Source organism: Crocuta crocuta, unplaced genomic scaffold (assembly GCF_008692635.1).
Source record: "Crocuta crocuta isolate KB4526 unplaced genomic scaffold, BGI_CrCroc_1.0 scaffold1, whole genome shotgun sequence".
In the NCBI taxonomy this organism is placed as follows: domain Eukaryota; kingdom Metazoa; phylum Chordata; class Mammalia; order Carnivora; family Hyaenidae; genus Crocuta; species Crocuta crocuta.
In genome coordinates this window covers 1,228,684-1,300,772 of record NW_027527930.1, presented here as the reverse complement: position 1 = coordinate 1,300,772, position 72,089 = coordinate 1,228,684, and the positions used below count along the sequence as shown (strand labels likewise).

At 43.5% G+C, this 72,089-nt stretch overlaps 1 protein-coding gene across 3 annotated transcripts; it reads right to left on the bottom strand.

Moving 5' to 3' along the window:
* Positions 1-21,360: 21,360 nt before the first annotated feature.
* LOC144219855 (uncharacterized) lies at positions 21,361-64,849 on the bottom strand. Of its 3 annotated transcripts, none has more exons than XR_013331522.1 (5): positions 64,432-64,849; positions 61,390-61,439; positions 59,376-59,479; positions 56,591-56,701; positions 21,361-21,820 (listed from the first exon to the last, which is right to left on the bottom strand). XR_013331522.1 is itself a non-coding variant. In XM_077749947.1 (4 exons), exons 1-4 carry the CDS (start codon positions 64,546-64,548, stop codon positions 56,658-56,660), a joined length of 315 nt encoding a protein of 104 aa, XP_077606073.1. In that variant the 5' UTR covers positions 64,549-64,849; the 3' UTR covers positions 55,211-56,657. The 3 variants fall into 3 exon arrangements, 1 of the variants encoding a protein (XP_077606073.1); XR_013331521.1 differs by lacking the exon at positions 21,361-21,820 and adding an exon at positions 54,035-54,206; XM_077749947.1 differs by lacking the exon at positions 21,361-21,820 and having other exon boundaries at positions 55,211-56,701.
* Positions 64,850-72,089: the final 7,240 nt, after the last annotated feature.

The following is a 72,089-nucleotide window of genomic DNA, read 5'->3' as shown; positions in this document are numbered from 1 at the left end:
CTCAACAGGAACTGAGGCTCCCGTGAGGATTTGAGTGGGTGGGTGTCATGTGGAAGAGTTACTGGTGTCTAATAAATGCTCAGCATAGGTTAATTGGATTAGTTCTATGCCTATCAGACATTGAAGGCAAACTGGAGCTCAGAACAAGAAAATAACACACCCAAATTCACTTAGCGGGTAAGTGGAAGGGTTGCAATCAAAACCCAGGTCTGTCTGTAACTGTAACCTGGGTTGGGTCTTCTTTCTTTTCTTCCTTCCTTCCTTTCTTTCTTTCTTTCTTCTTCTTCTTCTTTTTTTTTTTTTTTGGAAGTTCATTTCTATTCATTTTCAGAGAGAGAGAGAGAGAGATAAAGAGCAAGCAGGGGAGAGGCAGAGAGACAGGGAGACAGAAAATCCCAAGCAGCTGACAACACAGAGCCTGATGTAGGGCTCGAATTCACGAACCATGAGATTATGACCTGATCCAAAGTCAAGAGTTGGGCACTTAACTGACTGGGCCACCCAGGCGTGCCAGTCTTCTAATTTCTGACAGAGGATGGTAAGATGCTACAGCACACAGAGCACTGGTTTCCCATGCCAGGGGGTTCCCATGACAAAACTCTTGGAAAAAAAAAAAAGAGGCTTGGAGTGAAGGATATGGACACAGATCCCACGCAGGAGAGGATAGTAACTTAAAACTGTATCTCGTCAGTGATGACTGTGTTTTTTTTTCAAAATTTCTGGACATTTAACATTTTCATAGTAAAATGCTGAAAAAATGTGTTGCAATCGAAGCAAGATGAGCCTGACGCAGAAGGCGAAAGGACCTTTCTCCAGCGACCTAAACTGTAATGTCAGCATTTTCTAGAGGCAAGAAGGAGCCACAGCGGCCTGAAGCTCTGTCTGTGCTTCTCTGGGGCCATCGTCCAGAGGCCATCTGCCTCAGCTGGAAGAGAAGTTGTAAGGAACAAAAAGTCTTTTGCCCCCAAACCTTGCTGATGTTCACGTTACATAACGTAGAGTGTATGGTTGGTGGCAGCCTGATTGTGATAATATGTTGATAATACATGGAGTCTTGCATGCAAACTTTGTTTATACGCCGGGCCCTCCCTCTGAGTCTGGGGCAGGTAGCTGGTTGTACCGCCTCCATCAGATCCTGGAAGAGTCAGTATTTTATGGATACCTGTGTTTATTTTGCTGTCTATCTATGTTAGCCATTGTGAGTTTGGCGAAAGCAAAGCACTGTAAAGACACAGAGAAAGCATACTTTCATAGGGAAGCAACTGCACTTCCACATATATCTCTCTTGTCAGATGGCATCCCTTCCGTAGAGGAGGGGGCGCCCCTTGGCCCCAAAGGAGACCAGAGTCCTGATTTGATGCTTTATGTAGTTGCTGAAAAAAATGTGCTTTTATGTGAATTGCCCATTTAAACATTTGACCGAGTTGGCTTTTGGTTTCTGAAAACCGAGAACTGGCATCCCCTCTTGGAAGGGATAGAAGAAAGATGCATTCCAGTCTGTCTCTTCCAAGCCATCAGATCTGATGGGGAAAAGAGACCAGCCCTTCTCAAGAAGCTTCCACCATCTCAGCCAAGAGGGAGCTCAGGCCTCAGGTTGAGGCAGGTTCCCACGAAACAGCCAAATGTTTGCAAAACAAGCGCCAGGTTGAAGAGGCTCAGTCTGCAGAGACATCCCAAGGTTGCGACAGGCTTGGAAGATGTGAGTGAGCTGATGGAAGAGCCCTGGGGAGCCAGGGCTGGGAGGCAGACCTGCCTGGGAAGAGCCAGGTCCCCTCTGCTCACCGCCTAGACCCAGCGTGCCCAGCAAGGGAGGGCCGACGGGCTGAGATAATTGTCCGGTGTTTATATTTGAAAAGGGATCCTACACTTCCAGGATAATTCCCTCCAGCCCCCTCTTGGGCTAAGATTTCCAATTGGTCTAAAATCTCGAAGAGAAATCGGGGGCTGATTACCTGGCCGACTGGGCTGCAATCACACCTTTCAATACTAATTATCTGCTTGTTGAGTTCAATGACATTGAGCGTCCAGGCTCTGGCTGGGGCCAACTTTGCCCAGTGGCTTGTATCACTGGCTTAAGACAATGATTTGAAGGGACAAAGTACCCTCGCTGTGCCTTGATAAGCAGGAAATGAACGCTTGTTTGCAAATAAGATTGGGAAATGTGATCAGCATCTTTTTTAGCATCTGTCTTTCGGTAACCAGCCCGATAATACTAATGTCGAAATAATATGTTAGAAGACACCAGCAAAGGAACCTTTCTGTACCTGAAGCAAAGGCAGAAGTAAATGAAATGTTTTGTGGATTTTTTTTTCCTCTGAAAGTATCTGGCTTGAATGTTTCTTTGTGGGATTTGGGGGAATGATTTGGTATGAGACTTTTTCGGTGTGGGGATTTGTTCATAGACATGGTTTTTCCTAGATGCCTGCCTCTGATCTCAGTCTTCTGTGAACCCCTTTCCCCAGAAAGCCTTCCTTCATTAAACAGAATAAAATTTTTACTTCTCCTTGGATGCAACATAATCAGGGTTCATTAGTTAAATAAACAGCTTCAGTGTAGATTCATTTGAGTGGCATACAACTTGGTGGCTGGAATGCATTACGAGTGCCTAAAAGCTCATGGAGGAGTAACCTAAGGTCTGGGTAAATGGAGGGAGAGAGATTGTAGGCCAGTTATCTGTTAGCGCTGCCTGCATTGTGTCAATCTTAATGTATCATTTCTGGTGAAGGAGTACTGGGTACAAGGAGTGAATGTTCATGGTCTCTAATCTTTCGGGAGTGTTCCTTTCAAATCCTGACCTCTCGATCATAACTTAGAGACAGTTAGTGTCATGGGTTGAATTGTGGATCCTTAAAAGATGTTCAAGGCCGGACTCCTCAGGACCCCAGAACGTGACACCTTCTTTGGACATAAAGGCATGGCAGAGGTGATTAGTTAATGAGGTCATGATGGAACAGGGTGGGCCCCTAATCCAATATGACTGGTGTCCTTTTAAGGAGGGGAAATCTGGACACAGACAGTAAAGAAAGAAAACATGGGAAAGATGCCATGAGACGACAGAGGAATAGGATTGATGCACCTATAAGCCAAGGAATACCTGAGGCTACCAGAAGCTAGGAGAATGATGTGGAACAGATCCTTTCCTGGTGGCTTCAGGAGGCACATGGCCCTGCTGATACCATGATTTCAGACTTCCAGCTTCCACAACTGTGAGACAATACATTTGTGTTGTTTTAACTCACCCAGTTTGTGGCACTGTGTATGGCAGCCAGCTCCAGGAAGCAAATACACCTCGCTTCCAGATGGGCATAGCAGGGTCAGCCTACCCAAGCCATAGAACACACATGTCCTTTGATTTTCCCACTTGGGCAGCGGGAGGTTGCTGGGCTCCTTGGTCTGTGACCACTGGCGTCTCAAAAGTCCCGGGCCTATCTTGGAGGTGTTTAAGTTTCGGGTCACTGAATCAACCATCAGCACACCTCAGGCCACATTACTAACAGAGGTCAGGATGTAACTGAGACAGCAATTTGGTATGATCGACTTCTCCTTTGAATTCCTACCTCATCCTTTACCCTGGAAGGGCAGCCAAGAGAGAAATGCCTAGAACAGGGGCTCACTTTATAGTCAAGCATGGTTAAAACTTCAGATGGTTTTAATGGATTTTCTTAGCTACTTGATCAATCTCAGGGTTCTTTGTAGTAGATTCAAGTGAGCCCTTCAGCATTCTTCCCACGCAAATTCCCCCAAATAAAAGTGGAACTCAGGAGGAAGTAAAGACCCTCCGGGCTGAAAATAGTGTGGGTATCTCACCCTCATCTCTCTGTTGCCATCCCGAGGATTTTTAGATTCATGAGGTTCTGATGAGTTTCTTTCTCCACTTGGCCACTGTTCCATGTTGGGTAATTTCTCTTGCCCTGTCCATTACTTTTACCACGGCCATGTTTAAAACCACTGGACCATAGATGTAAAAGGACCTTCAAAGATCAATAGTAAAACTTTCTTAATTTTTGCTTGAGAATGCTGAGGCCCAAAGAGGGAATTGAACTTGCCCCAAATGCTTTTGTCTTAAAGTGGATTTGAGTCCATGTGTTCTGAACCTGGCTCTTAGTTAGACACCATGGCCCCGTTCCTTCCTCTTCCCTGCAAGCCTCAAGACTTGCCCCTTGATTTGGCAAGTTCTCCCTCCTCTGTCTTTCCAGAACTCCCATCTTCCTGCCACCAGACCACCTAGGATTATTGTCTCTTTTCTTGTGAAGCCTGTCCTCTCTCCTCAGATGACTTTTATCAGGAAGGGAAGGAGAATTCATGTGTGCTGGATGCCTGCTCTTTACCGTGCATTATACCAAGTGGTTTACCTGTGTTAACAGGTGAGGAGGCTATGGCCCCAAGAGGTAAATGCTCAAGATCATGAAGCTATTAAAGAGTAAAGCTGGAATCCACATTTCTCTGGGGAGGCTCTTTCTCCAGCTAGAGAAAGGAGATCACACCCAGTGGTACCATGCATGGGCGTAGTTGTAATAAGCAAGGGGTGGGGGGCGGTGAAATTGGTACCTCCATGCTACATTTCCATTCTCTGCCACGTTCTTCCAGCTCAACTGTTCCTTGTTTCCCTGTCAACCAGGGCATTTTAATTCAGTAAGAGCAATAACTACTATCTGTAAATGAGGTGATTTATTTCTTCCTGCTCTTAACCTTCCCATCAGAAATAGAACACACTTGGTTGTGGCACACATAGACTACTTCTTTGCACGCTTATAGGTCCCGCATCAGAGTTAAAGCAAATCAACAAATATTTGGTGGGTGCCCACAATACCCAAGGTGAAAGAAGTGATCTGTGAGTTCCTCTGTTTGAGTTGGTTACTGGCCTTGAGAGGGATGACTCAGGTGCCACTCAACAAGTCAACCTGCCAAAAATAAGGATGTTCCATGAGGAAACCAGCCACTGGCCACCCCTCAGTTCACCTCCAAGCCTTTTCTGTCACATCTCTCCACTCCTAGCCTAGCCCTCTTGCCACAGCCAAGGCCACATCCTGCTCACTCTTTTTGGTGCTGTGGCTGAGATTTTGCCCTACCTCCTCTGAAAATGGCCCAGATGATGTAGTGAAAGACTGGGTGCCTGGGCTTCCAACTCCCTGACCCTCCTCTGTTGCAGGACCCAAGTGGGGGAGAACCCCACCGGACCTTATTTTCTGCATTTGTAAATAAAGGGGTGAGGGTGTCTACCAAAGGAAATGAAAACAGGGTGTGGAGGTGATATGTGTACTTGCATGTTTATTGCAGCATTATTCACAATAGCCAAGATATGGAAACGACTTAAGTGTCAGTCAAAGGATGAATGGGTAAAGAAAATGCAATGTATATGTATATATCTATATCTATCTATAGATACACACACACACACCACAGTATGTTGTTCAGCCACGAGAAAGAAGGAAAGCCTGCCATTTGCAACAACATGGATGGACCTTGAGAACATTATGCTAAGTGAAATAAGTTAGATAGAGATAGACAAATACTGCATGATGTCACTTATATGTGGAATCTAAAAAATCCAAACTTGTAAAAACAGAGTCAAATGGTGGTTACCAGGAGCTGAGGATGGGTGATTAGAAGAGGTGTTTTTTTGCTTTGTTTTGTTTTGAGAGCAGGAGAGGGAGAGACAGGGAGTGTGTGTGTGTGTGTGTGTGTGTGTGTGTGAGAGAGAGAGAGAGAGAGAGAAGGGGGGAGGGTCAGGGAGAGAAGGAGACAGAGGATCTGAGGCAGGCTCTGTGATAACAGCAGTCTGAATTCACGAACCGTGAGACCATGACCTGAGCCAAAGTCAAACACTCAACTGACTGAGCCACCCAGGTGCCCCTCGGAAAGGTGTTTTTTAAGGGCACAAACTCCAACCAGGAGACAAGTAAGTCCTGGAAATGTAATGCTCAGTATAGTGAATATAGACAATGCTATCATGATTATCAAACTTGCTAGGACACGAGATAGAATTATTCCCACCATGAAAAAAGAAATGATAATTATGTGACATAATAGAAGTGTTAATGATCTCACCCTAATGGCAATCATATTGCAATATATTAATGTATCAAATCAACATGCTCTACACCTGAAACTTACACGATGTTAGGGGTGCCCAGGTGGCTTAGTCGGTTAAGCGTCCAACTTGAGCCCAGGTCATGATCTTATGATTTGTGGGTTCGAGCCCTTCATGGGGCTCTGTGCTGACAGCTAGCTCAGAGCCTGGAGCCTCCTTCGGATTCTGTCTCCCTCTCTCTGTGCCCCTCCCCTGCTTGCACTTTGTCTGTCTCTGTCAAAAATAAACAAACATCAAAAAATTAAAAAAATTTTTTTTTAACGTACACAATGTTATATGTCAAATGTACTTTGATAAAAAAAAGAATAGTGTAATAAGGAGGTTCTACTCAATAAAATAAACCTGGTTTAAACCTTTATGATTTTTCTGTGCCAATTCTGTTCACTCATTCTAAGACTTTAGCCAAAACTCTGATAAATTTTTTCTCCTAACTCATTGTAACTCACTCTAACCTTCAAAGCACTTAACTGAGTAGTTTTTATATTGTTTTCTGTTTTTTATAGGCTGGCTCCTAGAATAGTTTCACAATTGTATATTTTGTTTCTGAGCAAGATTTTTGGCTACTGAGTGTAGAACTGCGTTATGCATATGTTTACAATCCCAGGCACTCAGCCTGGGATATTGTATGAATAGACCCTGATTGTAAATTCTTATGTGTTTAGTTGTCACTGATGATATTTTTTCTTCTGGTCTGCTGTTCAATCCTTTGACGATTTAGATATTTTTATAATTATACTCACACTCTTGTGCAGGTAGAAAAAGTTCCCAAGTGGGTATGAGGAAAATGTTATATAATTGGTGTAGTATGCTGGTCTCAAACTATAAAATACACAAAGAGAGTTTGTGCAAAATAGTTTCCTTGGCCTTTTGAGCTGTACATCTTTCCATCACTGATAGTTTTTGTTCATGTGAGTAAAGTTGAAGAAAAAATTATCCAGGGGCACCTGGTGGCTCAGTCGGTTAAGCTTCCAACTCTTGACTCAGCTCAGGTCATGATCTTGCAGTTTGAGTTCAAGCCCCACATCGGGCTCCATACTGATGGTTGGGAGCCTGCTTGGGATTCTCTCTCTCTCTCTCTCTCTCTCTCTCCCTCCTTCTCACTCTGCTCCTTCCACACTTTCTCTCTCTCTCAAAATAAATAACTACACTTAAAAAAAAAAAAAAACAAAATAAAATTGTCCAGAGAATCGGGGTTCTGGGCTCTGGTGATTGTTACCTCTCCCTTGCACTAATTAAACCCGGACAAAACAAGAACACTTATTCATTAGTTAAACAGGTATTGATTGAGTCCCCATCAAATTCCAGACACTGTGCTGACATAGCAGAGGGCAGCCCTCAGGGAGCTTCTAGTTGGAATGGAAAGGCAAAGCAAATAAAAATTATTGGAAATTTTGACAAATATCTGAAGAAAGCCAATGAATGCCCCCAAAATGGCAATAATNGGCGGGGGGTGGGGGGGTGGGGGAGAGCATCCCAGGCAGAGACAAGAGCACATTCAAAGGCCCTGAGGTGGGGGAAGACTTTGTGGTATGTTGGAGGAACCAAAAGAATGTTGGCAAGTTTTCAACTGTGCAGCCTGTGCACAGAGGCTAGGCTAATTTTCAAGCCCACCCTGCTAGAAAGTGGAGAATCCAAGTTTGTGCTTTTTCCCGCCCGCCATGCTTCAAGAGCTTGCAGTCTGCTGGGCGTGTGTGTGTCTGTAGAGAAGTCCAAATGGATCACATGTCAGGACTGAGGAGGCTGGGGCTTGGCTGGCAGGATGTGGAGTGTGTGTACTTTCTGTTTATTCTTGAAGTTTACTTCCCTGCAAATACATGCCTAACTGCCATGCGCCTTCTACCAGGAAGCCAAGGCCGGCACTCCATCGCTCATGAGCGATCCTGCAAAAACAAATCCATATCCTCCATGCAATCCTAGGTGCCAGCCAGTCAGGCCTGCACTGGCCGGGCAGCCCCGAGCTTAGGAACAATCTGGTCCTCAGGAAGGGAGGGAAGAAAAACAATTTCAAATTCCAGGCGCTGAGGGCCTTTTACAGACGGCCATTGTCGGGAGAAGGGAAAACTAAACTGTGTAAAGGAGCCTGGTGGCGCCTCTGGGAAGGGAGAGGATATTGAGGTGAGGGGCTGCTGCTCAGGGCTGCTCAGGGTGCATGAACGGTGGAGATGGGGATGGGTAATCTGATGACAAGTCTCATCAGTTTACTTGTGTGAGCTTGGGCAGCTTGTCTTTAAGGGGAGTCAGTTTCCCCAGATTTAAAATTATTATAAGAGTAATAGGTGCTCAGTCCCCCTTGGGTTAGATGCAGGAATAAAGACAGTACTAGGGAAGGGGAGAAGATCCTTTAAATGTCAAGAGTTCCAAAAAGGGGGCTGCCTCCCAGGCTAGACTCTCTCCCTCCCCCACCCCAGGGTGTCGTGGTGACTTTCACCCTCCTGGGTATAACCATGTGATAAGAGTCCTGTAGTTTCCCGTTTCTAAACATGAAGGTCGCAGGTGAATGTTCTTCAGTGTGATCTAGACTAGGTTAATCCCCCAAATGGCTTTGTTAGCTACAAAATGGTACCAACTCATCAAGCTTTCAAGCAGCGGAAGCCAGTGTCGAGGGATGCAGTGGGGCTGTTTTGACATTTTGATGACAGTGTTGACGGTGATAAAATGACAATGGTGACAGTGACAGTTGCCCTTTATTGAGTTGATTGAATACTACTGCACGCCAGGTACCTTCACTCAAAATATCACAAAAATAAAAATATCACAGATGTTGTGGCTTTTAAACAATAGGAATTTATTTCTTACAGCTCTGGAAGCTGGAAGTTCAAGATCAAAGTCATGGCAGATTCAATGTTTGGTGAGAGCCCAGTTCTCCTAGACAACTTTCTTCTCATGGGTAGCTCACGTGGTAGAAGGGGATCACCCCAGGGTCTCTTGTATTGGGGCATTCACCCATTCCTGAGGGCTCTACCATCATAACCTAACAGCCTCCCAAAGGCCCCCTCTTAATACTATCCCATTGGGGGATAGGGGTTCAACATATGAACTTTGGGGAGATATGAGCACTCCATTGCCCTTAGCAACGAGTACTCAGCCTTTCATTCTATTATCTAATTTGATCCTCGCAACAACTCTATTGGGCACGTGCTAAGGTAGCCCCCACCTTGGAGAGGAGGAGACTGAACCAGAAAGGGGCAGATAGCTTGCTGTTAGTAAGTGGCCAAGCTGACTCTCAAAGCCATGTATATCTGACTTCAAAAAGGATGATCTACCAATTATATGTGGATCATTTTTGAGACATGAACCTTGAAATTTGAATAACTTTTAAGGAACTTGTATGAGCACATAAAACTATATTTAACATTCATTGGTTAAAAACTATTTACCATATGGGATTGCTTGATTTTTTGCTTCACACCTTCTTTATTCCTTGGAGCTTTCAGTGAAGCAAAATATTGATATAATGCAAAAGTTCAGGTATGGGTTCATACTATTTGTCTTCCATCATATTCTTTCTAGTCTCATTAAAGGTAACCAGAGAAAGGAAAGGTGGGGAGAATAAGTTCCAGACAGATGGAACAACACAGGCAAAACTCAGGTGCCATGAGAAAACGTGGCAGGTTCTGGAACTACGTGAGATGGCTCAACTGTAGAGGGCTGGAAGGGTGTGTGTGTGTGTGTAGGGGGGCAGTGGGTAGAGTGTGAGATGAAGCTGAGAAAATAGTCTGGTGCCATTGCAGAAAAGGCTTTTTATACAATGTCTGAGACTTTGAAATGTATCCAAAACCAAATGAGGGCTATGAAGCTGGAGATACACAAGATCCGATTTATATTTTAGGACACAATGCTGGCTAAAATAGATAAGTCCTCATACCACAGAGATCCATCCCCATCTCTCCCCCCCCACACACACTCTGATTGTGAGAGCAGGTGAATGTTTTTCATGATTGGGCTCAGTACTCCACCGGTTTCTCTGAAGAGTTCTGCCATTTTTCTCCTTGGTGTCAGAAAGTTAAGCTAACCACAGCCACTGGGGCAGTCCTGCCCTCACCTACTGAGACCATGGGCTACCTTCCTGGCTTTCTGTCCAAGGGCGTGTGCCCCACCATCGTTATTCTTCATGGGATGCTACAAAGATAGGTGCTGGGTTCTAAGGCTTTCAGCCTATTTACTATTAGCCTTTATAGTGAGTTTTGAAGAAAGTTTAGCTCAAGCCACTTGGGTGCAGAAGCTGATGTGAGGTCATGAGTGATTTTTCACTTTGGTCATCCCATACATCAGGAAGAAAAAGGTTGAAAAGACTCATGGCATCTCTGTACTTAATGACAAATAGAATGTTCTTCTTCATCTCCTGCTGGCACTGAGATCTCTAAATGTAGTCTCCACTACCACCACAACAGGACACACAGTTAAGTGACAAGCGAATAAAGATTTTTAAAAATGGGTACGTTGGACTTTAAATGTGCTGAGTCTGCTGACCTCTGTCCTTGAGTTTGCCTTTCCCTGAAGTCAGTGATACCAGCTTTGCTGGGTCCAATCCTGAGACTTGCAGGTCAATGTAGGAGGCAGGAGCAGAAGTGTATAGATCTGGACTTGTTTTAACATTGGGGGCGCTTGGTGCTTTTTCTGATTCAAATGGTCCAATTTATTCAGATTGCTAAATACAGTTTTCTTGCGGCTCAGTTGTGATGGCCAACTAATTGGAATAGATGAGCCCGGGTAATGGCTGTGCCAGGAAGCAGAGCCAGAAAATTCCTTCCCTGTTACTTCATAGGTGTCAGGTCTTTGGAAGGTGAAGGGCTGTTGTTTGCAGGGTGGACCTTTGTCACCTGAATGGAGCTTGGGAAACTTCACAGCTCTACTTCGAACTCCCCTGTAAGAAGTCAGAGCAAATAGTGGAGGTCAATGACTAAATCATGTCTTAAACCCTTTCCATGAGAGTCAAATTCCACTGCCATATGTTTAACCAGTACATCTGGACCCTGGATGTGAACACTCTGACATCTCTTCTTGAAGGGACAGTCCACTGGATGATGACCAAAGGAAGAAGGAGAAGGAATAAAAATGGCAGAACATGCCGTTAAATGGTTTGATAGCCCCAACGGCGTATTTCAAAGTTGGGCACGAAAGGACTGGTTATAATTACATGTTTTTCTTCCATTTTATTTTCTCAGTTTGAATTTGCTTCAGGTTCTAAATCTTATCCCTGTTAGAGGCCATGGCTAACTTAGGATGAGAGCAATTACATGTTTTTCTTCCATTTTATTTTCTCAGTTTGAATTTGCTTCAGGTTCTAAATCTTATCCCTGTTAGAGGCCATGGCTAACTTAGGATGATTAAGCAAACCTATGGAAGTGCACTTTTGTACAGCAACAAATTTAATATTTAGCTCAGAGCTTCCATTCTCTAACAAACACAGTGGAGAAATAATTAAAACAGGTGGACATTTCATGACTACCACTGTGGGTATCTTCATTAACTCTGAAAATCAGTCATTTGCATTGGATGAATGTGATGATAGACAGACACATTTGTTCTTGATATTTTAGCCTTTTTCCACCTTTAGTTTGGTACTTACATCATTATTTTAAAAACTTTTTTAAGTTTATTTTTTATTTTAAGAGAGAGAGAGGGAGCACAAGCAGGGGAGGGGCATAGAGGGAGGGAAAGGGAATCCCAAGCAGGCTCTGCACCACCAGCACAGAGCCTGACCAGGGCTCGAACTCACAAACTGCTACATCGTGACCTGAGCTGAAATCAAGGTCAGACACAGACACCGACTGAGCCCCCTAGGTGCCCCTGGTGTTGTGTCATTATTTAAATGCATTAAAACATTTGAAGATGACGTGGAAGACTTTGTGTCAGGCTCTGCGAAGAGCCACACAACGGTTACCTTGGACAAGATGCAATGCGAATGCGTTTCAAGGATTGGTGTGGGTTCAGGGAAGAAAGAAACACTATGTCCTCCATCACAGTAACTCACTAAATCTCAGTAGACCCCGGACTGTGAGATATATCAACTCCCCTGGAGAACTGGGCTTCAGACACTAGCCTTGTCTTTGCCTAAAAGTCATAGTTTCTGAAAGAAAGGAGTTTATCAGGCTTAGAGGCTGCCATCCCACACGAACAAACTTTTTTGGGGCAGAAATTAAGGAAGGACGTGCCCGGAGACATTTAACCTTCTTCATATCAAGTGTATATGTGACTGTCTCTGTCTTATCAGCCATTCCCTGGGGCCATCAGGTGTGGTGAGAATGCAGAGCTGGCATATCCTCACAGCATGGCAGGAATTATCCATCATATGTAGGAATGAACCACTTTAGCCATTTGTCCTTAAATGAGTTTAAACCACTTAGATTTGGTGATTTGGTGCATCTCCCACAGCCCCTGGCTCATGCCATTCTCATCTTGCCCAAAGTCGTGGAGTATAAAGTCACTGATATGCCATTGAAACAATACATTTGTTCCAGTGATAAAACTTGTCTTTATTCATGTATCTTAAAGAGCTCTCTCTGCAGAACTTGTATTTGAATAAGCCTACAGAAATACCAGGCAGAAGCCCAAGGAACCTCACGCCCCACGTTAAGACTGAAGATCAGAGGGGCTCCTGGGTGGCTCAGTCGGTTGAGCAACCGACTTGGGCTCAGGTCATGATCTCCCAGTTCATGAGTTCGAGCCCTGCATTGGGCTCTGTGCTGATACCTCAGAGCCTGGAGCCTGCTTTGGATTCTCTGTCTCCTCTCTCTGCCCCTACCCCATTCATGCTCTGTCTCTCTGTGTCTCTCAATAATAAATAAATGTAAAACAAAAAAAAATTTAAAAAAAAAAAAAGACTGAAGATCAGCTCTGAGAACCACTGGTCTCCTTGTCGGTGCGAATTTTGTCCAGAGATCTCTGGGAATCCCAACCTGAGCTAAAATTTGGATGTCGATCCTGCTGTTATATTAGTTCTTGCTCTTCGCTTGTATCACATTTCCCTTGAGAGTGATGTGTTTTCAGTAGACATCATTACACGATGAGACAAACTGCATTAAATTTTTTTTCACACTATTTTTTCCTTGCATGTCATTTCATGCAGAGCCAGGACTATTGTGAGGTAAGCAACGTACTTAGAGAGCAAATTGTGAGGAAACTCTCACTCTCAGGGGCACATAGGTGCCCAGTTGGCATCCGAAAGTGAGTGCGTCCTGACATTCTGCACCCTTGTTGCTTCATTACTTCAGCCAAGCACTGAATGCAATAATATGTTTTCATTAATTTTTCAAAGTAATAGTATTCACAATAACTGGTACCTATCCTAAAGTGGACTTCAATGTGTTTGCTTATTTTTCCTCCCATAAAGCTCTTTGAAGTAGATCCGAGTCATATCATCTGCATTTTATAGACACAAGAACTTGAACATGCAGATGTAAACAATAAATATTCCCAAGACCGTTCATCTACAAAGTGCCAGATCTGGGTGTTGGATCTGGTAATCTGATTCTGAACACTTGATCTTGAAATTTCTACCTTATACCTCTTCAAGGGTACTTCTGTCCATGTGTCATGTAGAAGACTTCCAACGCTGGCTTTCTGACCAGCCGAGTCAGATATCCCCTAACACCAGCCTACTCATATCACATGGGATTTGAAGCTGTGAATTGCTGAAGGTCAAGGATTTTCAGAGTATCTCCCTAATAAGAGAAATTTCACACATCAGACCCCAGGACTGCTTGTTATCCGCATGGTCTTTTAAGTGACCTACCCTTAGACCAGTCCATTGATTCACTCATTAAACAAATATTTATCCAGCCCCTTCCATGTGTGGCACACTGTTCTAGATGCTGGGGATACAGCCATGATTAAAATTAAGTAATGTCTCTGTCCTCATAAAGCTTACCTTCTAGCAGGGGAGACAGATCATAAGTAAATGAGCAAATCTATGATACGATGGCAGTAAGAAAAATAAAGCAGATCTAGAGGGTAGCGAGTGTTACGTGGTAGAAGGTGCTACTTTAGAGCGGGTAGCCCAGAGCAATCTTTCTGAGAAAGCAGCATTTCAGTAGCATCTTGAGTGACATGAAGGAGAGACACAAAATGCAAGCACTCTCTAGCAGTACTGTAGTTATTTTGTGAAATAAAAGCTTTCTACTGTGCATTTGACATTTCGGTAAGAAAGCACGAGGTCAACACGGACAACAATGTAATAACGCGACCGTCACTCACCACGCAGAGCTCTGGGAGCTATTTTAATCTACTCGCTGTGGCAAGAGGGAGTAGGTGGGGTAGATGGTCCATAAAACTGTTGGCTCCCTGGGCATACTTTTCTGACTGGGGATTTGAGGTCTGCTGAGTGATTCTCTGTTTGTTCTTCTGAATTAAATTAGAATTGGGCAGTCTCCATCTCGCGGTTTTGTTCTTCAGTCTCTGGTGGACCAGAGCACCAGCCAGTTTTCATTTGTGTTGATTCACTTGGAGGAAAAAGCTGGGACAGAAGCTGCCCGACACGTGTGAACTACAACCATTTCTGGTCGATGGCTGCAGGCGCTGTTTCCATGAGCCTTTCGGTGGGGTGGCATTGTCCGTGTTTTCAACGGTTTTGCACGTGGCATGACCCGCGAGTGCTCGTGCAGTGAATGTGTAAGTCATACCTGAGGCTGGCTGAGGATGGAAAGTGAGAAGACATTATTACGCGCAGTTGATTGGGCCGGTGATTTCATTAGGAGAGGCCCAGACCGCGCCTCGGTGAAGATCTAGCGTGTGATGGGCACCTTGGCTTGAAGACAGGGGCCGGTTTAGGCAGCATCTTTTGTCTCTTCCAGCCTGGCACTCAGAGGAAGTTTATATCAAAATGCGATCCGGGTAAGTGTGACTGGCAGTGATGGTGGATGCCCTGGGACGTCTTTGGCCGGAGGGAACGTGTTAACCCTGTTCAGAGCCAAATTGTAAGTTTTGGCATGAACGCGCTCTGCAGCTCAACACTTTCCTGCCTCACCCTGTCAGTGTTCGCCGAGAAGGCCCAGCATCTCAGCTCTACCCACCCTCTCTACTGTCCCTCCTTCCTCCCACAACAGCAAACTTCCCAGCTCATGGCTGTGCCCAGAGTAGATGTGTATCACACTCTAGGAAGGTGGATGGGAAGGATGCAGGGAAGAAAGAAAAGGCAGAAGGGGAAGAAAGGAAGAAGAAATTTCTAATCCATCCGCTGCCAACTTGAGCAGTACTGTTCCCCAGGACACAGTGCTGGCATCAGCAATTAGAACAGTCAGGCTCAGATCTGATCCTTTCCCGAAAGTGCTGTGTGACCTCAGATACCTTTCTGAGCCTTGGATTTTCCTCATCTGGAAAGGATTCATTTCAGCAAAAACACATCAGCCAAAGGATGCTGTGAAATCATCAGCAAGTTGCTTAACACATCATCCAAGCATGTAACTTGAGACTTGTTTCATTATTATTTTATTTAGACACTGAGAGCCCCATGTCAGGGGTGGCACTGCCTGGCATGGCGTGATGTGGCAGCCACATGCCCTAGGCCCGCAATGCCTGCGGCCCTACATAGCTAAGAGTTTTGAACAATCTGACAGCTTCTGATGATACGAGAACTTCAGAGAGGTTCAGACGCCAAGGAAACCATCGAAGGCAGTGATGGCTTCTTTAATGTCATCTCGGCAAAGCTAGAGCACTGGGCTAGCTCATCAGACAGTAGGCTAAATATGCTGAGAAGGTGTTTTGTAGGTGCGGTTAACATTTACAAGCAGTGGTCCTGTAAGGGAAGGGGAGTACCTCAATAATGTGGGTGGGTCTCGTTCAATCAGTTGAAAGATGTAGGAGCAAAAGCTGAGGTTTCCCAGAAAAGAAGAAATTTGCTTCTAGATTGCAGAATCAACTCACGCCTGAGTTTTTAGCTTGTTGGCCTGCCCTACGGATTTTGGACTTTCTAGTCCCCACAGTCATAGGAACCAATTCCTAAAAATTATACACATGCACATACACATATATGTATCATATTTTGTGATTATTATACACATATACATGTATAACATGTATTGTAAAACTATTATATATGTATAATAATCATAAAATATGATATGTATATGTGTGTGCATATGTGTGTGTGTGTATAATTTTCAGGGACTGGTTCATGTATTGAGCCAATATAAATGTGTATTTATATGTATATATAAACTACATTAAAATATATAAAATAAATATCATATATGTACAAATATATATTCATTTCCTATTGATCCTGTTTCTCTGGCTAACCCGGACTGACATAGAAACTCATGACTTACACACGTATGTGGATAATTTTTAGCCGAAACTTTTTTCAGGTCATCTATTATAGGACTCTAGACTTGAGTCCTTAATGAAAACAAACAGAAAAAAGGATGAAGGCAGGAGCTTCTGGCGCGGTGGGGACCGGCGTGGGGAAGGATTTCCTAATCCTGACCTGAAAAGGGAATTTCAGGGTGGAATGAGCACCATCCCAAACCCCAGCCCAGCATTCCATCTCTGAAAGGCTCGGGGAGGAGTAAACAATTCGGGTGGGGTGTGCAGTTTTGCCAGCTCCATTGATTAGCATTCTGGGCCTTTCCCCCAGGCTTGGTCATGGTGGTTTGTTTAAAATTAGTTCTTGTTTGGCCTGTGGGAGGAGAGTGAATTGCAGAGTCTGGGATTTACTCTGAGACTTCTGAGTTTTTGGTTCTGAGGCTGGATCACTTGGCTATTTTAAAAGTGGACAGACAGGAGCCCAGGACTACCATGTGACCAAATCTCAGTCCTCATGGTCAGAACTAGCTCGAAGCTGGCATTGGGCCAGAAGGCGTCACCTTGGTCATATCTGGGAAGGATCTCTCCTGTTCTAAATGGAGTTCCCTGCCTCCCATGCTGAGATGCCTCCAGACTTCCCAGAAAATTGTCCCTTTCATAAATGACCTGTGAGCAGCCGCCCCATTGCAAAAGCATCGTCCCAAAGTCGCCGCTGCCCCGTGAGCACACACTGCCACTTACTTTCGTCTCAAGGACTGTGGCATCTCTTGAAGCAGAGACCCTGTGAAACAAGACGCAGGATGGGTAGTTGGGATGCAGTATGCGGGAGGAAGGCTGGGATGAAACGTGCACATAATTCCTTTGGAATTCTGGAAAAGAAATCTGGCTCTCTGAGAGTCAACACACAATCCGTGGGAGCTAGGGAGTGTCATATACTGATAGAGGGCCTTTGACAAAGAGGCAAAGGAGCATAAAATCTGCCATCCAGGGGCACCTGGGTGGCTCAGTCGGTTAAGTGTCTGACTCTCAATTGTGGCTCAGGTCATGATCCAGGATCATGGGACCGAACCCCACATGGGCTCTACACCGAGCACACAGCCTGCTTAGGATTCTCTCTCTCCCTCCCTCTGCTCCTCTCCCCTACTCCCACTTTCTCTCTGTCTCTCTAAAATAAAAACAAAAACAAAACAAAATAAAAACTGGCATCCATCCACGTCACCAGTGTGTTTTCAGCTGGCTTGAAGCCTTCTTTGACGCCAGTCTGGTTTTCTTTCAATATATTTGTTTTCCCCTTTTCTGTAATGCTGGCTTTGATTCCAGCATCGGAGTAAGGCTACACATGGCCAAGTACACGTATCAGTTGGTCCCTGTGAAAATATCTTAACTACTCTGGAGTTCAAGGGTACTGCTGAGGGCTGCCCTTAGTACACTTATACTGTGCAGCAGTATTTAAGTCAAAAACCATGTCGACAAGTCATATTGCAGACATATTGTCAGCTAGTAACACATATCCTTGTATGCACACTCTCTTAAACACATACACATGCACACACACACAAGACATTCTGCTACATTATAGCGTGAGCTTAGTTTTATATTCATTTTGTTTCAGCAATTCTTGATTTATTTGCCAGATATCAATAGTAATTGGCCCTTTAGACACTTGATGGTACCTATTTAAATCTTTGGTTGGCGGGGCACCTGGGTGGCTCAGTTGGTTGAGTGTCCGACTTTGGCTCAGGTCATGATCTCATGGTTCGTGGGCTCAAGCTCCACATTGGGCTCTGTGCTGACAGTGCAGAACCTGCTTGGGATTCTCTCTCTCCCTCTCTCTCTCCTTCCCCTCCCATATGTGTGAACTCTCTCTCTCTCAAAATAAATAAATAAATAAACTTAAAAAAACTTTTGTTGTCAATTTAGTCTCATGGTTACCAAAAAAGTGATCCTTGGGGTAAAAATAAGCTTGTTAGGAATGTTAAGATTTTAATACCCCGGATATAGTCAACAAACACACAAAAAAAGAAGTTAGAAATAAGTGAAGAATTTGCTGTAAAGTCATATTAAGTTATAATAAAAAAACTTCCACACATCTGCTATAGAGACAGCAGATTTCTGTTCCAGTTATAAGTAACTCTGTAATCTGTCATTCTGCCATTCAGTTAAGAAGGTTCATATAATTTGTGCTCAGATAAATGAACAATGAAACAAAACAATGAAATTGCTGCCATGTCTTCCTAACAGAACCTGATTTGGTGGAGGTTTAGGGAAACAATGGGTCAGGGAAGGTGAGCCAGGAGGATGCTAAGTGAAAGTCCTTGGTTGATCACTTCCCTTTCCAGTGATAGGCTTGCATGTGGACGTTCCAAGTTTGGCATATGAAGGATGATGGGAATATGCTACAGGCTTTGGGGAAATACTGCACAAAAAGATTCATCAAAATAGACTTTTCCATTTTGTCTTGAAGTTCCTTAAAGGAAGTAGTGTTTGAAGCTGCTATAGGCAAATTGCAACCATTAAAGAAAACCAAGAGACCCTGAGAGAAGCAAACTATTGAGCTCCTGAATTAATCATTCTTGGAGCCTCATGACATCTTGATGTGTTCCTGCCACTTAAAGCACTTTTGTTGGGGCATCTGGGTGGCTTAGTCGGTTAAGCGTCCGGCTTCGGCTCAGGTCATGATCTCACGGTTTGTGGGTTCGAGCCCCACGTCGGGCTCTGTGCTAACAGCTCAGAGCCTGGAGCCTGTTTTGGATTCTGTATCTCCCTCTCTCTGACCCTCCCCCTTCACGCTTTCTCTCTCTCTCAGAAATAAATAAAACATTAAAGAAATATTTTAAAAAAACACTTTTGTTGCTTGATTCCAAAAACATTCCATTGATATATTTTGCAACATTAAATAAAAAGAAAAACAAATGTGAAGCTTAGTCTTTATATCTTTTTTTGGCCTTGAGTGAAAGAAAGGTAATGTAGTGGACAAGGAGTCAATTGGAGAATTGGCAACTGTGAGAATAAGGCAATTTGGAAAGCATGCACACATGCGTGTGTGTGTGTGAGGATATGCGCATGTGTGTGTGTCGGTGCGTGCACATGTGTGCGTGCAAACACACACATTCCATTCTTGAGGCTGATATATTGGAGTTTTCAGGTATTGGTTGTTTCACCATTTCTATAGGTAAAAAAATGATGAACGATCTGAGAGATCCAGATGTAGAACTTTTATTGCAAGTGTGATACTTTTATTAAAAGTGTGAACTTTTATGCAAGTGTGATAAGTTGATGATGCATAAATGGGTAGGGAAGGGAAGCAAGGGGTCCCAGGACAAATAGGGAGGTTAATCTCCAAGGGTTGAGCAATGCTCAGCCTTGTCGGGGCTCTTCTAGCCACATAATTCCAAGCTCAGAAGTCACCTTTGCTAAGTGTGCTTTACAGGTAGAAAAGTCAAGATGTAGAGAAGTCAGGACCTGCTCACAGGAACTGAATGATCTAAGTTCTCTGTGCTCCCAGAGGATTTTCATTACTGCACATTATCTCTGGTTTATCTCCTCTTATGAACAAGGTTGTGCATGCCTGCTCAGCCCTCTGAAGATCCATTGCCTCATTATGAGCTTGAGCAGAAAGGAGGTTAAGCTATTGCTGAGTCTGCTCGACTTGAAACTATGAGTTGGTCACAAGAAAAATGGTTTTCATTTCAATTAACCCAGCCATCTGGGCTGCTCAGGTCCTAATAGCCAAATGAAAGGAATGACATTTGGAAGAGATTAATTTACTTTTGTAGTTTAGCAAGGGGGTCATGCAGGTCACTCCCAGGGCCTTGCCAACACCAGACTAGCCACTGATGGAGATCCTAACTGGGTGTGACAGGTCTGAAAGTCATGCTTCCAGGTTGCTTTAGGGACACACTTCCTGAAAATCACCTCTGATTTAAAACTTTCCCTTGACATGAAGGCACAGTATCCATAATATCCACCAAAGGAGCTAAAGAAAACATCCACAGGTTATCATGAACATTTCTAGTTCAATCGCCATCAAGCAATTTCTCAAGGACAAAGAAGTGTATGAAAAATAGTGTCAATGAGGGACCGAGATGGTTCGGACACTACTGCTGCTTTGAGGATGGGCATTTCTGTGGTGTGAGAATACCACGGGGTGAGGAGCCATCACAAACAACCCTTCCCAAGCGACAAGGGACAAGAAATAAAAGGGTTTTGACAGATACACGTCTAGTAGGGAAGAGACACAAAGTCAAGGACCTCCAACTTTCTACCACGTACACTCCGCCTCTCTCGGTGACACTCTGAGGTGGTTACACTTAGCCCAAGGTGATGCTGTTCCCTTTTCCTCATGGGAGTTGGGGAGTATGAGGAGAGATTTTTAAAAATATCTTTCTTTAGACTAAGACAGTCTATGTTGTTCAAAAATATCACTGCTTTTTAAAATAGATTTTTATCACAAGAAAACAGAAAAGCATATGAACATGAAGTGGAAGTGCTTCCAAAAGTAAATCTTAGAAAACTAAAATATCACCCTAGGATAGCTATGAGGACCAACAGATTTTGTCCTCATTTCTCTGGTTTCTATTTCTGTCCCATTTGGTCTGGGACTTTTCATATTCCTTAGAAACAAGTTGGCCTAAGCTTCGTGCTCTGATCACAGTTGCATGTTAACTGGCATTTGTCATTGTTGTTCAACTATATGTGGTCCTCAGTGTGTATTATCTGAGGACAGGATTATGATTTCGAGGAAGAATCTTGCTTTTTGTATATTTATGCAGCATGTAGGCTTAATATGCCTTGTGCCCGATAAAGACACAAACTCTTCCTATTTTTTGCTTCTTACTTCCACTGCTTTCTGGTTTATTCTTCAGATAAATCTGTCCTCTCCTTCTGGGAATGTTCTACCAGGAGTCTAAGGGAATTTGGTAACTGCTGCAGTGGAATGAAGTGTCATCTCCCAAAATGTGTTTCATGGAGCACTGATCCCCTATGAACTGGTATTTCATGTTCCACCTAGTAACATCCTCCAGGACTCATGTTCTTAGGGAAGTAGTTTGGGAAATTTGGAGTGATGCAATGTTCTGGGGAAACACGCTTTTAATAAATACTTCAAATATTGGAGAAGGTTTCCCAGAAGAGCTGACATTTGATCTTGATCCTGAAGACTTAGCAAGAACTCAGCCAGGAACTCAACTAGAAGAAGAGGCTAATGGCATACTGGTTTAGATTATGTTGAGGTATGGACACCTCAAATAGCTTCATATGTTTGGGACTTCAGAATATCAATAACAGAGGTTATCTGTTATTGAGTGAGGGCTGGCAAGAAGCGAGGAAGAGTTTGGACCAGAGTTTGAAATGTCTTCAATATTGTGCTGGATTTCTTCTGTTTGTCTTTCCAGGTCACTCTTCATTCTTGTCCACTTTGTTCTCGGAAGGACATCAGAGGGTCCCCTTGCCATTCAGCTTCTGGTTGGATTCCCGCAGTGCAGAGATCTGAAGCAGGGAGGAGAGTGAGGTCAAATTATTTGCTCCATTGGCTCTTTCCACGAGAAATCATCTGGTGTTGGATGCTTCCTCTAACTGAAGATCATTGGTGCTCTAAGGCTGGCCAACTCAACTTGTCCTTTAAGGATCAGGTCACTTCTGCCTCTTCTCATCTCAGTCAGGTCTTGTTAGTGGGTATGTTAACAAAAAAGCACATAGGTCACATATGACAATTTTGTTTTCTAAGTACTTGAATTTTGATATAATTTATTATTTTATAATCCTACATTTTCCAAATTATGCATTTAAACATACAAGTATATGGGCTTCAACAAATTTCTGAAAAGGTTCATGGCACACAAATTGTTAAGAACCACTCATCATTCATAGATATTCATTCAAGAAAGTATAGCAATGGCTGGGTCTCAGGGATATACCATTCCAGAAAAAAAGAAAACCCTCAGGTACTAGAAAGCCTGGATAATTTCTGTATATGGAGTTTTGGATTGAATTCTTAGAGTTCAATGTGTTGACTCAATTTAAATCATCCTAAATATTTGATTTGATTCTATCTGATATTTCCTCTAATCCTTTGTGTTCCATAAATGAATTTCCTATTTAGCGTTTGACTTTCAGTGTTAAGAGCAACACTTGTCATCATTGGCCTCATTTTAATTTTCATTATGTAAACCTCTAAGAAGTAACTCACAACTAGGTGTCATATAACTCACTTCTGAAACATCCAATGAGAAACTGCCAAGTTCTTCACAGTTGTTTATTTTGGTCCTAATAGACCATCCATGCCCTGGTTGAATATCTTGCCAAATTTCCTCCAATTTATTGCAAAACCAATTGGCAGAACAATGAGGAAACGTGTTTGGGGCCAATTTTAGGCAATTGATAGTGCCGCCTCTTTCCCCCACCCCCACTGTCCACTAATCTCTCAAGTTTCTTCCAGATCTAGCCATTCTTCATAGGAATATAACATCTTGGCATGACTCCAAATATGAAAGAAACACATTCTTTCTATCCTACCCCATTTCTCCCCTCCTTTCTGCTTCCTGTCCTTTCCTCAATAACAACACCTCCCCACCCCAACACAATGTCTCTCAGCAGGGAGAATGGTTGCAACATCCAGAATAAATCTTATTTTGAAAATGGATGATTGTGCTCTTATCAATAAAGGAAACTGGAGATTTCAACCTCTTCCTGTCAAGGTGTGAGTTTTTCACAAAGCAGCAAATCTGGAATGTTTCCTGTGTGGTGGACATAGGTGGCGGGGAGCTGTCTGGCAGAGACAATTGCGACCAAAACTAGTGTCTTTACAGCCTGTTGATATTAAATTAGTTTTGAACAGGTGATGGTATATTTCAAACATAGGCCTTAAAGCTCTTTCATGTAGGCTGTCCGTACCTCTGCTGCATTTTAGGACTGAGCTCCCATTTATGGTCTGAAGACTAGAGGCTCGTTTAAGGTTTTTCACAGTTAGTATCCCACCCATAATGAAATTATTTTCTCTGTTAGACTTTGCTGCCATTTTGTGTTTAAGAGTCTGTTGGGTTGATTCTCAGATTTCTCCCTAGGCAGCAGGCAGAAAAATCTTTGGATACTGTATTTGTTAAGGACAGACATAGGAAAATGGTAACTGCATTAGAAATTTCAACAGACAGAATTTAATATAGGGGATTTGTCATATAGCTGCTGAAGGACAGAAAAGGTGAATTGGGAACAAAGAGGCAATATAGAGGTAGAAGCTACTACCTCTATACACAGGATGAGAAGAGGGCCATGGAACCTAAGACATAAGGTGGAGGACCCAGAGGAACTGGGGCCTGAGCCCCTGAGGAGAAGGTTCTGTGCTGATGGCATCTGAGGGGCTTGGAGGAAAGGCCCATGGAGTGGTATTCCCGACCTCTGAGGAAGCAGAAATGTACAGGAAGTACAAATGCTGAGGTCTGTACCTCTGAGAAAGCTCTTTGAGACTGACTCTGGGAGGTACAGCCTGCATCAACACCTGGTGTGAGGTGACATTGGCAGGAACCACAAGTAAAAAGCGTGAGGGAAATGCATTGTCTCTTCTCTGCTGCTCTTTGTCTCTCTCTGTCGTGCCCTTAGTGACAGCACCTATTAAAAAGCAGCTAGCAAAGGTAAAATGTCATTTGTGGAGTATCCTTTAGCATGGGAAGTAGAGTATAGGTTTTAGAGCTGGGGGACAGCAGATTACTACCTCACACAGGTATGTAGGGCACCCTCAGATTACCAGAGGACACATCAGTCACCAGTGGGGACATTTGGTATCAGGAAGGGATTGATTTAATGGGAAGTCTCCAGGTCATATAGGTATGGCCTATAGCTGGCAGATGAGTCACTGGGACTTCAGAGTTCCTAGGCCCTCTCTCCTGTTTGCATAGTCCTGTTGCTTGGGGCGGAGAGAGTGGGGCTGATGTGGGAAGAATGAGATTGCGGCATGCAGAGCTGTGGGTGGTGGTGCCAGTGCCCCTTGTCCAACCACGGAGGTTCTAGAAACTCCACAGCAGTCAGAACAAGCCTTACTGGGCTGAGCTGCAGTCAGGGGTTTGGCTGAGAGGAATCTAACAGAATATCTGAAGGACCATGCCAACATCATTTTCATGAGCAATCAGTGTATTTGTCTTGAGAAGCCTCTGCACCTGCTTATGGCTCAGTTTTCTGGAATTATAAGGAATACAGAGAACCTTGATAATCTAAATCTACAGATTCATGTACTCATCAAGTACTTATCGAATATCTAGTAGATTCTGTCCACCATGCTGGATGAATCAGGTAAAGACAAATTGACCTTCAGGGGAGTTCAGTTATTAACAAGTATGTGCAACAGACTGTTAACAGTCACTTTTGTTCTGGCAGAGTGGGAACGGAATTGAAGGGAAGGTAATGAGGGCACATCATGTACAGGTTCAGAGAGAAGATATGACCTAAGCCTTGATATAAGAATGGGCACTTAGTGGGTGACAAGGAGGCAAGAAGAAGCAACATGAACAGAGATCCAGAGGTATAGAACAGCCTGGTATACATGAGAAAGCAGGAGGGATAGCATGAGAAGCTTAGGGTCCCCATTAACAAAGCAGCTTCAACCTCTTTCTCTGCTCAAACATGCTACCAGGTAGCAGCCTGACCTGTTTGAGTTTCACCTCCTGCTCACCCATGATGAGAGCAATAATCATCACTATCCCAGAGAGCAACCAAAGGAAGAAGAAATGCAGATTTGGACTGTACATCATTGGGCTAATCGGCTCTTTGGATAATTGAGAGAAGGCAGTCCCGCGAACAGTCTTGATTTACTCGTGAAGACAGAGTCCAGTGCCCTTGGCATCTGGCTTTTTCTAGAACCAGTCCTTGTGGTCTTTTTGGTCTTTTTCACATTTTAGAGAGGAGGGATCCACAGCAGCTGGATATGCGGATGTGATGTGCAGGTCTTTCTGAATGAGCTGGTCATTGGAGTCAGTCACTTCCAGGAAGCTGTCCTATGACTTAAGCTCTAGCAGCCTCCTCTCAGCCTCCCTCCCCCACAGAACCTTTGGCTTCCATCTGACCAACCTTGACACTCAGTGTCTAAACACCGATAAAATTGATTCCCCTAAGTGTGGGAAAGTCCAAGAGCATTGATTGTTTCCTCCTCTTCACCCCCCATGCCCTGGTATTAGCACTCTCCCAGAATGTACCTTGCTTGTTTGGTCAGAGGAGGTCAAAGCCCTGGTAAAGAATGAGTGGAATTCCACAGGACCAGGCCAGTCTTGATAAATGACAGCGGGGGATGGTATGGGGAGGGGAAAGGATCCAGGATTTTGGGAGAACTGATTGGTTTGACAATAATCAACTGTGGCCTCTACTTGTTCCACCAGTCTGTCTAGTGCTCTTAGAGACCGAAGGCTTGCCATTCTGAATACTTCGAGTTTCACAAAGAGATCTACAGAATGTGTTTCCTTTTCAAAGTTAAAATACATTAAAAATATTTTTGAGAGTGTTATTATTATACCTCAGAGAGCTAGAACCACTCAAGCAGGATTGGCTGTCCTTCCTTTGGGGATTCTTTTTATTTTGACACTGCTTTTTTTTTCTTATTTCTGTGAACTTGATCAGTCCATTTCTAGCTGTAAATATCCCATTGTTCTCTGCCAAGGGCTCTGCTATAAAGCAGCTCGTGACCCTCCTCAACTTGCCGTAAAATGAGGGGACAGTTGGTGGTCACTTGTGTTCCTTCCAGGTTTGACTTTTATAGTCTTTAATGTCAAGGTGCCTCACTGATTCTGCGCAACAAATAGAGGCAAGTTCAAGTTCTAACTTTCGGTGAGCTGTCTGCAAGGTGGTACCAGCATGAGACAGAGTCGTCACACCGTCTTCTGTATCTTCTCAAACCCAGGGGTCACAGTGACAACACACCATGGAGAATCATGGTGATGTTTTTGGCCGTTCTGCTATGGGTAGGCTAAGGTGTCCCTTGTGAAGAAGACCTGATCACATTATCAGGCAGTTAGACACAGATACAGATGCCTTGGTTACAAATACTACTCAGATCTCCTAGTTGGGATCACAGGTACAGAAAACCAAATGGCTCTTGAACATGTTTTCTTTGAAAGGCCTCTCCCAGTCCTGAGAAATGTCTTTTTATTATTTTAGCTTCTGCATAGACCAAGGAGAAGCATCCATTTCTGGATTTAAAACCAGTGAGGGACTTTGACATATAGGACTAAATGGGGTAGGATTCTAGTCGTACACCCTCCGCTCCATGACGATGAACATTTCTGTCCATTTAGTGCAGTGTTTCTCATTTGGAGATGATTTTGCCCTCAGTGGACATTTGCAGCATCCTTGGACAGTTTTGATTGTCAGATTAGAGGGATGGGTGTTACTATTCACCGAGTAAACAGAGGCTAGGGATGCTACTAAACACCCTATAATGCCCAGGAAGACCCCGCACAACAAGGAATTATTAGGTCTCACATGTCAATAGTGCTTGAAAAGTCCTGTGAGAAATCCCATGAAATCCTGTGAGAAATAGTGATTGAGAAATCTTGATTTAGTGCCTCCACGTTCCAGAGCAGTAGGATGGCGGTGGGGATTGGGCTAAAGCTTTCCTGCTGTTTAGTGGGAAGATGCGAATTCAATATTTATATTTTGTTTTGTTTACGGCTAACAAGCCTGGCTGGCTGTGGAGCCAAGGGAAACACCTCCTTTATCAAAACTGGCTCCAAAAGATGTCTGTTTCCCTTTTCTGGTGAATCCTGTCTCCATTGACAAGTGTGGAAAGAGGGAAAGAGGCCCCTGAGAGACTCCCCAGGGATGTGATAACTGGATGAAGAAACCCTAGAACTGAAGAGACCTAGTGGCCACATCATCCCTTCCTCTGTTTTGAAGCTCTAAAACCAGGGTCATCCAAGATGAAACCATGAACTATGTGATTTCCAACATTGCTCTCCTTCCATACACTTCCTTCCATCATTCACATTCCTGTTGGTGCCTTCTTTTCTTCTGGACACTTTTGCCTCATCCCTGAGCCATTTCCTGGCTACTTTGGATCCCTGCTTCTATGGGAGAACACAATCTAATTAGTTATTTCATGGCCAATGCCAGCAACTCATTGTGCTATCATTGGCAACCCTACTGACCTTCTAAACTGGAATCCTTGAGGAACAAATAATGCTTCGTTCACCTTTACAAGGGTGGAGCACTAAGTGTGAGGTTACCTGCAGGAAGAAAACACTTTTGACTATGGACTTCTTTCATCCATCTTCAAATTGTTGTGTATAGGCAATCATCTACTCAATTGCTACCTTATTGATGATAATATTCTGAGCAACACATGATATATACTACACATTATAATACTATATATCTTCCTTGGAAACACACCTGGATATTTTATTGGGTTGAATCTTCCAGATAATATCACTATATTTGCTCAATCCTAAGCTCTTGAGTATAATGAAAAAGCAACCCATCTAGATTGTCTCAGAATATTCATGATTTATAGCTGCTAAACTATAAACCAGTTTAGTCCCCGGCATTAAACATGATTTGCCTTTGGATATGGCTTATTAGCAGTTCTCCAGCCCCCTCTGATGTAGAGTCCCAGACCGTATATGAGGCATGAGTGACCTGCTCCTCCGGCTCCTGAGTTTAACAGAAGGAAGGAAGAGGGAACCTCCCTAATCAGGGAAAGAAAAGTCAAATGAAGCTCAGGAACCTAGTTCACTCTTTCCTCCAATTCCTTAAGAAAAGGCTGGCCTGGCGTTCTCAGTGATGATGAACCACAGTTTGTTTTCATCTCCTCAGGCTTCCGCACACCTTTTATGACTCTGTTTTAGAGGAAGAAAACTGCTCTTCAAAGGCTTGGCTCTACCAAATTTTCCTACCATATGTTCTTATTAAAATGTTTATGATACTCCTTATCTTAGGATTATGATGTTAGGACTGCAATCAATTAACAAAACGTACTGCAAACTATAAATTACCACTGAGATTTTTAAAAAATATATGGCAGGAACACATGTATGGTTTTAATAATTTTTAAAGCCAGTCCCACAGTATTCTTAATATCAAAGACTGTTAGCAGGTCACTATTATTTTCAGGCTAGAAAAACTCTGAATATATATTTGCTGCTGTTGGGGTCATACCACTTGCAATGTTGTTTGTCACAAGAATGTATCAAGTATATCTCAAGGCTGATAGCAGCAGAGCAGTTACTGACATAGCTTAGATATTTTTCAATTGTCTATAATTTGTCATTATTAGACAAATATGGCCTCTGTAATTCCTTTGATGTTGGTATTTTAGCAGTGCAGTAACGTGTGCTGATATATTATTAGACTTCCAAGCATGTGGTAAATAAACTATTTCCATTAAATGTTTTGACTGATGATTAAAGTAATTATACTTGTTATAAAAATTTTGGAAAGCATTGGAAAGTATAAAGAAGAAAATAAATACCATTCACGATCCCATCACTGATTTGTAACACAACTTTTTGATGCACATGTGGATACATGAACATTTAACTATATCACATACATGCACATGTATAAACAAGTAAAATATAGACATATTTTGGTAAGTCTATTGCATATATGATTTTCTACCCTTTGACTAATATGCTCTGAGCATTATCTCCTATCGGTACAGAATTCTTTATAAACAATTTTTAAAGGTCTGGTGGTAAAGCATTATTTGGGCACAACATAACATTATTCTTAGCAGTTACACAAATATTGGTTTCTATTTTTCACTCTTAGAAAAATGCTATGAGCATTGTTGTCTCAATCTTGTAGACTTTGGGAGGACGAAATGAGATGATCCACATAAAATTTCTAAAATAATAGTGATAAACATTCAAACTGGTATTCTTTCCAATGGTCTCCCCACCCCCCATCTACTTTTCTTCTTCTCTCTTTTTAATGCATTTCTTTTACCCTTAAGAATAAGACCCTAGAATTGTAGCTGTTTAGTTAAAATACTACACATTTTTTTTAAGATCCCAATATGGGTCACTAGGTTACTTGGTAGAGAGCTTATACCAGTTTTTCTTCCACACTTAGTGCTGTTATTTGAACCCAGTTGCTGGCTGGTTTGTGCAACTTCATTATCCTCTGTTTCAGTCTAAGGTCATGTTAAAATACAAGAGGGCAGGGAGCACGGTGTACTCTGGAGTCAATTATCACTGAGTGGGAATGCATGTGAGCATGTTGCCATGTCAAATCCTTGCTCGCTTCTGGCTTTATCCAGTTGAAACCACCAGAGGATCAGCCCTTCTGGTTCCTGAGCCAGTCTTGAGAAGACTGGAGGTACATTAGGAGCTCCATCTCCTCTATGGGTCAAGAATTAGGCTCATTGTGGGTGTTGCGACCCAAACGCTTTCCTGTCCACCAAACCCATTTTATTCCCCCTTAATCACTCAGTCCATAAAATTAAACCTTTGCTCCCCAAATTCCTGACTACACTTCACTTCTTCCTTGTAGTGGAGACCCTGTCCTAAACCTGGCCTACCTGGTTGGGGGCTTGAGCCACTCTTTGGTTACTGCTGATTCCTTATCCCCAGGGAAATGCAGTCTCATTCCAACTGCATGGGCCACATGGAAGCACACTGCTGTCATTCTGTTTGCTCTTCAATCTCACCTACAAGTGCCAGCCTCCTGGAGCATTTACCATCTTCCACATCAAGGTCAAGTTTTCCATTCCTCTTTGGAGTTTTGGCCACCTCTATTCCCAAAACACTGGCCTGGGGGCTGAGGTGATCCCACTATTCCCCGCGTCCTTCCTTCGTCATTGGCCAATGCTGCTAAGTTCTGACCCTGCTCGTGACCAACCCAGCTCACAAAACAACACCTTCTGATGTGCTTCTTGCTATTTCATGGCTATGAGGAGAAGCATCAGCTGGCTGGAAACATGTTAAATAGACCTGGCTCCTATGGGAATCACAGAGGAAAGCATTCCCACCCATTAGGCCACCTTTCACATTTGATTGATTTTTTTTGATTGGTTGTTTGCCTGACCTGATCAGAGAGTTTGGGCAGCAGTTTCTGTTGACACTTTATTTCACTTTGGGTAAAGTTTAAACATGACTTATCACAACCCTGACACATCTAGAAGGCCATGTTTTGCGCACCCCCCCCAACTCTTTCAGTTATGAGAACATTGGCTATCAAGACATATTTTTTTTTAGGGGCGCCTGGGTGGCTTAGTCGGTTAAGCGTCCTACTTTCACTTAGGTCATGATCTCGTGGTTCGTGGGTTCGAGCCCTGCGTCAGGCTCTGTGCTGACTGCCAGCCCAGAGCCTGGAGCCTATTTCGGAGCCTGTGTCTCCCTCTCTCTCTGACCCTCCCCTGCTCATGCTGTCTCTCTCTCTCTCTCTCCTAGAAATAAATAAAAATATTTTTAAAAAAAGACATATTTTTTTATATACCTAGGAAGCAAGTTCATTGCTTTGGATATTTTTGGAGAAAGGTCTTAGACATTCCAGACTGTTAGACTATTCTCTTTTGCTCTAGAGTCTAAAACTTTCACATACAGGTCAAAAGCATCCATTTCTTGGAGCTATGCTACTGTGAAGTTGTTCCAGGACCAAGACTTCCATGTGTCTCTTTTTTTTCCAAGAGAAGTAGCTGAAGATCTGGAGCTGAAGTTACAAGTGTCATAGTGTCCCAGAGTCACAAGTCTGATAAAAGTTCTTAAAGATCTTCTGCTTCAACCTGCTTCTTAGTGTGGATATGCTTTCTACAACTTCCTTGCATGGGAATCACAGGTCCCTGTACTTGTCTAGAATCCTCAATTTTGGGGCTTATTTTCCCAATGAATACCTCTTCCTTGTATTAAATGGGAAATTACCTCCAATTTCTATTCACTCCATATTTGCTCAATACCTACTATGTGTCAGCTGCTAGGCCCAGGGACTATAAAGCTGGGCAAATCCCAGGATTTACCTTGGAGAGGTTCAGAGTGGAGCATCGGAAATGGTCAAGAGTATGGTGCTCAAAGTTCCCGGGGGCAAAGGCAGAAGAACACCTAGTTCTGCCAGGGGAGGTGGAAGAAGGCTCTGCAAATGATGTGAGCTCAGAACTGAGACTCGAGAGGTAGAGATGGGATCTCACCCAGGAAACTGAGAAAGAGGAAGAAAAGTGAATTGCATAGTAAGGAAAAGGCAACCATACCTCCATCCATCCATGCCTGCTGCTTTCTGTTATAGGTGTGCTATGGAATGGATGATCCTGGAAATCTGGGCTGGAGTCAGGCTGATGTGGGCCTTGGGTGCCCTGCCGAGGCTTTCCAGCTTTTTCCTGCTGGGAAGAGGAAATGTATGGAAGTGAGGAATGTATGGGCATCAGCGGTATAACCTCTGACTGAGCAGGAGAGCCAGGACCTTGGGCTGAGGCAGCACCGAATTCAATAAATATTTGGAGGCAGGGTCACAGAACTTAGCGACCATTGTAACTGAGGAGTGACAGAGAACATTGTTCTCAATTCTGCAGCACCCTGAACACAGTTCTGCTTCCCTAGGAGTCTTCCCTTCTCTGGTGCTCAATTGGTTTACATACCATATGCTTTCTGGAAGCTTCAAGATCGTTTGCACCTCTCTAAACACAGAGGTTTGTTGGGGATCCTCTAGAATGTGGTCCCCAGAATCAAACATATATACCCAAAGATGCCCCACCAGGGGAGACGATAGTGTCTTTTCAAGTGAACAGGACACTCCTTCAATTCCATATTCCGTCCTTACCTCCCTTCATGTTTGGGAGGCCCCTAAGTCCTTGTCTGTTCATCAGCATGATCTATTAAATAGGGCACGTGATTACTTAAAGGAAAAGGGAATAAAAATTATTTTTTTACATTCACTTGTTTATTCTGTAAGAATTTGTGGTATTTATAATGTACAAAGCATTATAAGCATTGCAATCAAATATCTGCTATGCACCAGGCACAGCACTGGGCCCATGGGATATAATGATAGAAAAATTCCAGAATGTGCCTTTAATGAGTTCAGTCTAAATAAACATCTAAATATCTAAAATGATGTGTAAAGCAAGTTTTCTACCAATAAGGGACTTAGAGCCTAGAAGGCAAGGAAGGACAGCCTTTGCCTTTGATTCAAGTTTTACTAATATGTGGCGTGCATTGGCTGCTTTTTCTGGGCAGGTATTCTTCCAGGAATTGACATGAATGAGCTCACTTAGTTCTCATAAAACACTGTGAGGCAGGCAGATTCTCTCCCTAACCTTCTCATTTTATAGAAGAGGAAACTGAGGCACAGTTGCTCAAGGTCACACGACTAAGAATAAGAGGAATCAGAACGTAAACAAGAATTTTGCCTCCTGAGTCTGTTCCCTTTACCGGTCTGTTGTACTATCTCTTGCAAATAGGATTGAAAAAATGCCATGAAAGAGAAAGTGCCAACTCCTGTGCCGAGAAAAAAGTGGCCCGTTTTGATCCCTTTGTAAATGATTCATCCCTGGTGTGGGCTTCTCTCGGGCAAGGTTCCAGGTTAAGGGGGAGGAGGGCATCACTGCCTTACCTTGAGCGTCTGTCTGCTGCACCTGCATTTACAGCAGGAGAGCTCACACCCAGACAGACCTCGGTGTTAAAGTGATAATGTTTTATGCTTTTTTATTTCAGCAGGTGACAATTAAAAAAATCAATGGTGTATAATTACAGGTCCTTGAAGTTCAGCGTTGCCACAGACTGTAGTGAAAATTCATTTGTAGTAGGACAGCCACAGATTAGCAATATATCTCTCCCCAAATAGCAGGGTGGTTTATTATATTGCTGGTTTGCTACCTCTTACAGAAAGGACAAGATCATGTGCCAGGTTGCCCCAGTGAGTAATTGCCTGGTTTTATTATATGGGATAAATCAATCACATAGACTCCTTGCGTTGGCTTAATGAGGTTAGATCAGCAAGCATCGAGCTTGGGAAACAGCTGTTGGTCAACAGTCTCCGAGCGCTGACAGAGGGCCCTTGAAGGGCTGAATTTGGAGTGAAAACTCAGCAGTTGGCCTGAAGGTGGGTGGTAAGAATCTTGGGTTTGGTTTGGGAATTGCCTTTCAAGAGGGCAAGAGTTCTAAAATACAGTTGAACCTGCAGAAAGCTTTTGCACATTGGTAGATGGGTAACTTAATTAGCAAAACAAAACACAAGCAAAAACAAATAAAAAAGTCNAGAAAAATGGCTTATAAATCACAAAGGCCTTCCGGGGGGAAGCATCTTGCTTCTCTACAGCTAACACAGGTTGGGGGCTGGGGAGCTGTTTAGTAACTCCTTGTATTTCCAAGTTCCCAGATGTTGCAAGAGCCAGCCTGTATTGCTTGAGCTAGGGTCATGGCAGACGGAAGGCGTTGCAGTTTCCTTCTGCCCTTTGTACACTGGTTGATCTCTAAATGAAATTCCTCTGAACACCTCTTAGACATTTGCCAACAGGGACAAACTGAAAACCATCAGGAACTTCTTCTCCCTCCAATGAATCCTCCTGTCTAAATGTGCCGTGAAGTCACCCCATTCGCCTCCCTCTGTGCATACAGTTAATGAGCATATCACACTCTAGAGACTAAAGTGACCACAAGAGGCTGTGTTGAGGTTGCTGGAGTAGAGAGAAGCATAGTGAGAGAGAAGTTTCAGGGGATGTCCACTGTTTAGCTTCTTGAATACAGAGTCAGTCATGTCTTGCCTCTTGGGATGCAGTCACAATCCCTAAGGAAATTTTGGATGAGGACCTTTTGAAGACTTCCTGCTCCAGATAATGCATTTCATGTTTCTACTTTGTCCTTTTCATCACAGGACTTAGACCTACTAGAAAAACAAAGGTTTCAGTTCTCAACTCAGAAGATAGAAACTTCTTGATATCTGAACAGAAGGGGGATCACTGAGACACAAGAAAGCACTTTGTAACAGGGCCATGATGGTGTATTAATCAGGGTTGGCTGCCTTCTATCAGTCAGGGTGGTATGAGGTCATAACAAATAGCCCCCAGATATTTAACTTTTCTTGTAAAATAAAACACAGATACTGCTTCCCCCAAGAAACAATATTTATCATATTATTAAAAAGCTAACACTCATGTAACAGGCATTCAAGTTAGGAAAGGGAGAACAGATAGGCACCCCAGAAGCTCTTCGCATGCCCTGTCCTTCCTCTCCCTCCCAAACTAAGCCCTTGCTCCACTGTTTTTGTAAAAAGCCCCAAGTATTAATGGGTTAAAACAATTAAAGTTCATTGTTTACTCATACTACTTATCTATCACAAGAAGCTGAGTGTTGCCCCTTCATCACTGTATCTTTATTCTGGGACACAGGCTGACAGAACTTTCCAGAACATTGCCAGTAAGCACAGTAGAAGGAACAGTGCCTTCTGGGGAGACACACATTGGCCCAGCCTGGAAGTGATAAACATGACCTTCAGTCACAACTCCTTGGTCAGTGCTGGCCCTCGAGGTTCACAGAGAATGTAATCCCACCATGTCCCCAAAAGGGGGAGTCAGGTAAGTGGGAAGGAATATTTGGCAAACAGCACTCAAAAGCCTACCACAGATTTGGATTTGGACTCTGGGTTCAAATGTTAATTCTACCAGTGGTTAGTTGTGTGTTTTGGACAAGTAACTTTTTAAAAAAAATTTTTATTTTGAGAGAGAGAGACAGAGAGAGCAAGCAGGGAAGGGGCAGAGAGAGAGGGGGAGAGAGAGAGTGTCAAGCAGGCTCTGTATTGTCAGCGCAGAGATCGTGACCTGAGCCGAAACCAATAGTCAGACGCTTACCCAACTGAGCCACCCAGGTGCCCCTGGATAACTAACTTTTTAAAGGCTGTCACCTCATTTATAAAATTTATAGAGTTATGAGAAGTAATGCTTTAAAGCCTTAGGACAGTGCCTGGCAGTGGTAAACTTTCCTGAGAGCTTATTATGAAGACTGTTTAAACATCCCCTATTCAGGTAACATGTTCAAGATTGGAAGAGATTTCTTCCAACTGTTGTCTAAGATGGGGTGGGGGCATGGATCAGACCACTTGAGTGGTCTGCGCTGCCAAAACCCCCCATGTAAACACAAAGTAACAGAGTGAGGGGCAATTTTTGGAAGCAGCTTGGAGTCTTTCTGTTTCCTACCTCACCATGTATCAGTTTGAGGAGGGGGTGGAGGGGAAACAAGGAAAGGAAAGACAAGACATCCTCATTGCAAGATCCCTCTGGGGTTTCAGGGGTGTCGTTATTCGGGATGTTGGTCTTTCTCCCCTTCTTGGATGACAAGAAAGTGATTCATGTTCAGGGGAGGGATCCCATCCCCTCTTTCACTGACAGCGAAACTGTCAAAAAGCCCATCCCTATAAACACTAACCTGGCAAAGGAGACCAAGCCTCCATATGGAAAATCAAAGTAAGGGATCTGGCAGGGAGTTGCAAAGATGGTTTGAATCAGAGGCAGAGACAGCCCATGGATACTGGGGTGGGGGCTTGGGGCCCGTCTGCGCCCTAGTGCCAAGATGGCTGGGAACCTGGGCCAGTGAGTTTCCATTCATTGGGGAAGGCAGGCCCTGTCTGCACTGGAAGCCAGATCATGGCAGGTCTCTGGTTTAAATTCCGCTCATCGGAGGGTCTTCTGAGCTAATTGGGAAGGAGTCGGGCTGTGTTTTCTTTCCCGCTTCATAACAAGGGGAATTGCTTACAGTTCTGGACTTTATTAGGGGGGAATTTGACAATGTTTTGTTGGACAGAGGCTTTGTCCAGGGAACTAATCTCTCACACCTGTTTGGCTTTGTTAAGGAGCCAAGGGGTCCTGGCCTGTTCGCTATTGGTTACTGTAGGAATGGACGTAAGGGGAAGAAAGGAAGGGAGCAAGGAGAAGATGAGTGTTTTCCTTCTTGTTCCTAACTCAGAAAATCCAGTGATGGAGTTTTTTTTACCATCTGGAGTAGACCCATCCAACAATATCAATTCCCTAAGTAAGCACTGCTGTCTGCAAGCAAGACAGGCAGAATTTCAGCCCTTTTGGGAATTCGTACACTGGTCATCCCAAGAGACAATGGAACTGACTCACAAGATTCTAGGAAGCCAGACCTAGGAACCGTTGACTCCTTGCCTGTCCATTGTCATTCACAGGAATACCTTCCATCCATTGTAGGCTATTTCATGAGCCCAGGGAACCTTGGCCTCTATCCTCTGGGGGAAACTTGCTGCTCATTAGTGCTGCTAGAATTGTGGTCAATGGAACCTGCGGAGAGTACTTGTGGGCATATATACCTGTGGGAGAAGGGATGAATGCAGGACAGACTCAGGGCTTGTGGTTACTCGCTGCTTGTTACATGGGTGCTGGCAAAGAAAGAGTCTGTCAGTGCTGGAGCAAGAAGCTGGTTGAATGGCTTGGGGAATCATAAAAGGGTACTGACTCTCATGGGTAGCAAGGAAGAGGCATCCCACACTGGGATCAATAGCTCTATCTCTTGAATTATCTGGATTTGAATCTGAGCCAGATCTAGATCACAACCTCCATTCCAGAACATGCTCAGAATTTAGATTGTGGGTGAGTGAGAGGCTCCCTCTTTTCCTTCCCCCAGGTTGGAATGGCTGGGCATTCCTCTCTGGGGAAATACAGGACTTGCACTGGACCCTGTCCCTATGTGTACCTGTGCCCTAACTGCGAAGGTTGATGACCGAACATGAATTTTCCTTATCTACCTGCTGCCCCACTGTTTAGGGGTAGGGGTGGCAGAGGGGAGAACGGACAGGCCCAGAGCATCAGGGACAGGAAGCAGGTGGGTGAGAACCCATCCCAGGAAGGCTGGTAGGTGGTGGGAGGCAGGACCACATGTGAGCAGAAGCCCCAAGATCCTGCACATGCTCCACCTGACTTTACTTACCGAACACAAATTCAAAGACAGAATTATTAAGCATTTCAAGATAGCACCTGCAGAACATTATACCCCCAGCATGGGCCCTTAGAGTCTTCCTGGATGATTGCAATGTTGCCCACCTAGGAAGCCAGTCCCGGCCCTAGCTTCCCCACTCATAAGCAGTAGAAGCTTGAGAATGTCACTTAACCTCTGCAAGCCTGAATGTCTCCATCTACAAGGTCATAATGATAAAGATACCTATAAAAACATTTATGGGGGCACCTGGGTGGCTCAGTCAGTTAAGCGTCCGACTTTGGCTCAGGTAATGATCTCACAGTTCGTGGGTTCGAGCCCCGCGTCAGGCTCTGTGTTGACAGCTCAGAGCCTGGAGCCTGCTTCGGATTCTGTGTCTCCCTCTCTCTCTGATCCTCCCCTGCTCACGCTGTCTCTATCTCTCTCTCAGAAATGAATGACACATTAAAAAGAAAAACATTTATGGACTTATCTGCTTGCTTTTCTATGGTGTGGTATATGATTGAAGCTTTATTTATTTTCTACCCAGTTCACTGAAGGGCCCCACTCTTTCCTTTTGCCTTTTTGTGGCCAGTGGCATAAAATTCCAAGGTATTTCGCCAAGCTTAAGGAGAAGGATAGAACATGGGGCCCTCTGCCCTTCAGTATATATACACACCACACACAGCACTCACACACACACACACACAGACAGACACACACACAGAGACAGACACACATGTACACATACTACCTTCATTAAGTGCTAATGTAGATTTTTTAGGGACTTCAAGGAGATTAAGTTTCTTCGGTGATGCTCTAAGGGTCTCCATGAGCAGATAGGAGTTGTGGCCAGCTTTAGCTGGCCATCTCCCTCTCGCTATCCCCAATCAATTCTATCTGATATAATTGCTCTTTGGTCTGAATTATATTTTGCTGTTTTGTATAGGATTTTGTTTGAAAAACTTAAAAGGGTTCCCCTATTCTAAAAGGAAAAAAAGTATGAAATCTAGCACACGAATCAATTGGTCTGCACTCCACTATAGCTACTTGTCCAGCCAGTTTGATTCTCTGGCCATGTGGGTGCTGACCTGGCACAGTGGCTGTACATGGGGGGCAGACAGATCAAAACCCGGGGCTCTGATGTTACAGGTTTCTTACCCAAGGAGATACAGCTAGTAAGCCTGATTGAATTTGACAATAGAACCGTCAGATTCCCAAGTGCCTTCTCTTCTCACTGCGTTGCCTCTTCCTTGCACAGAGGCCTAAGAGATATGGAACTTTCCAGAAGCAGTGCTCCAACTTGGGGATTTTAATTGTCTCTTGAGAAATACTGGGCTGGGAGTCAAAAGATCTGGTTCTACTTGGACCTTAGTCACCCTCAATTGTATGGGTACTTTGGCAAAGGACATAAGCTTTGTTGAGCCTCAATATTCATCTGTAAAATGGGAATGCTCTGTCTTACCTTTATCACAAAGCACTCATGAAGCCCTCATGACATAGTTTGTGCAAAAGTCCCTTTGGAAACTGCAAAATACTATCCAGATGTATGAAAATTTTATACATTTTGCTTCCTTTGCCTGTCCTTTGATGAACCTAGTTCTTGAAAGGCCTAATGAAGCAGTAGGGCTGATTGGAATAGTTCATACTGTGTCATTTATCTCAGTGTTTTGTGATCTGCCTCTGTTAAGCCAAAGCCAAGTGATGAACCAGGCACACACACACACATATACACACACACACGTCTATATAACTGTCATCCTATAAATCATTAAAATTTCCTCACAGGTACTTATGCTATGGGACAGTGGTGTGTTAGTAAATGTTTAACAACCAATTCTCTGNTGACCTAAGCGAAGTTGGACGCTCAACCGACTAAGCCACCCAGGCGCCCCTAAGTGTCTGACTCTTGATTTCAGCTCAGATCACAATCTCACAGTTCGTGAGTTCAAGCCCTGTGAACTTAAGTATCTCTCTCTCTCCCTCTCTCTGCCCCTCCCCCACTCATACTGTCTCTCTCTCTCTCTCAAAATAAGTAAGTAAACTTAAAAAAATATATACCCAACAAACTCTCTGAAGAAAACATATTCGTGTTTATACACACACAAGTGGATTATGAATCTCATTGACATAAAGGATATGTAGCACATAACTTGTGAATAAAATACGCAAAACTCTTTACTGTAAATTCCATATAGTTAATTGATTCTTGAGAAACATTCCACCAACTTCTCTTCTGCCATTGATGAAAGAGTCTATACTCTTTCCAACATGAATACTGGTTGATATGATATTTGCAGTTTTGTTAAAGAATAAGATAAAAAAAATGAAGACGTTTGTTGGAGCCTAACTTCTTAGTCGGTGATGTAAGTGATTTCTTCACTGAATCAGAGAATAGTTTTGAAAACTGAAAGAATATTTCATATATATTCTATATACTGTATATATAGATGTGATATATATAGGAGTGATAGAATTTTCTATATATTCTATATACTATATATATTTCCATATATTCTGTATACTCTATATATAGATGTGATATAGATATAGATGTGATAGTATTTTATGTATAACCTACATCCATAGCATTTTCTTCATCACTCTCCAAGTCTACACAATTACAAAACCAAAAATCAGACCCTGATTTGTAGCATTTTTAGATTGCCATGGTGCTGATGTTCCCACCATGACCAATTTTAAGCTACAAAAGTGACGTCATTGAACACAGAATAGGGAAGAGATGGGCAGTAGTCAGCGTTAGATGGTAGCCCCACTATATACACACGATGTGTGTAAATAACCTCAACACCATAGATCATGGTAAAACTTTGTTAAAAATAAGGAAGTGATAGCTCATTTACCTTGGCTTTTAATACAATTTATTTAGTTGCAAGTTTATAGAATTTCACTTCTAATAGTGGCTGCGCTTAATAGCTAGCTCACAAAACTCTTGTAAATTGTACAATCAGCCCTGTGACTGGGCACGAGCTGTCCCGAGCACACCCCCGCATATTTGTTTTTTTTCTTTCTTGTGAACCTGGAATTTTTCAACATTGAGAAAGAGTATTTAGTACTCATATGGGTTAGATGCTGGGATTTAGTGATACAATCCCGGTTCTCATGGAGCTTACAGTCTCTTTGGAAAACATACAAGTAAAGCAGTGATTTAGAGAGTTTTCTAAGTGTGTTTTTGACTTTTAATGACAAGCTAGGCAAATCCTGTTTGGTTCTGATGCATATATCTCCCATCTCTATTTCCTCAGTACCTTCTAGACCTGGCTCTTTCTGTCACTGCTCTTCAGTTTTCTGGCTAAAAATTCTTCTTCTTAATGAAGAATCTTGGCTTGGGACCGTGAAGCTCAGGGCTACAAGGTGCATCTCCAAGTCTGAAGTCTGCATATAACTGGCCTGGCACCCACCCCATTTACAAGAGAGATCCTTTAAAAACACCTGTGATTTGTTTACACCACAGTGACCCCCTTGCCCCACCACCGCTTCCTATATCATCAGAACTTATTTCTAAGGCGTCCACCCTCTTCCACGGGCAAGTACAAATTCTGGGATCCCGAGCAGAAATAAATACAGGAATAAAAACTTTAAAGTGCCCACTTACCCATTGTTAAGAACAAAATAGGGTTCATGTCGAGAGGGCTTCCTCATTTTGTAGATTTCCCCTCAAATCGGGGACTTTCCAAGCAGTGGTTACACCTCTGCTTATGTGAAATGGTAGCGGGGCTCTGAGAATATTGATCATTTTGTCCAGGACTGGATGCCTATGTGTGTACACGCACGTGCACACACATGCACACACGCAAAGAGGAGAAGACTCTCTCCATGTACGAGCACGGGCTGTTCATCAAAAAGGGCTAGCAGTGAGTCCTTTGTCATCATTTGTAATAGCTCCTGAAATGAGTTGGGAAACTTTAATCAAGTTACTGCTCTATTTTCAGCTTCTGTTATCTTTTGAACTCTAGCGGGTTGGGGGATGGGTTACCCGGCAGCCTGGGCTTTTTCTAAAGAGCCTTTGTCTCTCTGCCCAGGTATTAAGTTGGTGGTGTAACAATCATAGGTACATTTGGTTCACTCCCCTCTGCCCCCCCATCCAAGTGCCGTTCCTGGGTCTGAATGTGGGCCTGTGTTCTCCTGGTCCACCGTCCCCAGGCCTGCACAGGGGACTGAAAGAGAATGGGCCACAGGAATGCACCCAGAACAGAGCCAAATTGTTCAAGCTGCGTGAAGAAGAAAGAAAAAACGAGTTGGGGGGGTGGTTGGGAGAAGAAGAAAAGGTTTCCTTGTTGGTTCGATTTCTCTGGAGATATTTGGAGGATAACACGGCAATTTTTTTTTTTTTTTTTTTTTTTNTTTAGGAGGGGTACCGGGGAGCAAAAACTAGAGAGCCGAGTTTTATCGGCACAGCGGCCCATACAGAGAGGTGACATTTGAGAGAACAATTGCTAGGTTGTTTGGTCACATTTGCTGGTATGAATGAAGCTTAAGAAAAGCTGTCTTTGGATTGCTACTAATAGTCATCTTCATCATGCTTGCTCCCTCTCTCTCTCTCTTTCTCGGTTCCCTTATGAAATAAGGGCACACTGGTAATAAACAAAGCACTATAAAAGATCAGATTGACGTATTCTGTGGGCTCATTCAATGTCGGGAGCGAGGCTTCTGTGCACCATCGCGGGTGCTTTCCGCTCGAAAGCTGGGCCGGGGCTGAGGGATGGTGGTGGGATAAGGCTAGACCCCCTTCACCCTTTCTGGAACCTTGCTGAGTCCATCAGGGCTATGTCCCTGGTCAGCTAACTCATACCTGACGACCGAGGGACAGAGGAAAAGATGGCAGAGTAGAGGCCGTTGGATTTGCTCATTTGGATTTTGGATTTTGACCCGACTTTCTTTGTCAATCCTCATGGCAGACCCAGGTGAGTAGCTGCCTGGGTTAAAAAGCTGTTGTTCAGTTGAATCTGACTATCCCCCTTGACAGATACCTCCCCCCTTGACACTGATTCAGTTGTGACTCTTATTTTTTTCTCCTTTGTCATGGATTAGGCACTAGAGGGACGATCTCTCAGTGGAGTCCTTTCTGGCCACCTGCTGCATGAGAGGCAGGTCCAGCTGTGCAGGGCTTGCATCTTCACGCAGGAACTAGCTGGGTGGGCTCATCTGATTTGGGAGGATAGTTAGGAACGGGTGGATGAAGAGAAGCATGGATGATTCTTCTCCTGACAGGCAAGCTTTCTTGCCATGAGTCTTCTTGCTCTTGGCCGGGCCTCTCTCTTCTGCCTTCATCTTCTTTGTAACTTGCCTGTGCTTTCCAATTGCAAGACTCACTCACCATAAGTGCACAGGGGAACTGTCCGCTTTCAAAGACAAGAAGCTTAGACGAGTGAACAGTGGGCACCAGCCACGGACCTAGTTTCTCCCGTGAACTGGTACCTAGTGCCCTTGTCTAGAAAGTTCATTCACGCACAGGTGCTGGTGAGCTGGGCTCCTACAGACTGGGCCCCCGAGTTGATGAGTAACTAAGGATGAAAGAGGGGACCCCAGGGTTCTGGGGCTCTGTGCTTCATCAGAGCCAAACTATTCTTTGCATTGCCGTTTGTTCTTTTCCTGGATCATGAGCACTGTTACTGGGAATATAACCTCATAATAGGCCTGGATGAAATTATATCAATTTTGCAGACAGGGATATAAGGCTGCAGTGTGTGTGTGTGCTCTCGTGTGCGGAGAAGCACATCCGAATGTGACATGCATCCTTCAAAGACCTGCTTTATGGGGCCTCAAAAAGGGCCGCACGGTGTATATACAGCCTGATTACATCAGGGGCTTAGATCTGCATGTCCTAGGAGCAAACTGTCAGAGCATCTATGCGATCATTTTGAGCTTTTCCTTAGCGAGTGATACCAAACGGTTCAGTACATGCAGTCTATAGGATTAGATACTCGTAAATTGATACATTACATTAGCCTTAGGATTTTAGGCATCTCCCAAATGGTCCATTTGTTATTATTATTAATTGTTAGTTTGCTTTTTTAATAATATTATTATTATTATTTACTTATTATTGCATATGATTATTTATTTTTAACTTCTGTTTTGGGGAGTCAGCTTTGAAAATGATTCACCAGGAGCTACCTTCCAATTATTACACAGGGGAGACTTTCTGGAGTTTAACTAAAACCCAAAACTTCCCAGGTGAGAAAGACTCTGTGTGTGTATGTGTGTGCATATAAAAACATATACTGTGGGAGCTGTATACAGTGGTATAGTGCTGGTTCTATGTAGGTGTGCATACAGGACTGTGAAATAATCATATGGGAGAACAGTGAGTCATCGTGACTTGGTCATTTAGACCCAGGCTCCAAATCTTTCAACAGAGCGTTTTTGGAGAGCATTCCGATGCGAAGACATAGTATTAATTCGTAGGAAAGGGGTTCTATGTAATGCCTCGTCCATATCTTCTGCAGACAGGCACAAAGTTTAACGTATCTTGATCTGCTCGATAATGAACAATAGAGGTTTGAAAGCTTTCCTGATTTGTCATCATGTAGAAAATTTCCTTTTTATTTGCTCAGCTTTGAGCCTTTTGTTTTTATGCCTGTGTTTTCAAACGGCACTGATTTCTCTGGAAGTAATGGGCTTTTAATATGGCTGCTCTAAGAGAAAGCTACTAAATGTCAGGCCTTCACCTGTGCCGGGAACATAGTAGGGGTTCAGTAACCTTTTGAAGAATAAAGGAATGATTGAATAGTGTGACTGCAGGCAATGTTCACCTCTGTTTTTGTTTACACGCACAGATTTTCTCTTGAGGAAAATATTCACAGTTACTGGACCAGCTGTTTTTGAACTCAGCCGACCTTTTCTTAGTGTCTCGTTTTAATGTATCCTTAGCTTAAATGCAGTCACTTGGTTGATTTGGTATTATGTAAATACATCACCAACCTTTCTGTCCTTCAGATTTTCTTCTTTGTATATCTCTCACTATTATCCGCATTTAATCCATAAGATATATGATGGATTTTATTGATATACATCACACATGTGTCAATGTAGGCTAACACAAGAGTTCATGTTCTCTGAGACCACCATCTAAAATATGTATGCAGTGTAAGTACGTGTACACTGAGCCCTGAAATAGAACTTAATTTCCTTTCCCAATATATACTCATTACTCCAGAATGGCCAGGAGGATGTAGTATTATGGGGGTCATACGAGGTGAAAGGGGGAGAGAGTACATCATTTTGGAGAGTTCTATCATTAACACTAACCACAAGTCACAATCTATTGCTGTGTTCTAATAAGCCTTTGGCCGGCACAACATTGGATGAGGCCATTGCCAGTGATGTCTGGCCCCGGACATCTGCCTTTCACAGACTTATGGGGGCATGGGGACCCCGGGCTCAGCATGAGCATTATTCACTGTTTCTTTCTCTGCTTATTAGCCTTGTGGGTAAGGGCAGCATTAAGCAATGGCCCAGCAGCCTTCGAGAACAACGCGGCAAAACGCAGGAGAACACACAGTCTTGTGTTTGGGGCTTTAAGAGGCTCTGAGGTGACTTGGTGCTTGGGAGGATTTGAGAGCAGATTGGCTTATAGCCATTACTGTTGGCTAATAATTGCCCTAATCTTTTGGAGGGAGGTTTTGTGTGCTCGCATGTTCCCCCTTCCCTCAATACCCAAGTCAGAGAACAATGGGGGACTTGTGTGTCTGCATTATTCCATGAGATAGGTCAGGGAACTTCCACCGGGTGGATAAGGCCTGAGATGGATGACCCATGGCCTTAGCCCCAAGCCATCACGAAGGAACCCGTGACCGGAGCACAAATGCTTTGGCCAAATTATAGGGAAAATTTCCCCTAGCTGAGCCAATTGAACAGCAGCTGTTGGGGGTTATCAGATCCAGTGCCCTTTGGGAGACCTCAGAAGCAAGTGCAATTCTTGCTGAGAGGGAGAGAAGCAGGGAGGGCTGTGTGCACGCTCACTCCTGCTCATGAGTACACTGCAGCCCATCCGTTTCTCTCTCTTTATTTTTAGAATGGATATTATTTATTTATCTAAAATGTTTATTTTTGAGAGAGAGAGAGAGAGAGAGAGAGAGAGAGAGAGAGAGTGTGTGTGTGTGTGTGTGTGTGAACGGGAAAGGGGAGAGAGAGGTGGGGACAGAGGATCTGAAGAGGCTCTGCACTGACAGCGAAGCACCCAAGGTAGGGCTCAAACTCATGAACTATGAGACCATGACCAGAGCCGAAGTCAGACTCAACCGACCGAGCCACCCAGGCGCCCCAGAATGGATGGTGTTTAACTCATACTTGGAGTAGAGATGCTAACTACAGAATGAACTGTGTGTGTGTGCGTGTGTGCGCCTGCCAGGGGTGAAGAGCGGCAAACATGTTCATCTATAATGTTAAAGTCCAGTTGTCAGGAGTGAAAATAATCTACAAGACAGGTCTATGATGGGACATGTCCTCACATGCAGAAAATGTTATTTAAATGCTCTGTTGTGATGAGAATTCTCCCTATAATGTATAAAGCAAGTGCTTGGTAAATACCTTTGCCTGGAAGGAGAGCAAGAATCTCAAGGGTTATGTGATCCAAAGAGCAGGTAAACCTCACAGTGCCTCTGTCACCGTGTGTGCTCGTTTCCTACGCTCTCCCCCAAACGAGCACATAATCACGTTAAACATCCTGAGCCTACCATTTCCTTTTCGAGAATTTCCACGGGCTAGTCGTTCACATGTGAGGCGTTGTGAAAGCAGGGTTCTTGCCAACATATCAGTTGGGGTAAGCGCAGAGCATTTTAATTCCACTCTGCCTCTCTGCCCCAGGTTGTCCTAATGCCCACTTGGGGGGTGTTGCGCGCCTCTCCATCTGCTCCCTGTTAAGCAAGTGCTGGGTTTAGTAACAAGGAGGCTGGTGTGGCTGGTGGATGGAGCACGCTGTTCGGGTAATTTGGCGGGAGGTTGCACGTTGGCACCAGAGGGCAGTGAAAAGGAGAGGAGGTGAGCATGTTTCCACAGGACGGGGGTGGGGAGGTAGGGGGGTGCCGACGATGGGGGCTGGCAGCGGGAGGCCACCTAACTGCCGCTAGGATGCCCCTGGGGGATGCCCCTGGGAACTGCTGGTCTGACCTGGATTGAGATCCAAGCAGAGACACTTTCTTCCTTCTCAGACCCCGGGAGCTCTCCAGCCCGGGTGTTCCAGCTCCCCACGAACATTTCCAAATTAAAAAAATAAAAAATAAAAATACGTGTGGAAAATACAGTAAAAGCGACAGCACCTTCCCAGTTTCCGACAGTTCTGTTTTGACTTCACAATCAGCCAAGCTCCAGCCCCTGAGTAGCTGGCTTAATGTGTCACCTTGAGTTATTAACCATTTCCCTGCCTCTCCTGGTGGGTGTCCTTCTGGCACCCTGCCTCCAGCTGGCTCAGTGACCCGCTAATCCCTGCCTTTTCTCGCGGGCTTCAGGCACGACCTGAACAGCTCGGTTTCTCTCACGAAGTCATATTTGAATTCACTGCACTCCCGTTGACTTTTGCCAAGTGGTGGCTGAAACAGGAGGGCGATGAGAAGGGCAAAAAGAATGACTCCAGAGTCAGCTCTCGAAGGGTCCAGAGTGTCCCTCAGACACCCAACTGTCTAGTACATTTTTCTTGATTAAGGGTCAAAAAGCAGAGGAAGGCTTATTCCAGAACTGGGAAGACGTAAGACACAGTCTATCGGGAAGCAGAAGGAGAGCTAATCTCATATATATTTTATGCCAGCAAATTTAGTCTTTAGGACAATGAGTCACTTCCTCCGGGCATCTTATCTCTCCTTTTCCCGCCATCCTCTGGTGCCTGTGCCTTCATTTTGTCACTTGGGCGCTCAGCATCTTCTTAAGCAATACCGTATATTCAGACCATTACCCAATGTTCTTTTTGCCCTCAAAACTCCCACGTCTCCAGACCATTCTCCTTGGAGTCTTGCACTTTTGGGCCATGAAACTTATTACTATGAGGAATAATCCAAATCAACAAGTCGCTTGGGGGCTACTGATTTAATGTATTTATTAAAAAAAAAAATGAATTTCAAAACGAAGGCATCTTTTAGAAACAAACTTAATACGGATTAAAATTTGTTTTATTTTTATAAAACATAAATGTCATTATCTTAAAAGAGGTAATAAAGTTGCATGACCTCTAAGTCAAAGTATACATGTGCATGTAGTGAAATCTTCTCCTCCAGTAACTCAGATCCTTCTCTGCAGGCAACGGAAATTGCTACTTTATGGCCTATTTTTGTCCACAGACGTTTTGTGCATATGTGAGCAAAATATATTATCTCTACCTTTTAAAAAATTTGTAATGAATGGTTTTAGAAAAGTTTTAAGTTTAAAGACAAGTTGCAGAGATATTACTGAGTTCCTATATGTACCATCACCCAGTCTCCCTTTCCTTAACATCTTTGTTTTTAATGTTTATTTATTTGAAAGAGAGAGCGAGAGCGAGAGCGAGAGCGAGAGAGAGAGAGAGAGAGAGAGAGAGAGAGAGAATGAATGGGGAAGGAGAAAGAGAGAGGGAGACACAGAATCCGAAGCAGGCTCCATGCTCCGAGCTGTCTGCATGGAACCTGACTTGGGGCTCGAACCCACAAACCACAAGATTGTGACCTAAGCCGAAGTCAGATGCTTAACCTACTGAGCCACCCAGGCACTTCTTATGTTATTATGTACATTTGTCACAGGTAAGGACATTACCATTAACTACATTTCAGAGTGTACCAGATTTTTACTAGTTTCATTCCAAAGTCCCTTCTCTGTTCTAGAGACTCTCATCCAGGACACTACCTTAAATTTAGTTGTCATCTCTTTTGAGCCCTTCTAGTCGGTGACGATTTCTCAGACTTCCCTTGTTTTGATGATCTTGACAGTTTGTGTGTGTGTGGGAGAGGATTGGATGCTCCTTAATTTGAGTCAGATTAGTGTTTTTCCCATGCTAACCCAGGGGTTATGGGTTTGGGGGAGGATGACCTAAGTGGTGACGTGCGTTTCCATCATTGCATCATGTGTACATGGCATCCACATGACTGGTCACTGGTGATGTGATCCTTGATCTCCTGAGCAAGGTAGCGTTTGCCAGGTTTCTCTGTTGTAAAGTTGCTTCCTCTCCCTCCATATTCCCTCTCCCTCTGTATTCTTTGAAAGAAAGTCACCAAACGCATCCCATACTCAACGGGGCTAGAGTTATGTTCTACCTCTTTGAGGCCCCTTTCATTCTTAACAACAGGGCAGCCTACTTTACAGGTTTTGCTGTGCCTTGACTTTCTTTTTTTTAAAACAATGTAGTTTAGAGATGGCTCCATTATTAGTTGAGAACTTCCACATGTTTATTAATTTGCATTGATTCTGTGGATGTATTGATACTGTAACTGATTTAACTAGTCCCCTTGCAATGGGCATGGAGGTTGCTTCAAATGTTTTGGTTTTGTAAGCAATGCTGAAAAAAAATCCGGTACACATTAAGTGTATCTTCAGGATAAATTCCCAAAAGTTGAGTTGCTGCTTGAAGAGAAAGTGATTGGTAATTTCTCGAGCTTTTGCCATTCCGCCTTCACAGATAGTGGATGAATTTATATGCCCCCAGTGATATCTAATCAACATGATTTGGTGGGCAGCATTTCAAGTTGGTGGAAGAAATGTTTTTAAACTGGTGGACCACTCAATGCTTCCACAGATCTCCTTAAATTACAGCACAGTAGGGAAAACAGTAGATAATCCAATTATCTAGGTGCGACATGACCTGTGAGCTAATTAATGAGTGTAGAGCCCAGCCAATCCACATCCTGAAGACTTCAACTGTCTCCAGTCCCATTCCTTTACTAGGCTCCCATTCATGCCCATTTCCTGGCATGCTCTGGAAACCTTTCCATCTTTGCCTAGAACATTCTTTCTTCTTTCAAGACTCTCACCTTCTTCCCCAACTATCCGTATTCCCACTGAAAGCGCACTTCTTGGTTAGGCCCACTTGGCTCATTCTTTGTCAATTGAACACAAATGCACTCCTCAGCCTTCTATTTTTTTTTTTTTTTTGCACCTGTATATTATGTATATTATGTTCAGGTGCTAAAAGACTGACTTCTTTGAAGTCATTGCTACCTCAAGCAAAGATTTTGCCTCCCAGGGACACTGTGAATATTCTGGGGGAGGGGACTGTTTCTTCTCTTCACTGTATCATTCTCCAAAGACTCTTGAACCCAATGTTCTGTGAATCCATGTTGTCAGTAGTGCTACCAGTGGGCCCTCTTTGCGTCCATCCCCACCATTCCCTGCAACAGGAAAGAGCCCTGTGGAAGGAAACCACCTCTGTGAGGATGTCTGCCTAGCACTGGTCTCTCGGTGACCATCCTCTCCTCAGAATTACATGAGAGGGACAAATATTTGCTTCGTGACTAAGTGATAATTTCCCAGCGGTGGTGAGAAATAGCTATAAAGGTCACCAGTGAGATTTGAAATTATGTTGAAATGTTGTAGATCACTGAAAACTACCGCTAGGCTACAAAAGACATTGTGGATAGTGGGGACCACAGTTTCTCTGACGTGTTGGCACTGGGCTGACATGGATTTATTTACTGCAACTGGATTGGCTGCCTACTGGGAAGGCTCTCCCTCTTGGCCTTATACTAGGATCCTTTTGGTATAAATCTGAGTTGAGGCAGCAATACTCTGCTCCCACACAGATTGTCTTTTGCCTCAGTCTCTGGAACTCAGCCTTCCTACAATCAGAGCCTTGAGAAGGCCAGTGTTGCATGTGGGGACAGACTCTTCTATTGGACCAATGAAACATCCCCTGTCATGCTTCTAGTTTTTAACTCCCTTATACATTTTTATTGACATGGTTGTTATTCTATTTGGTTCCCATCCAATCTATTTAAATTGTGGGGTTTTAGAATCTGAAGAAATATTGGAACCTTAAGGAAAAGGAATCCAGAAAGATAAAGTCTCTCTCAATCTGACAAATCTGGTTGAAGAAACCCAATGGGCAGCTCAGGTGGGTCTCTGACACCTGTGAGATTTTTTTTTTCTATCACATTCCCTTATTGTCCAATAGTAATAGCTAACACTTATTGAGTACTTTCTATGAGCTCAGCACACAGTAGAGGTTTTACTGAGGGCTTATAACAACCCTCTAAGTCAGGCACCTACCATTTTAGCCATTTAGCAGATGAGAAAATTGAGGAAACAGTGAGTAGGTTACTTGCCAAAGATCACATGGCTAATAATAGGTGAAGTCAGGACAGTCAGATTGCAGAGTGTGCCTTCTGTATGACATGACACAGCAAAGCAACTGTGGATGGCATTAGGTTTTGCAGAGAGGATATGGCAGAAACAAACTCTGCCCTTGACCATCATCTTCCTCCTAGTTGAGAGGGTGCTAGGGTTGCCAATAAAATACGGAACACCCGGTTACGCCTGAATTCCAAATAAACACCACATATTTTTTTAGTATAAGTATGCCTCAAATATTGTGTGGAACATATTTATACTAAGAATTATTGATTGTTTATCTAAAACTCAAATTTAACTGGACATTCTGCTAAATCTGTCAACTGCATGGAGAGCACCTAGAAAACATCGAAAAGCCACGGCTCATGCGTACGCTGGACACGCTCCCTTATTCTCACCCCATGCAGTCTCTTCTCCCCTACTTCCTTGTTTTCTTCCCTCCGTGGTGGGCCCCTCCCCGCTGCATGCACACCTTCCAGAATACACAGCTTTGCCACACAGCAGCAAGTTGTAGAGCTATGTCCCAGGCTGTCCGGCATGGAGACATTTTTCTTTCTGCCCGTGTGCCCAACCCTGGGGTGTGTCCTGTAGCTCCCAAGGCCTTCACTCTCCTCCAGGAGCACTCTTCCTCTTGGCTCTCCCCACTTGCTCTGCCCAACCGTCCACCACCCCAGACGTCTGTTCGACCAAGGTCTCCACCCTGCCCACTGGGTGCGCTGGTTTGCATCAGGTCACTATGTGCTCATTAGTATTCACCCAAGTCACGGGGCCCAAAGGGAACGAGACAGCCAAGTAATCTGGCTACTTCTTCATCCTCTCTCTGAGATAGGCTTTCACGGGAATCAGGGTGAGCTGGTGGGGTGGGGTGGGCGGGTGCTCGGAGCACACTAGTTAACAGCCGCCGCCTGTGTACTCTCTGGGATGGGGGCGTTCCGCTGGCTATTTTAAGGACAGACTGGTGAATACTGGGTTCCCCTTCGTTTACCTAGGCTCTCACTATTTTCCCTGGCACACTCTGAGGTGGTCACAGAATGTGGGAAACCAGGCAAAGGAAAAAATTAACGCTCTGTGATGACGCCCCTGGTAGCTGCTGCTAAGTTCCATGGAAAAGACGGGAGTTGGGGGAATGGGGGGCTCACTATCTGTGTCTATGGGTGTCTCCAAAAGCTTTTAGCTGTACTGGCACCTACTCAACTCTAGAGATGATGGAAAAAGAAAATTGGCTGCTAACTCAGTCCGAGGCCTGCCTGGTGGCCCCAACTCCACCCACTCCTGTGGAGTGGCTTTGCCCACAGTGAATGCCCCTTTATCGTCAGGGAGCGATACTGACTTTTCAAAAATACTGTGTAGGCCTTGTGTCCCAGATGCCTGTGGCATGCTGGCTCTGCTTCCCTTTCAAGGTTGTTGGCTTAAAAACCCACCCAGAAACCTGAGAAAAATATCTCCACTTGGCAGCACAGGAGGCTGACACCAACCGCCTTCTGTTTCTTAGCCCACTGGCCCCCAGCTACGGAGTGGACAGTTATTATAAGCGAAGGAAGAAACTCCAGTGGTCGAAATATGCAACAGGTAAATCCCAGTTGGTTAAGAGTCCTATGGGAAGCATTCTCCACATTGTGTAGACTCGTGTGGTGAAGACACAGCTCATCATTTCCCGTGAGCAGTAGCTTGGCTTTGCAGGAAAGTTCCATTGGCTTTCGGCAGGTCTGGCCATGTTGGTTAGCAGTTTTCTATCAGAACCAGTAGTGGAAATTGAGTCCAAATGTGCGTCTGAAGTTAGGAGTGTGGTTGGACATTGGATTTTCCCATGGATCAAGCATTTGTTATATGCTGACTGTGTACCAGGCCATGGATGAAGCATTTTGCATACATTATGTCATTTGACCTTTACAACACCATGTGGTAGGTGCCATTAGACCTGCTTTATGTATGTCAGGTTGAGTATCTTGACCTTGGCCCCAAACAAGGTCAGCCTGGAACACTTCCTGTGCTGTATCTCGCATGACACTAAGTCTCACTAATGGGAGGATTTTTCTCCCTTGGGATCTTTTTCTATCTAATTGCAGCTTCACTCTTCCCGGAAAAATTGGTCGCGCCTGGATTGAAAGATCCACCTGAAGATTTTCCAGCCATTTATCATGCATTTGTAACTTAGTTTTATTTAGATGCAGATGATATATAGTCTCATAACTCTTCAGTCAATGTATGTAACGAATGCCTCTCCCCAACACTACTATCTTCTCTCCATACCTGGATGGTTTCTGTCAAATGGGGAGTTTGTGCTTTTAACTGATCAAAAGACGGAGACCGTTAAACATGGTTTCCAGCTGACTCACAGGACAATGACTTGGGGCTGTGAAGAGTGAGTCCAAAGGGTCCATGAAACAATTCTCCATGTGACCTCTTGCTCCTGTAAAGGTAATGCCCAGCATACAAGCTCTCCGTGTTACTTTCTAATGTCCTAGTTGGAAGTGAGCAGTGAGAAAGTGCTCAAAGCCCCCAAAGGTATTTGACTTAAATCTAGGCAACATCATATGTCCAGGTTCTATCGATTACTACCTAGGTTCCCACTCTGATTCCAGTTCCCACTATTTCTTCTATCAACCAGCACCCTTTGCCTTCAGTTAATGTTATCACTTACAATTTTGGTGACTGCTGGCTTGTCTTTCTTTTGATAGCAACTATAAGTGAAATGCCAGCAATAAGATAGCAATGCCAGCAGCACTGGCCTATGGCCACCCCATTATTAACACAAGTTATGATTTTTCATTCAGTGCTTGACCACCTGGCAAGCACACTCTCCTCCTAATAGGCAGACCTTCTCTCTGCCTGGAGAGAGCAGCTGGTGAAGCACGGACACCTAGAAAAAAATGTCATGCTCCCAACTTACTCCAGAAGACATCGACCCAACACTCCAGAAAGCAAACTGAGGTGGCAGTATTTGTTCAACTGGTGGTCTAGGTCCTGCTTCCCTCACCCCCAGACTTGCCCACCACTGTTCATCAGACGATTTTCACTCCCTCTATGAACATTTCATCTAACCTTGTATATATTTTGGGGGGCAAGATGGCTCTTATATACTATTAGTGATTACTTTCCCCCCAAGCTCTTTGGCCTATGTTCTTTGTATTATACAGCAAATGACATTCATTCCATTCCATTTCCAAATTGCCCAGTATGGGCATAGCCCTTTGCTTAGTGCCCTGGACAGTATGGATGAGGTCAAGTGTGAACAAGGGGGGCTCAATGATTGGCCCTAGAACTAGCATCAACTGGAAGACGATACACAGGCTGTACAAGCATGGGGGCCGGAAGGCATCATAAATATGTGCTCTTGCCAAAATATGAAGATCAGCTAAAGCTCACAGAAATGATCTAGAAAAGCACAATCATGCAATCATTCTTATGTTCATTCAACATACATTTTTTGAAGGTCTTAAATGTCTAAACCTCTGAGTTCAACTGTAGTGAAACATGAGTAAGTTTCTGTCCTCAAGTTGCTTATAATTAGGGTTTGAGGAGACACTGTAAGCAGCTCTTGTTTATATTTTTATTGTAAAACATAAATATGAATCTATCATTTACTAGGAAGTATGTTATTTGGAACATGCAAGGACATTCATTAGATTCAGACAGACGTTGCTCTTCCCCAGTCATTTTTAGATTTTAAAATATTACAACAATTTAAAATAAGAGGGAAGAAAGGTTGATGTTGAAATAAATATTTTTAAAAAGCATTTCTCTGTGTTGAGGTCTTCAGCTGATGAGGCATGTTGAGCCTGCAAGAAGGGGGGCTGGCATGAGTGTAATTCATCCGTGAAGTCCTCACAGGTGCATAGATTCAAGATAGTATTTGAAGAACTTGCAGGGCACAGAGAGACAGAGCTCCAGGAGGGGAAGATGTCTGAGCAGAACGTAGAGGGAAGTGAGGAAGTCAGCCAGGTGATGGGTGGTGGGAAGGGGGCAAAAAGATTCACTTAATGAGACAGGAAGAACAAAGCTGCATGGTAAGGAAGGGGAAGAATAGGGGCATCTGGGTGGCTCAGTCGGTTAAGCATCTGACTTCAGCTCAGGTCATGATTTCACAGTTTGTGGGTTCGAGCCCCGCATCAGGCTCTGTGCTGATGGCTCAGCCTCTTTCAGATTCTGTGTCTCCCTCTCTCTCTGCCCCTTCCCCACTCATTCTCTGTCTCTCAAAACTGAATAAATGCTAAAAAATTAAAAAAAAAAAGGAAGGGGAAGAATAATGAGGAAAGAATCCACGTAGGATCTACTCAGATCTTTGCGAGGCTGAGGATTTTTTAATTATTATTATTAAAACAAATTTTGGAGTAGGCTCACCTGATTCCGAAGCCATTGTCTTTCCTTTGTAGTGCATCATGTGTGCTTGAAAAGGGAAGTAAGGGGGCAGCACCTGGGTGGCTCAGTCGGTTAAGCATCCTACTCTTGATTTTGGTTCAGGTCATAGATCTAGGCCTGGGTCAGGTTCTGTGCTGACAGCACAAAGCCTGCTTGGAATTCTCTTTCTCCCTCTCTCTGCTCCTCCCATGCACTCTCTCTCTTGCATGCTCTCTCTCAAAATAAATAAATAAATAAACATTTTTTAAAAAATAATTTAAAAAATAAAAAAGGAAGTAGTAAAAGTCACCGGATAAAAAGGGCCCAATGTTGAGACACTGTTTACAAAATTTTCCTTGAAACAAATGAAAAAACAAATTAGCATAGAGAGTAAAGTATGCATGAATTCTAAACATAAAAATAGAAGGTGGAAAAAATGTCCTANTTTTTGCACTTTCCTGTGCTATTAGCATCTGTTTGGTTAAAACTTTGAGGAATAGTGCACTCCATTCAGTCACCAACATTCACCTCTCAGTTTGTACACTTAACACAAGACATGCCATGAAAAACATTTGTACCTTCAAAACAGTGTGGTATCAAAACACCTAAAGCAAACTGTTAGAATTTGCAACAACAATTTGGGCAAAAAAACACACTTGTGAACCCAAATAAGCACAAAACCACAAAAACAGCAAAGGGAGTCGCTTCTGTTGGGTGGTTCTTCTTGAACATCTATTTCCTTCCTTTCTTATGGTTCTTTTGGAAACCTCCAAGATCTACTTTAAGAACCAATTGTACCAGTAGAGCCTACAACTGAGATATTTATGCCAACGGAAGAATCTGTAGTGTCTCGCAAACTGTGTGGCTAAGGAATATACCTGGTTGGAGCATCAGAAAATGGCGGCCCTTCTTCCTTCTAGGAAAAGAGACTTCATAGGAGATAGTAGGTTTTACTTCTGGATTGTTACCAACTTCATAGCTTTGCCTCTTCTCAGCCCTTTCTTTTGAAGGGAGAAATACAATAACGATTCAAAAAATTCATTGAGAGAGAGGAGCTGTTACCATGGCCAGGTGATGCCGTTGTTGGTAATGATTTTAATGATAATAAAAATACCACCTAATATTTATGGAACAATCACAATTTGCCAAACACTAGCATAACAGTTCTCCACCAGGGGTGATTTACACACTCCCTGCATTTCTATCTGGAAATGTCTGGGGACATTTTTGACTGTCGTGAGGAAGGGGTGGTGGCATGTGGTGGGGTGCTACTGGCATCTATCTGGTAGAAGCCAGGATTTTGCTAGACATTCTATGATGCAGAGGAAAGCCCCCCACAATAAAGAATAATCCCATCCGAAATGCCAAGAGTTCAGTAACCTTGCAGCAGACTGAGGCTTTTACATATATTTAACTTTCAGAACTACCCTATTAGACACATATTATTATTATGGTCCCCACTTTACAGAGGAAAACATTTGAGCTTAAAGTAGCTCAAATTGTTTTGACCTTTGAACATACATTTTTAGGTTTCTTTTTTGAGACCTATTTGGTCCTTTGATAACTGCAGAAAACTTCGGTTTGTTCCGTGGCTGGGAATTGGCTCCCTCACATGTCAGCATGAAAGTTTTCCAGCTCATGCTGACTCAACTCCCATCTCATTCTGGGAGGAGATTGGCTGACAGTTGTTGATGGGGGAGGGGGGAGAAGATATTATTTAATGTCTACAAAAAGTCATGAAAAGTTGACTTAACTGCAAAGGTAAGCAACCAGTAAGACAGAGAACGAGAATCTACAATGATTTAAAAATACGTTTTTGGGGTACCTTGGTGGCTCAGTTGCTTAAACATCCAAGTCGATTTTAGCTCAGGTCATGATCTCAAGTCATGAGATCAAACCTTTCTGGAATTCTCTCTCTCCCCCTCTTTCTCTCTGTCTGTGAAATAAATAAATGAACAAAAAATAAAATTAAAATAAAACTAAAATACATTTTCAAGCATAGTGTCCAGACTCTTGCCCCACATCCCCGATGCTCTACTCCTAGCCTCTGATAGTGGCATGTCTTTTGAGAAGACAGAGGCCCGGGTGCTATGACACTCAGACAAGAAAGGTCATCTTTCTTCTGCAACCTTGCACAGAATTAGGTCATGGACTTCCAAGAGTGTTGGGTCCCAACACTTCCAAGTTGTCTTGGAGTGTCTTCTGCTTTTCACTCTTTCCCTTTTGTTAAATGCTAAGTTCCATGTCAAAATATTTATGATCAGAGTCAGGAAAATGAGACATTTTCTTTTGACTCAGTTCTCTGCCTCTGGCTTGAGTGTTCTGGCCATTTCTCTTCCTGCTGCTCATTCCTCTTTCCTCCTTTCCACTTTTCCAACTTTTTCTCAGTTCCTGCTATTTCCATCTTTTCCTCTCTCTTTATAGTATTTCTCATGGCTAATGTAAAAAACAGAACAAGGGAATGGGGAATAATTGCCTAAATAAGTCTAAATACGTAGACCGACTGTCCAGTGGACAGGTTGTTATGGTCGGGTCAATGAGGGCAAAGATCTCTTTTGTGTAGTCAGGAAGTACCCATTTTGAAGACTTTTCCTGAAAATGAACTAAACCCCCTCCACCCAAAAGTCTAAGTCTAAGCTGTAAACTGGTAACAATAAGGTACAAATTCAAATATTTTTTTCTCATGATTTTCAAAAACTTTCTGCCCTAACCAGCTGCCTACTCTGTACTATCACTGATACATATTTCAATATTACTATTGTTGTTTAAATTGACTGAATTCAATGAAGCCCAAACTATAGGTCAATTTAACAAACATTTGTAAACTTGTTTTATTGGGCAAGATGAGTATGATGCAACTGAAGTCCTGCCCTGGAGGAACTGCACATTTTGGCAGGGAGAATAAATAAATATATATCCAATTATCATATAAGTAAATGTATTAGTTATCTATCACTGAGTAACAAATTACCCCAAAACTTAGTGGCTTGAGATAATCCACATTTATCACTGCACAGTTTATGTAAGTCAGGAATAAGGGCATGGTTTAGCTGGATCCTTTGCTTCAAGTTTCCTTATAAGAGTAGAAAGTGTTGGTTTAGGGTCTCTGGTTCTTTCTGAAGACTCAACTATAGGAAGATTCATTTATTAGTTCCTTAATGGCGTTGTTGGGAAGGGTTCAGTTCCCTGATGGTTCCCTAAGGGTCTCAATTCCTCACCAACTGTGGACTAAAGGCCACCCTTAGTTCCTTGCCACATGGGCTTCTCTACCATGGCAGTTTGCCATCAAAGTATGCAAGCTGAGAAGGATAGAAATTCTGCTCACAAAACCAAAGTTACCATCTTATATAAACCAATTTTAGCAATGACAACCCACCACTTTTGTGTATTCAATTGATTAGAATTGGGTCCTCAGGTCTAGCCCACACTCAAAAAAAGGATTACATGAGGGCTTGAAGACCAGCAGGGAAGATCACTGGGAGCTATGTCAGAAGCCACATACTACATAAAGGTTAAGAGATTATTAAAGAGAGGCTCAAAGAAGCCATGATTCTGTCAAAGCAGGGAGTGGTGGAAGAAATCTTCTCTCCAAACGGAGGTATTTTCTCACTACACTGGGCCGCTCTAGGTGTTGGCATCTACTCAGGGATTTGTGGAATGATCCTTGACTTGCAGAATTTGTGACTGGAGACTTAGTAGCTAACCACTTAAGGTGTAATATCCCTAATCATGAGGAAACAAGGCACCTCCACAGGGTCCCGAAAGCCATATTTATAGTTGTTCTATTCAACAACTATCTCAAGGAAAGTTTTGTAGTCCCTTGGTCATTTAGTTGCTTATTTATTCACTTATTTATGCATTAGTTAATGCTAGATAGTGAAACTCAAAGATGAATTACCTTAGTCAGTGCAGAGCCTGATGCGGGGCTCAGTCAGTTAAGTGTTTGACTCTTGGTTTTGGCTCAGTTCATGAGATGGAGCCCCGCTTCAGGCTCTGCACTGACAGTGCAGAACCTGCTTGGGATTCTCTCTCTCCCTCTCTCTGCTCTTACCCCCCTCAATCTCAAAATAAGTAAATAACTTTAAAGAAAACTTAAAAAAAAGATGAATTACCTTTGAAGTAATCAAGATCTAGACCACAGGGCTCAGAAATGAGGTAATCAAGACTAGATCATGGGACTCAGAAGTAAGGTTTACTTTTGAGGGTCTCTCCTCAGTACAGACAAGGGCTCAACAAACCACATCCTGTGGATCAAATCTGCCCCTCCCCTTAATTGTTCTTGTATAGCTCATGAAATAAAAATGGTTTATATATTTCTTAATGTTTGAAAGGACAAACAACAGAAGAATAATATTTTGTGGCACGTGAAAATGGTATGAAACTCAAATTGTAGTACCTATAAAGCTTTGTTGGGACACAACCATGCCCGTTTATTTACATATTATCTATGGCTGCTTTTGCAGAGTTGAGACCATATGACTCAGAAAGCCTAAAATATTTACAGTCTGCCTCTTTAAGAGGAAGTTTGCCTACTCTTGATTCGGAGAAGGATGGACATGCAAACAAATAATTAACTGCCTTATGATACATGATATTCTAGACATACATACCAGGGTCATCAGGAGCACGCAGGCGTGAATTCTGTTCATAACTGCTTCTGGGTTGGTGATGACAGGCTTCGTGGAGGTCTCCTTGAGAATAAGTAAGAGTTTTCCTGAAATGGGAGGTGTTAGGGAGAAAATTATTCATGGCGCTTGTTAAAGATGGTTCAGGAAGACTTTACCCAAAAGAGGCTGCTGCAATGTGGATTTTACAGAAAGGGAGATAGAGGGGACCCAACCTTGAATACAACAAGGGCTAACAGAGATGTATAGCCACGGGGCAGGGTGGGGTCCCTTGGTGGGAAAGTACTAGGAGGAAATAGCAAGACTGGGGGATTCTGGCTAAACCAACCCAACAGGATTTTTGCTCAAGACTGGCCAGGGCGATAAGACACCCAGGGTGCAGGATGAGGAATTTGATCAGATATTCAGAGTGGGGGATTTTTGCAAAACTGATCCAGCAGGATTCCTGCTGAAACTAGACTGAACAACCCAAGGACAGAGCCCAAGGTTGGGGCTGGGTCAGAAAGGGGACTCAGAAAAGCCTGACTCAAGTTTGGTCAAAAGAGAGAATCTTGGAGTGCCTGCCAGTAGAGAGAAGCGAGAAAGGACTATCTCTTTCAATTTCCTTAAATTGATGACCATGGAATCCTTAGAGGGTTTAAGGTACCTCTAAAATTGTTTGCTAAACCTGTGTTTATATGTGTGTTTCTTCCCCACTAGGGAGAGGGTCCCATTCTTAGAACAGGTTTTTAACTGTTTAAGAATCACCCTGGGGGGCAGACATGGCAGCCTGTGCAAAGCCACATATGTATAAGAGACAATAATATAGTTTTAGGGGTCAACAGTGAGAAAACAAAGTAGGTTTCTATGGAGTGTAGACGGATATAAGGCTAAATAAAAGCCACTCACCATTGGAGGGACGGCCCAGGACCTGGACGGGGCAGAGGGCTGAGGCTGACTCAGTATAGTTTAAAGGACTCCCTAGCACAAAGATATTGACCAAAACCAAGTGAAACAGACTTGGTCTTTGCGATCACGTGGCCACTCCATCGAAAGCAGCTGATGGATAGGCTAGAAGAGCTCAGCCACCTATGGAGAGGCTGCGGGTTGGCAGTTCACTGCAAAAATGCGGGGAAGTTGGCCAGATACCCAGCTCTTAAGTCAATCTGTGATCAGACCCCATCTCCTATTCCCCCCCAACCAAAACAACACTGACCAAACCTGCCGTGGCCCTGCGAAAGGCCAAACAGCAAAAGGCAGGCACAAGACCCAGCTTCCTCTTTGAGAGGGGGGTGCCGAGGGCACACAGAACAACAGAGAACTCTCCAGTACTGGCAGGGAGAGTCTGGAGGCTCTGGATGTGAGGTGTGTGGGGAGGAGGTAATGGTTTTCACTGAATTCCTTTTTATATTTTATTTAGATTAAGTTCTGCTCAGCGGGGTGATTTCTTAATTAGAGCCGCCCAGCCAGGCAGACCTCCAGCTCAGACCCCTGTGCTGCCTTCTAAGGTTTCATGAGGGACCTTGTCCTGACTTATTTCCTGAGTTCTAATATTTGAATAGTGTGCAGTGGATTTCAATGGGAGGAAAGACATGTAATTTAATCATCTTTATTAGATTTTGCCTGTGGATGGGGAGAGGGGAAGGAAAGGAAGGAGGAGGGACGTGTGTCCTCTCTTTGTTAATTTTTTTTCCCTTTTTCTCTACCTTTCTTCCAGTGGTCAAAGGAGGAGACTCGACACTGTTTCTTTTTCATTTTTCAAACAAAGACGCTTCATGAGACCATTAAGCCCAAAAGAGAATTGTGTTCATTGCAAGACTTTTCAAGGATCGGCGGAGAGATTTATATAAACAAATTATTCAGTTCTTCCTTTGGTGACCTTGGGCCTGAGAGTGAACGCAATGGTCCTACAGCTTTTTGGCCCTTCATCAGTACAGAAGCTGCAGTCTGCGCTCAGCAAGACCCCACCAAACGGAGGAAAATTAAAGAGAGAAATGGTCCATGGCGTATTCTTACCCACCATAAATTGGCGTCATTTTGGCCACCATCCAGGGGAGAGAAACCAGCCTCCTGAAACAGAGAAAAAAGATCAGAAGCTGCTGTGAGGAAGGGAGGTTCGTCGCACTGCTCTCCTCAGGATGGGAGAGGAAAACTGAGAAGGAATTAACAGCAGCAAATTGTCAGCAGGGGTCTTTTAGAGGAAATAAATCTACTGGAGTTTTCCAACAAAGAAAGACAGAATGCAGCATAGCACGTCAAGAAAAAAAAAAGAAGAACGAATAAAAGAAAGAAAGAAAGAGAAAGAGAAAAGAAGTAATCGTGTCCAGAATGATCCCAACTGTCTCGCTCAAAGCAAACACACACACACACACACACACACACACACACCCCGAAGCCTATAATCCTCCCTCTTGCCCCTATCCTGTTGATCTTTCTTCACTTAAAAATTATCGGCAAAGAATTTATTCATTTGGGAGAATTCCAGGCACTACATTTATGTTCAGTTCAAATGAAATGGGATCCAGACTTTTCAAACTGTGCTGTTCTGCAGATAAAACACAAAGGCAGGGCCTCATTATCTGGAGACGTGGTCCTTTCTTTTTCCTCTTGCCTTTTGTTTCTAAGCAATTTTAGGCTTGTTTGGAAAGTCTCATAACAGGGGCAGAGTATTTTTCACCACATCTATTTCAAGAGGGTTTTTAGTTAAGAATAATGAATTTACCTCTAAACAGATGGAAGAGTTTTACCAAAGCTAGAAAAGACACTTTTACTAATGTCCCCGATAGGCTGATCGTAATCCTCTCATTGTTAAAAATGCTTGGTCTACGAGAGTCTTATTTATGTGCCAAATGTCTTTATTAAATCATTAAATTAACACAGAAAAAAATCCTATTACAATGAGTTTCTGTGTCTGATCAAAAGTTGTCCATGGTCTTGCCGATAGCCTACTCATTCCAAAATTTAAAAAGGTGAAATCCCAGTAGAGCCAATGCTTGGCCAAATTTTAAAAATCTCATTGTAATATGGCCGGAAGGGTTACTAGGCATCAGCCAAGAAAAGGCCTAAATTTTTATCAAGGCAGTGGTTCCCAACAAAAAGAAAACTGTGAAAAATAGACTTCCCATTCACCCATAGAAATGAACTCTTGGGAATATTGCAACATGATTTGACCTGTAGAAACACGAGTCTCTGATACCACTTTGATTTAAAAAACCCAAGGGTCACATTCAGAGACAAACTGCACTAGTGAATCCGGGATTGTGAAAAAAGTTTAAAAAGTCAAGAGAAGCAAAGTTTGGTATACTGGATTTTGAAACTGAACAAAAAATAAATATGTATATATATGTATATATATATATTAGAATGCAAAATTAGTACATGTTCATCATAGAAGAAAAAATTCACTCCTAACCCTCCCACTGAGAAAATACATTTGTTTTGGATTTCTAGACTTGATTCCTGCCTTTATGTGGAAGTGAGCGTTGAAGATTCTGTGTTAGGGAACAGTCTAGAAGCATGGGGCCTGATGGACATTAGGCGAACCTAAAAGAGAAGATGAGATTCAACTGGGAGGGTCCAAGGTCTGTGGCCCATCAGGGGGGTTTGGAGGGCTAGGTTAACCAAGTAATGGAAGGCAACGGAGGTCCAGATGAAGCAATAGACACAGTGAGACAATGAGTGGTTGAAGATACTGGGTAGAATCAAGTGGGGCACCGTGGTGGCTCAGTTGGTTAAGCGTCCGACTCTTGGTTTGGCTCAGGTCACAATCTCACAGTTTCATGAGTTCAAGCCCTGTGTTGGGCTCTGTACTGGCAGTGCAGCGCCAGCTTGAGATTCTCTCTTTCTCTCTCTCTGCCCCTCCCCAGTTCGTGCTGTCTCAGTTTCTCTCAAAGTAAATAAGTAAACTTAAAAAATATAAAAAATTAAAAAAAAGAACCAAGAGGTAGCAAAAGATACATGGCTGATGTAAGAGAGAGAAGGAAGCATGCAAAGGGCTTGGTCCTGGAGATGCATTTAAAATCCTTTAGCCTTTCAAATATTGTTAACCCAAATTACTTCTCTTGGTTATTCCAGATGCCTTAGTATCTCATATTATTACTAAGTACCTGCTATGTTAAAAATAAACATTTGGGAAGCAAGGGTGATTTTTCCCTTTTCTTTTTAATTGCAATTGTGATGGACTCGTGGCCTGACATTGCATGAAGTCTGGCTTAGATTAGCCCCTGGCTGAGAGATCCCTGCTAATTTAGTGACTGCAATTATGCCTGCCTCTAACCGTGCTCTGCTTTTTGTGGGACATGCCCTTGGAGTCGTTTTTCTCCAACAGAAGCGATGGTTACGCCGGCCCTCTATACGTTTTTTTGCCCCACTGGTGAGGCAACCGCCAAGATTAGGGGTATGATCTGTGACCCTGAAACGGAGTGAAATTAATTGGCAATGAGGGGGCTGATTCCATGAAAAGCCTGAGCACCGTAAGTACTCTCATAAAAGACCCCAACTACCACGGGGCGCACCTGCCTTCCAGCCCTAATGATTCCTCCAATAAAAGAAGCAAAGAGAAAGAAACATACAAACTTTTTCGAAATACCAGTGCCTTTGCTTGGGGTCTCACCCTGCCACAGGCTGCAGGTAAGGGCGTGCATGTCACAGAGACCTGAGAATGGCCGCCAGCCTTTGCTTTCAGTCTGCAGGGGCTGGCAAAGAGAAAACGCTCGCATAATTTAATGCTGGCAGCAGTGGTGAGTGGGTGAGTTGGGGAGGGGGATCCCCTCCTGTTGTATTAATAAACTGCAGAAGCTCCAAGTTTGGGGTTTACACAGTTTGACTCCAGAGGAAGATAGAGAGGCTGCATGTTAAAAAACAAAACATAGGCACTTGTGGGGATGAGCATGGGGTGTTAGGTGGAAACCAACTTGACAATAAACTATTAAAAAAAGAGAGAGAGAGAAATTAAAAAGAAAAAGAAATAAAACACCCCACAATTTTACACCAGTTTTAAGATATAAAGAGCACTTTCCCCCTGAATATTATTAACAGAAAGAAGTGCTATCTTTGAACCCACCTTCATGCTTCTAGATTCACAAATGATACCAAGGAAAGAATTGCTGGAGTCTGCGCGTTTGGGGGCACCTGGGGATGTAGACGGAAGCGTTGAAAGCTCACTAAAACTCCGCTGCATCTCGTTCTTCCTGAGACCAGGAATGTGTCCGCGAAGCCACGGGAGGCTGGAGGCTGGTGGGGGGTAGAGGCTGGAAGCCGGAAGAGGAGGAAGTGAGCACGGGGGTGGCGCCTCGGAGGGGTGCGGCGGAGAAACCCGTTCCTTCGCTGGGGGGCAGGTGCAAGTCCCCAGGGTCAGTACCGGGCAACTTGGGAAGGCAAGGGAGGAAAGGGATTTCTGGAAGTCTCCCGCTGTCCCTCCTTTTCCTGGTGGTTGATTGCAAGGAGCCGCGGAAGGAAGGATGTATCAGACCCGAAGAAGAAAGAACCCCTACCACGTTGCCCCCCCACGACACCAACTCAGAACTGCGGCAACACTGTGTTAGCGGCACGTTGCAGATGAATAGCAGCAGGGCCAGGAGGCGAGTCGGGGCTGACTGTTTTCTTAAACGCCGAGAGCCCAGTATAGACGCAGGCTCCATATCAAAGGAAAAGGGGAGCACGTCTGTGCAATCTCACATCGTGTCTTGCACTGGGGGTGGGGTGGGTCCACGTCCCGGAAGATGTCAGTCAAACACCGGCTGGATTTCTAGACCTCATCTCTGTGGCCCTTTGAATGTGCAAGGAGACAGAGTCCATGGCTGCAATTAGCTCGGGGCGGGGGCGGGGGTGCTGAGCAGCTGCTAGGGGCCGCGGGCTGTCTCCAGGCCTTCCAGGGTAGCTTTTGTTTTATTTTGCTTGTTTCCCCCCCTGCGTGGAATTTCTCACTGGGGGACGCAGTAGGAAGGTCTCGGCTAACATTATAGTGGGTTTCCCTGGCACGCCTGGGTGGCTCGGTCAAGTTGGGCATCTGAGTCTTGATGATGGCTCAAGTGAAGATTATGGTCGAGCGGTCCAGCCTCACATGGGTTCTGTGCTGAGTGTGGAGCCTGCTTAAGATTCTCTCTCTCCCTCTGCCCCTCCCCTGCTTGAAGGCTTTCGTGTGCACAAACGCAAAGAAAAATAAAAAATAAAATAAATTTTTAAAAATGGGCTTCCCCAGAACACAGGATGAAGGCATGGGAGAAAGTGCCCAGAGCCAGCATCCGATCCTTTGTGGCGGATAACTATGGGTCTCCATACCTGCCCGCAGTCAAGGGATACCTGGTAATATAGGTGACTGTGTACTTTTTATTTCCAGCTCTGTCATCTTCCTGAGCAAACCCTAGAGGGCAAAACACATCTTGATCCTGAGTTATCAGGTGGGGGCCCAGCCAGGGTTGCTATCAATTACTTAGGATGAAAAGGAATCACTTTGTTGTGGGACTATTTCTCTATTTCTGCACGTTCTTGCAGACAGCTGGGAAAGGAGGGGGAGAGAATGTTTTGGAATTGGCCATTTCTCATGTCTGTCCTGTTCGCTGCTGAGAACATTTTCTCCAGAGCCCAGATCTCACGGAGAAGAAATAAGGCTTGTGATCGGGCCTCCTGCAACCTGGCTATTTTTCTGAGCCTTTCCATGTCTGCCAGTTCCCCTGAAAGCTGTTACTACTGTAACTCTTTTAGCTTTCCATTGTAGATGCAACTTTCCGGGGAAGAACGAGCCTTTGCTCCATTGCTCAGTCATTCAACAAACATCACCCAGCGTGCATCAGGTGGAGGAAGGCTGAACACTGTCTTTCAAAAGTACGTTTCCCTAAATACCATCTCCCCAACCCCCAAGACCCTGCCAAGCTATTGAGGGAACTTCATTGAGAAAGGATGAGCAACACTCACACCAGTCAGAAGAAACTCCCTCTGGCATTTCCATTCTTCTAGAACTAGAGGTCATTATGTCTTCCATGGAACCACTCTGGGGCTGCAGGGGTGCCTCCAGGGGAGGGGTCATGGAGGATGTGAACTCTGAAACTAATAGTAAAGAGAGCTTATGTGCAGATAGCTCTTCACAATTCACAGAGAGCTTTCACGGGCTTTTAACCTGACCTATGGCCAGGCATGAGCTCAGAGCCATGATCCCCCTCTTGCTGGGCCCTGTGGTTAGTGCTGGGGCCCAAGTTGCCCAAGCCAGGCCTCTGGTGACTCAGTACCCCCACAGTGCTTATGGGGCACTGGGTACCTTGTATCCTACTCGTGACTTAGCAACCACTCATATCTGTGATCTCTGTAACACACGGCCCCAAACGGTCAGACTGGCCCCATGACACAGGAGGAAGGCACCGGAATCCTCTTCACCTGGCTGAGTCTTCCTGTTAGCTGCTCACTAGTGTGGCTGTTCACTCACAAAACAAAACCAACAGAATGAAAAAAATGAATTAAGAAAATCACAAGAATGGTGATTTTAGGGATCGAGCCTGATTTCAGGATTTGGGGTGGTTTCTGTTCTTGTGGGTGTTTCCTTGGACCGAGAATCAGCATCAAAACAAAACAAATAAACAAAAACCCAAAACAGTGAAATGGCAATGGTTCTCAAGTTTTGACCTTTTACCTGCCATTTACCACCAGAAGTCATGAGATGCACAATTACGGGACCCAGAATGGAGTTTATCTCTGAGGGACAGATTACAGCACATTCTGTTTTCTAGGGCTGTTTCAAATCTAAATATCTTTGCCAGTGATATATGATCTTCTGTGATTGTTTATTTAGTTTTGTCTTTTTTTTTTGAAGACAGCTTTTAGGCTCAACCTTCACGAACAGTGGCTTGAGATCTCGACTGTGTCAGCCCAGCGCTGGGCTTCTGCCTCCACCACTGTGTGATGATCAGGCATGTGACCTTGTCCCCAGCCAGTGGGGACACGCTGCTCTCGAGATTATTACTAAAGCTCTGGGGGGCGGGGTGTGGAGAGTCAGCAAACCTGACGAGTTCAAATGGATTTCCACTCTTCATGTTCAAGCGTTTTGGGTTTGAGGAAACCCCAAACATTCTGAGCCCTGGGCACTTTTTCCATTAATATTTTAAACTGATGTGTATGTCAAGGGAAACTTAATACGTAGGTTTCTGATTCATTTACACTTAACTCATCAAAATATTGTTCTGTAAGAGGCATTTGGTGTCCAAGAAATCTTAAGAGCCTTTTTATAAGCTTTTAAATTTCTTTTAAACGTTAAGAAGCAGAAGTTGCAGTCTCCCCAATGTAAACAGGAGTGAATCCCTGGTGGCGGGGAGGGGAAGGGGAGGGTAGAGGGAGGGGGAAGGNTCAGCCCCCTCCTGGTGGTTTGTGCCTCACCCACAATCAGGGGAAGACCCAGTCTTTTTTGAATTCTGAGGGCAAAAGCAAGCTCTTTCAGGGGTCCTCTGTTGGCAGAGAAAGTTCTCAAGTGTTCTCCAGAGAAGAAGGATACAGACTCCAAGATTTTACTTCCAGGCAAGACCCTTTTTTCCCTTCAAAGAAAGTGCTCATAATGTGTCCTTTCATTTATAATTTTATGAACGTCTCAATTGAACATGTAAAGAAAGTGGAAAAATTCTAAGTTGCCGTGGATGTTTGGCATTTTTCCTCGCTCTACTAAAATCTACTTTCACCCCCAAGCGAAATGGTTTCAGAGGCTCCCACGAAAGGGGGAAGACAGTGGGGGCCACCGTCTGGAATCAGAGTCTTCGTGAAGGATATTCCTATTTTAATTACTTGAGTAGGATCTGCTTAGGTTTTCACCCTATTTCACTTGGCTTTCCATGGTGAAAGTGAACGTTACATTTCATAACGCCTGTCACTTCCGTAAACAGGCACTCTCTGTTTTATCCTGTTTTACCAACGGATCTACAAAGCAGTAAATGCTGAGGAACGTAGCATCCCTTGTATGGGTTCATTTGTTTGCTGCGCATTGTTTTTATTTTTCTGCTTTTCTAAAAAGAGGGGAAAAGCTTGAGAATAAAAGAAATCATCAGTGATAAAAATTCTTGAATTTTTTCAAGTTTATTTATTTACTTTGAGAGAGAGAGAGAAAGTGAGAGGGTATGTGAGTGGGGGAGGGGCAGAGAGAGAGAATCCCAAGCAATGATGCAATGCTTGAACTCACAAACTGTAAGATCATGACCTGAGCCGAAACCAAGGGCCAGATGCTGAACTGACTGAGCCACCCAGGCGTCCCTGGATTTTTTTTTTAATCCTCATAGTTTCTAGGAAATACAGAAAGCGTTCATATTCAGAAACGTGGACATGATCTCCTATTTAGGAAACTAGTATCCTATTTTACTAAAAGGGCAGAAGAACCTTCATAACATATACAAACAGAGTTAAACTCTTTTCTGTTCTAAAAACATCACCTTGGGGCATCTGGGTGGCTCAGTTGGTTAAGTGTCTGACTTCAGCTCAGGTCATGATCTCGCAGTCTGTGAGTTTGAGCCCTGAGTTGGGCTCTGTGCTGACAGCTCAGAGCTTGGAGTCTGCTTCAGATTCTGTGTCTCTGACTCTCTCTGCCCTTCCCCCGCTTACGCTCTGTCTGTCTCTCTGTCAAAAATAAATAAATATTTAAAAAAATACTATAAATATCACCTCCACAAAGCATCAGATTATCCCAGTTCACACTATGATTCTGAATTCTGGAAAGATGTGAATGAACCAAATAATACGCCTCATTTTCAGTTCCTTCATGGCTTTTCCTTACCAGCAGAGGAGGGAGTCCAATTTCCAATATACTTCCAATTTTAAAAGCTTTATTTGAACATTAAACACTGTTTTCCATTCTAGTTAAAGCTACAATCCTCAACTTCTCTTACAGCTACAGTAGAAGACCCTTCCCCAAATTACCCTCTTTTTTATGGACCATTAAACGAGCAGAAAACACTAATTAAATGATCATTAGCTTGAGGATGAATAATTATACTTAGATTTACATGTTGCCTTTTATGTTCAAAGAACTGCTTAGGCACCAACTAATTAATCTACAAATGAAGAATACTCCAGTGTTACTGTGTAATTAGACAATCTCAGGAGGAAATAAGAGAATTGCCAGGGGGAGGTAGACAGTTTTTCAGGACTCCCTGGCATTTATTTTTTCATTGCTTAGGTGAAATGGTCAGACCTGAATTCAAATGCCAACTTATGACTTGTATTTGCAATTATATTCTTTTTTTAAAAGACCAAAGTTACCCCACTGATGAGGAATTGGAAATGAAAACACGTGAAAAACCCAAAATATAGGCCTTTAATCTGAGCCTTTTGGGCTATTTTTTAAGACTTTCTTCCCCATGAACAGTGAACTTAAGTGAGTCTATTTCATGATATGTGGTCAACCGTACTTTCTTTTCTTTACCAATGTATTCATTTGCAAAACTTATTGGTGTATGTGTGTGTGTGTGTGTGTGTGTGTGTATGTGAGGGTAGAGAATTACCATTTCTTTCAAGCTTTGATTTTCTGAGGGTTAAGGATTTGACATAGGGCAGATTCTAAATATGTATCCAGAAAGTGACACAATTTTGCAAATGTTTTTGGGAACCAAATGTCTGTGGCCATAAAAATAATTTATTTGTGTATTTATATATTGAATGTTGGATATCCCTTTAGTGCAATGATGAACATGAATGAAGTAGATGACACCTTCATAAATTCTAGAACAAATTATTAAAAAGTCAGGATTCTTACTAGTAACAAACAATGGTCCTCAATGTTTTCATCTGAATGCTGGGTTGGTGGGTATGTGATTTCAAAAGGTTTGGCCTCAGAGTGCCTGGGTGGCTCGGTTGTTTGAGCGTCTGACTTCGGCTCAGGTCATGAACTCACAGTTCCTGAGTTCGAGCCCTGCGTCGGGCTCTGTGCTGACAGCTCAGGGCCTGGAGCCTGCTTTGGATTCTGTGTCTCCCTCTCTCTCTATCCCTACCCCAGTCGTGGTCTGTCTGTCTCTCTCTCTCTCTCAAAAGTAAATAAACATTTAAAAAAAATTTTAATAATAAGATAAATCGTTTGGCCTCTGTAGTCAAAATTTCTCTGAAGCACAATCAATTTTCTCAGCTTTGAGAAATAGAGGGGTATAAAACATGAATTCGGTTCAAGTGTCTGGTTTTGGTTGATTTCAAATGAGCTTGTGTTGAATGCTAACCCTTCTTCAATTCAACAACTGGCTTATATATGAAAATTAAATGTTTGGGGGGAATTTCTTCTATTCATTTTTAAACTTGTAGCTCAGCACTTGTTTGTATTAAATTTGCTTTCCCTCCTTCACTCACTTGCAGTAAATTAAAGTGTTGACCTATTCTTTTTGAAATCATAGTTGGGTAAATGGGTGTCTTTGGGAATAGTAAGTTAATTTTCTCTCCGTGAGTTTGCCACTTCCAACCCATGGAGACAAGCTTGGAAACGCTATCACACAAGCATTCTGGTAGGAAATTTGGAAAACTGGGATTGTTGGAAGAGATAGGAAGCCCAGATTGCACTCAGTTTGGACAAAGGTAAACAGGAAACATGCTTTTGTATGAAGTCAGAGATTAAATGAGTTGGTGGAAGAAAGCCTAGACATCCACATAAGTCAGAGTGGAAAACTATACACTAAAATACATCTGATATCAAAGAGAATGACCCTCTCCAAAAGCCCTCACTTTTTATTTGAATCAAGGATTCTTCATAAGTTCAGCAACCTGCAGGATTAAAAAATAATAATAAAATCCTTAGAACAGCAGACTTTCATCCAACACATTTGTGTTTGTCAAATGACCAGATATGAAACTTTCATCATCTCACATCTAGGATCTTCTTTTTTTTTAATGTATTTTAATTTGTGAGGCACATCCACAGACAAAATGACTCATGAGAATCAGAATCTTCCAGTGCTCCCAATTGGCTCTATTCCTCTATCAAATCAAGAAGGTCAATTTTGCCTTGGGATTTTAGAATGTCCCCAAGTAGCCCTTAAATTTACGCTGAGTTCATCTGGCAGCTATGATCACTGGTTTCTTTTGAAATGTACTTAAGCTATTGCTTAAGTTGTTCAGGAAATTGGAAAATCCTTTCCTACGAGGAAGCTTTCTTCCTGGCCCTTCTTATAGCTTGAGATGATGGCTCCTTTGGTTCACACAACCCATGGATCCCACTCTGTGAGTCTGTTTTATAGAGACTGTATAGTAGGTGATGTCTTTGAAATACTTTTGGAAAGTATGTAGGAGCTAAGATAATGTCTTTTGAGAGTCCCTGGTGGCCTTTGAAATTATAATTCATAAAAGTCACTGCTAGCCAAGATCTCTTTTGAGTGAAAACCAGAAAAGACAATATAATAGAACTCATCTCTTACAAATCAAGTCTTGATTCTCTTTGATTCTCTTGTAGTTGCTAACACTAATGTCATTGTCCTTTTTCCTCAAAGATAGAATGACACTGGTAAAGACTAAAGATCTTAACATTTCGGATATGCCCCAAATCACTTGGAAGTATAACAACAATGGAACAGAAAAGGAAGAATGGCACCAATAACAGAGAAATGCAGCCTTGCCGAATAGCCTACCCTTTTTCACAAGGAGAGTGATAGCTAACTTTACTCATTTGGTGTGCCATGACTTTCCCCCTGGGAAGAGGCTCTTTTTCTTAGCTAGTATCTTTTTTTTTAATTTTTAAAGTTTATTTATTTATTTTGAGAGAGACAGAGACAGTGCAAGTGG

Coding starts and splice junctions, on each gene's coding strand:
- LOC144219855 (XM_077749947.1), bottom strand. CDS start 64,548: ATGCAGCGGAGTTTTAGTGAGCTTTCAACGCTTCCGTCTACATCCCCA. Junction 61,440..64,431: donor GTGAATCTAGAAGCATGAAG/GTGGGTTCAAAG, acceptor TCTCTGTTTCAG/GAGGCTGGTTTCTCTCCCCT. Junction 56,702..59,375: donor GCGTGCTCCTGATGACCCTG/GTATGTATGTCT, acceptor TTTATTTCACAG/ACAGAGAGAAAGAGGGGGAG.